Source organism: Mangifera indica, unplaced genomic scaffold (assembly GCF_011075055.1).
Source record: "Mangifera indica cultivar Alphonso unplaced genomic scaffold, CATAS_Mindica_2.1 Un_0003, whole genome shotgun sequence".
Lineage (NCBI taxonomy): Eukaryota > Viridiplantae > Streptophyta > Magnoliopsida > Sapindales > Anacardiaceae > Mangifera > Mangifera indica.
In genome coordinates this window covers 837,366-909,454 of record NW_025401095.1, presented here as the reverse complement: position 1 = coordinate 909,454, position 72,089 = coordinate 837,366, and the positions used below count along the sequence as shown (strand labels likewise).

Genomic DNA, 72,089 nt, shown 5'->3' with positions numbered 1-72,089 from the left:
CGTAAAAGCTAAACTTAAACTTAGTTTGAATTCGATTTGACTCATTTTTCGTTATTAAATGACGTCGTTTTAATATATATTAGTCGAAACGATATTGTTTTGTATCAAAATTTTTAATTAAAATATTTGATAAGTAACTTGAATTTGAGCTCGATCAAGCTCGAATAAGATTGATTTATTTTAGACTCATTCAAACTAAGCTTAAATTCGAATTTAAATAAATTCATTTCAAATTCAATCATAATTGATTCCATTTGAATAGATTAATTTGAGAATGTGCTGACTCCAATTGCAAGGCAAAGAAAGTGTTTTACCTTTCACTGTTCTGTACGTTTTTATTCTATTCTATTTCTCGGGAAAATGAAATGATTGAATGATGCTGCAGCATGCAATTGACACAAGATAAAAAGCAAGAAAAAGCATTCTGATTGTCTCCAAAGGCATGCATGCAAGGGCAGCTTATAATTATTATTAATTATTATTATTATTATTATTATTCTTATAATTATTTATAAATTTAGCAGCAAAAAGTCTTTTCTGTCACCAAAATGAACGTGCCATGCGCATGCAAATTTAATACACTGCCTCAGTTTCTTTTTCCTTTTTAGCTTCACATATTCTTTTTTCTTTTCATATTATCTATAAATTTGAATATGAATTTTTAATTCTGAAAAAAAAAATATGAATTGAATAATACATATTATTAATTACTAATGATACATGATTAATTTTTTTTCCACTAATAAATGTTATCATAATTGGGAAGGGACAAACATTTTTATTGATTATTCATAATCTTATGAATCAATTATTTCATATTCCTCGATTATAAGGTTAGATTCTAATTGAACCAAATTCGAAAACAACTTGAAATGTTTTATTAATTTATAGGAATAACTTATTAAGAAGAGCTTATTGGAAAATGGCTTATTTTAATATAAATTTTATGAAAAAAAAAAAAATGGTAGTTGCATGGTTGGTTAGAACATGTAAAAGAATATTTAAGGTCAAATGAATGACTATTTTCCAACCAAGGTTTGGTTATAAGACAAATTCCCATTCTCTAAATTTTAGAAAACCAATATTTCATCCATATGTTCAATTTGTTAACAAAATCTTTTAATTTTTTTTAATAAAATCATTGAAAAGACAAAAAAGTCCCTCAAGCTCAATACCATTTTATCCCTAAAATTTCATTAAATAAATTTTCAACCTTAATTTCAATTAAAGATAATAAAAAAATTTAGTACAAATATAACTAATGGTATTATTGATATATAAACATATGTTTGTAAGCAAATTATAATTTTAAAAAAATCTTAGGGGGGTTAATGAAAATTTCAAGATGGTTTTGGAAATTATTAAAAAGTTTATGGATGTTTTTAAAATCTTTAAAATCTCAATATATATTTTGATAGTATAAAAAATAACAGTTATATCGTAAAAAAATTGCTTAAAATGCAACAAATTAGAGGTTTAAATGTCTCACTACAAACTATTAGGATTATAGTAATTTTCAAAATATATGAAATAATATGATAATTTTTGAAATAAGATAAGAAAAACATATAGTAAATTTTTAGAAAATGATATTTACATCCCTATAATACAATTTACAATTTAGTTCAATAGGGATGTTATTGTAATATTTCAAATGTCGGGGACAAAATGATAATTAATTATACTTTTATTATAATGTTGGATTAAAATAACACAAATATTTTTTGACTTTTAATTTGACTATATTAACTTCAACATATGGGTAGAAAATTAATATTAATTTACAATAAAATACTCAAGTTAAATATATAAAAAATAATTTTTTTTTTTTAAATTTCAAAACTTTAAACAAGTTAAGAAAAGATTTCATGAAAACATTATAAGTTTTAAAGTAATTTATTTTAAATTTTAAAGTGTTTTAGAAATGTTGCCAAATAATCTCAAAAAAATTTAAAATACTAATAATTTTAGATAAAAAAATTTTTATCTGTTAATACTTTTTTCCTAATCTTTAGGCCAAAATATTAAAACAACGACATCAAGGAGGACAGGAAAGAGAACTACTAGAAGGAAGAGATGTTGAAGAGAAAGAGACGCTGTCTGAAAACTGCTAGTCATCGTCATAAAGTTCAATTTGAAAATTTGGAAACCCTAAGGGGGAAAATATTGTTTTTGAAAATTTAGGCTAAAAAAAATTATTAATTTTTAGGGTTTAGAGGGAAAAATAAAATCAAATTTAAGTTTATTTTTAATATTACAAATAAAATGATGATTTTAACCTTGAAATCGTTAATTTTGACCGTCTATAGGTAGATAAATGAGATTTTTAAAATTAACGGAGAAAACTGATGAATCAGCATAGTTTGGGTGGGAAACAGTTGTTTAGCCTAATCCTTAACTAATATTCTTCTTGTCCTTAAAGTCCGATGAGAACGTGAATCTTACTTGCATAATAATCCACTTTTATTAATAACAATTTAGCTTGTAATCCAAAGCAGACTTATGAACCCACATGGCCCAGCTAGACAAAGCAGGTAGGTGTAACCTCAAAGCTTGTCATGGGCATTAAAATATTTCTTTATCTTTTCCAGTCAAACCCATTGCCGATGACAGCACTGTTGATGTTTTTTTGTATAAAAGATGAAAAATGTATCTGAGTTCAAGAAAATTAATGAGTGTGTTTCAAGCCAAAAGGTCCCACGTTTATGCATGTGTGAGGCTTGGTTTCAGAACTCCCATTAATTACTCTTGAGTTTTTCAACTTCTCCGCCTTTCTTTTCACTAATTATTATGTCATGGGGCATCCAGGAATTGATTATAGAATTGAAATTTTAGGACCATTTTCAGTGGCTTAGTTGCTTTTTTCCCTTTAAAGGGCACGAGTGGTTCTGGCCATTTGTGTTCATTTTAAGTTTCAGTTAAAAGATTCTTCTTGGTGAGGTCGAAGGTTAGAGTTGGAGTGAAGCAGCCTGAAATCGTTTACCTTATTTGGGAATTAGGTGGTTTTGGGCTGAGATTGGTTGTTTCAGTGCTTTCTTTGAAGTGGGCATGCCTTTTTTGGAGTGGTTTTAGGGTTTCGTTTCATGGGATCAGTGCTATGTTTTGTTAAAGATATTAAATTTTAAAGCTACTGGAAGATTCTGGGGAAGTTTTTGGTGCAGATTGGTCAGGTTTGTTATGGCAGAAGCTACATTTTGAGTTTTTGACATCGTTTTGAGGAATTTGGGTTGGTTTTTCAAGGTTTTTGTGAGTGGTGTTGAGTTTTTGTTTTGATACAGGGATTTAAGAGGCCGTTTTGGGGCATCTTCCAGCCCAGTTGTTGACATTTTCCAGCTTGCATTGTGAAACAAAAATTATGGCTTGTATGAAACTGGGATCTAAAACTGATGCCTTTCAACGGCAAGGACAGGCCTGGTATGAAACTCCATAAGTTTGCTCTCTTCATGATGTATTTTCTCTGTTAGTTTGAATTTGGTGAATTTCTCTTTTAGTTTTAGTCAACTACGCTCATCTTCTATCACTGTTGAAGTGGTTACTTGTTGAAGTTTCTGTATGCGTAAATTAGCACACAAACTTACCAAATTTGGCGAGTCTCTGATGTTGTGAATTTAGTAATAACTTTTTAGTTGACAGTGAAAGCTTACCTGCACATGCATTTTCCTAAACAAATTGGTGTATTTTTTATCTTCAATGTGAAGCTTAAATTTGTATGCTGAGGAAAACTTTTGTTTGCTATTGAAAATGAGGTAGTCTTTGGTGAAGTGTTATTAATTGTCATTAGATTGTTGGAAGAATGCTTCAACTATTTGAGGTTGATGGATCCACTAACAGAGTAACAAACACTGCTTTTTCTTGAAAGCTGATAGACGAAACGGTTCGTTATAGGATAAAACAACTACTTGTGTGATGTTTCATTTGACACATTATATGTTCTTGGCATTTAAGTCTGGTTAGAGAAATCTCCTAATCTCTTGAACAAATTTGTTGCATTAACTTCAAATTTGTCTGACTAGGACTCTGTTTATTTGTATCACAAACATATCCACTTCAAAGCTAACATTATAAATGCCCATGAAACTTGGTTATTAGGACCATGTTACAGGATTCTATGTTTTTTTTTTATTCAATACTAGATTATATTATTGTGTCATTGTAGATAAAGTTTGTTGTTAAAAATATTACTGTCTATGAGAAACAATTCCCCTTCTAATGAATGAACCCAGCTCCTTAGTTTTCACTGTTCATGGTTGTAATGCATTTTCTTTTGTGCCTTATTAATGATCTTCCTTGATATGTATTATTATAGGTTCTGCACAACTGGTCTTCCGAGTGATGTTGTTGTTGAAGTTGAAGAGATGTCCTTTCATCTCCACAAGGTAATATATGTCTTCATCCTTATGTCTAGTTTCTTTTCCTTCTTTTGATTTTCTTACGTATGCAGTCACTTGATAATCCCTAGCATCATTTGCTTTCTTGATTTGAGAAATAGTAAATTTGCTTCCTTTTTTTTAGTACCCAATGGAGGTGTTACACTATATATATTGTCTTTGGTTTGCTTATAAACCAAATTATGTTTCCCATGGTTAAATCTAGTCCATTAAGTTTCTACAATATCTCATGTAAAATTTTTTAATCATGCTTCTACTTACTCTTCCTCCATTTGTGGAGCCTTATCTTTGGTCTGAATGACCCATAAGGTGTTCTGCAGAGGCATTTGATGAGTTATTTGCTTTTATTATTGTCGATTTTTTATCTTTTATTGTAAATTTAAGTGGGCTGTACTGTCATTAAACGTTGTAGTTGAGCTTTGGAAGTTATATGATGATATTGCCTATATAAGATCTGATTAAGCCATCTGTTATTCAAACTTATGGTAATGCCATTAATGGCCTGAACTACTTTTTGTAAAGTGGGACTGTGAACCTGCTTAAGAGTCTTCTTAGAGATCAGCCTGGTGCTTTTTGTATAGCTTCTGATTTTCTTTCACTCTCCTTTCCTATGTATTTCTCATGGGCTGTCAACAGTGATTGCTACTCTCTTAAATCTTTCCTTTACATTTGATGCAGTTCCCTTTGCTTTCCAGAAGTGGGGTTTTGGAAAGATTGATTGCAAAATCATCTGAAGAATCTGAAGAAAAATGTGTCATAAGTCTCCCTGACATCCCTGGGGGATCCAAAACATTCGAACTTGTGGCGAAGTTCTGCTATGGCGTTAAACTGGAACTGACTGCCTCAAATGTTGTATGCCTCCGGTGTGCAGCTGAGGTTCTTGAAATGACAGAAGAATATGGGGAGGGTAACCTTATTACGCAGACTGAAACCTTTCTCAATCAAGTTGTCCTTCAGAATTGGAAAGATTCTCTAAAAGCGCTGCTAACCTGTGATGATATTCTTCCATATGCGGAAAAACTTAATATTGTAAAGAGGTGTATTGAGACTCTAGCTATGAAGGCATCCACTGATCCAAATTTATTCGGTTGGCCTGTAGTGGAATACAGGGGCCCCATGCAGAGTCCTGGTGGGAGTGTCTTGTGGAATGGGATAAGTACAGGGGCTAGACCAAAAAATTCAACTTCAGATTGGTGGTATGAGGATGTATCTTCGTTAAGTTTGCCTCTCTATAAGCAGTTGATTGCAGTAATGGAATCTCGTGGTATTAGACAGGAAATTATTGCTGAATCCCTTACTTTTTATGCCAAAAAATATTTGCCTGGCCTGAACAGGCGGCAAGGTAATAGTGAGTCTAGCACCCGCCTAGCACCTGTGGCTTTGGTGACCCCTTCATCAGAAGAGGACCAAAAAGTCTTACTGGAAGAAATTGATCGGTTACTTCCAGTGCAGAAGGGCCTAGTCCCAACTAAGTTTCTATTTGGTCTACTTCGAACAGCAATGATACTTCGAACAAGCTCCTCATGCATATCCAATTTAGAAAAGCGAATTGGGATGCAGCTTGATCAAGCTACTCTTGAAGATCTCTTGATGCCCAATTTCTCTTATTCCATGGAGACGCTTTACAATGTTGAATGTGTGCAGCGGATTCTGGAACACTTCCTTGCTATGGATCAGATCACAGGTGGTGCCTCTCCATGTTCAGTCGATGAGGGCCAGTTGATGGGATCACCTTCATTGACACCAATTACGATGGTGGCCAAGTTGGTTGACGGGTACCTTGCAGAGATTGCGCCTGATGTTAATTTGAAGCTCCCCAAGTTTCAGGCTCTTGCTGCTGCTGTTCCTGAATATGCGAGGCCCTTGGACGATGGTCTTTACCGGGCTATAGATATATATCTTAAGGTACAGCACTTTATTGTTTTTTTTTTTTGGCTAAGTACAGCACTTTCTTGTTGCACCAAAACTTTTAGAATGAATAGTTGATTGCATTTGTGGCTATCTCTGTTATCATTTCAAATTGTTATCCGAACATAACTTGATCTATATGTCACATTATTGCAAGCATTAAATTAAGAACACTATTTCCCTAGGCCCAACTTGAACATATTGTACAGTCAACAGATTGCTCGGTTTCCATACTATTATTAGTTCAAGTTATTCTGGCCAACATTCAAGCCTTAAACCAATTAAGGCTAGAGCTAGGACTCTGTGTCAACCTATAAGAACCAAATGGCTGCAAATGAAGATAGGATATGGTTGCCTCTGTTTCATCCTGAAACATTGAATGAAGCTCTAGCTATGAATACCTGTTCCTTAACCTGAATGTTCAATGGACATGGTTATAATTATATGTGAGTGGTTAGAGCAAAAGATTTTGATGCAGCCTCAAATCAAATTATAGGACTTTCTGAGAAGTAGTTGGTTACACTTAGTTTCACCATGTGTGCAAGCCTTCTAATTTTTGTGGTTGTCAATCTTGTAGTCACATTCATGGATGGCAGAGTCCGATAGAGAACAACTGTGCAGGTTGATGGACTGCCAAAAACTATCCTTGGAAGCTTGCACCCATGCTGCCCAAAATGAAAGGCTTCCCTTGAGGATAATTGTCCAAGTCTTGTTCTTTGAGCAACTTCAGCTCAGGACATCCATTGCCGGCTGCTTTCTTGTTTCCGATAATCTTGATGGATCAAGACCATTGAGAAGTGGGTTTGCTGGCTCACAAGAGGGAGGCTGGGCATCAGCCGTGAGGGAGAACCAGGTTCTAAAGGTGGGAATGGATAATATGAGGATGCGGGTTCACGAGCTTGAAAAGGAATGTTCAAGCATGAAGCAAGAGATAGAGAAGTTTGGTCAGACAAAGGGTTCTAGTACGTGGAGTAACGTTTCAAAGAAATTCAGGTTCAAAATAAAGTCACAGATGTGTAGTGCGCAAGAGGGCTCTGTTAGCCAGCTGAGCAACGGAAGCGAGAAGCTTGAGAAGGTGAAGGAGAGGCATGTAAAACACAAGAAAAACTTGTCACCAGATAACTAAGACAACCTCATCTCCATTTATTATTTTTTCTTGACTTTTCAGAGTTTTTGTTGTTCTAAGTTCCACTCTAATATTCATTCACAAGAGGCAAAGTTTCCATCTCCTTGTAATTGTGTGCCATGGTTATTCTCTTATTCTCATCATCATCTCAAATTTGTAATGGAGAAACAGGCATCATGGTGTAATTTGTTTCATGCAACATCACTCTGATCCTTCTCTAGTTACATGTATAACAAGGGAAAGAGAATTTCATTGGAATCTCAATTGGCATTTCATAAATCATAATGACAAATTGTGGAAATAATGTAATGTTTTGCAGAAATCATAAACCAATAAAACTCCACGGTTAGCATGAATAAAAGGATATCACAAGATGGATGTGGAGGTGAAAACAGAGATGGGTAAGATTAGCAGTGGTTTCAATCTGAGTTACGTCAAAAAATTGGTTGGCTCAAGCTTAGATGGAAGGTATAATGTTCAATCTGAGTTTGAGTTTAAGTGCATGTGAACTGAAAAATAGTGTCAACAGAGGGTTAGGGTCAGTGTGAATAGTGTCATTAGAAAGGCGAACAATATGTTAATGAGACAAATAATATTATTAGATTATCTTGATTTGACCCACGAAGTTATAACTGTAACTCAATATCGAGTCGTTCGAATTGATCTCATCTAAGTTGATTATCAACCACTAAATAAGATTACATCACCAGAGAATATGATTAGTAGTATTAAAATAAAATCGGCTCCTTGTAAATAAATAAAAATATACATAATTATGTATTAACATGATATGCTGAAGATTAATACTATATGTGAAGAAGGAGAAATGTGATGTGGCTTTGAACTCTTCAAATTATTAATATATTTTTATTAGTTTAAAATTTTATCGCTTGATATCTTAAAAACATTAAAACTCTAACAAGTCTTAAAATATTATACTTTATTCAGTTAATTAAACATATAATTGTTATTTTTTTAAACTATTAAGAAAACATTAACTATTAAAAATTTTAAAAACCCCAAATTTTTTAAAGATTTCAAAAATCTTTTAAAATTTTTATTAACATTTTTAGCATTTTCAAAAATTACAATTCATCCTTCAAATATGTCAGTTTTAAAAGAAAAAAATATAATAGAAAAAATATATAAAAAATAATATTCCTATTTTGTCACTTAATAAATTCACTAATGGAAATTGATAACAAATAAAATTTTATTCTAAAAACTTAAAAAATAAGAATTTATTATTTCATCAAATATCGGATGGGTAATAGTCTTTAAGACTTAATGAAACATCACAAACATAATAACATTCAAGCAAATTAATTTCGAGATCTCAGCCTCTAGTGATGAATAACTAAAATAAAATAAAAAATGTGACAATATAACGACTTCACTTTTACTTAAAGACAACATTATCTATTAATATTATTTGAATATCATGTGCCCCGTTAATTCTTTTTTGTTGGCTTTTCAAGCTCTAATTTATCTAACAAATTTTTGTGATTGAATGACTATTTTTCATCTGAAGTTTGATTCTCACCATTTATATTTGAAAAATCCATTCATCAATTTGTTATCTATTTTTATTAATAAAAAGATGTATTATTTTTTCCAAAACCATCTCTAACTCCTATAGCACCGGTATCTCCATTACTTACACACCCCACCACAACTATTACCACCCCTTTGCCTTGACAAGACGCTCACCATCTCTCACATCTTAATTGCATACAATTTTTTAAAGGGAAAATCACTATATTCCACTCAAATTTTAGTCTAATTCCAAAATTTTACTCACAACAATTGAAAAGTTTAAACACCCACTCATGAATTAATTGTTATCCAAATTTTTAGTTAAGAGTAAGGATAAAATCGTTATTTTATCAATAAATCTTAAAACTTTGAAATTTTTATCATTTCTCCTTCAAACTTTAAAAACTAATATTTCAACCGATTCTTAAAGTTTGAAAAGTTTAGATTTCACTCCTGGGGTTTGCTTCTTTCTCTAACCACCATCATTCTGACCAATGGTTAAGCTCGTCCTTGTCCCCTTCTCTTCATGGACTCTTGATTTGCACCACCATGCCCTCCTATATCTCTTGCCTTGGGTTGTTTCTATATTTTTCTTTTTATACAGGATTAATTTTTTTTTTTTAAAGCAAATAAATGAAGTGGTTGAAGAGATTTGAATAACTGGTATGGTTTTGAAGAAGAGAGTTAAAAGAAAGAAGAAGAAAAGAAGAATAAAGGAAGAAGAGCCAGATGCGCATGTTGCAATACGAAGCCTCTCTTGTGGAATCATAGGTTATTGTTCGATGATTTTGTCTCTCTTAATTTAATTTTCAAGCATAACGTTGAGTTGAATGCATTTGCATGAATAACAAATTCTGAAAAACTTTGCAAAATTGATAATTTAAACCAAACTAAACCAGTCTACCTTGATTTTTACAGCATGTGAATTATCAATGTTAAATAATTTAGACTTAATTTGATTATTTATAATAGCTTTAATACAAATATTGAATTTTTATACTTAATCTTATATTAATCAAGATATTTCATTTCTCCCATGATCAAGTACATGATATCAATTGACATAATTTTAGAACACATTTGTAAATAATGCAATTTATGTATACTTACGAGTTTAGTGCCACAATTATGTGAATTGTGCTAATTCTGTGACGTATATAACAATTATTATTAACATTAATTATAAATTGTATCGAATTAATGATATCATATAGTAAATTTTAATTTTTAAGTTTGAATTATATAAAGATTACTTTCTCTCTTTCGTTATTGATATTACTTTATTTAGTTTATATTTTAATAATATTTTATAACCAAAAGTAATGTAATATATAATATAAAAGTAAAATTATTAAGATAATTGTGACTTTGTTACAATTATATAATTACTTATTAGTTTTTCATAACAAAAAATAACCTATTTTAAATTAATATGATAAGTGACATAAAAAATATTTTAAAATAAAACTGTAAGACTATTTCCCACCTAAGTTATAACCAATTCTTAAAAATTCATTTGTAATATTTCAAAAACTCAAACTCTCATTTATGGGTTAACTTCTCTTAGAATTTTCTATTAGAAATAAGAGTAAAATCATCATTAAACCCTAAAAACCTAAAAATTTATCTAATTCTCCCATTTAATTTCATAAATTAATAATTTTCCCTTATGATTAAACTTTGAAAAACTACATTTCCCCCTAGGGTTTTTTTCTTTCATCTTTGATGACTAGATGTCATTCCTGCCGTTGGCTAACCTTCCCGCCATCTTCTTCTCCTATCATTGACATTCCCACTAGACCAACCGTCTTCGTCCGATGAAGAAATGGAAACAATTCATCTTCTTCATCTTTTCGATTGGATAAAGACAATTCGTCTTTATCTGACAAAATTGGTTTGGTGGGAATGTCAACGACAAGAAAAGAAAATGGTAGGAAAGTCAACTGACAGTGGGAAAAACATCCAATCGTTAGATATGAAACAAAAAATTCTATAAGGGAAATGCAACTTTTAAAAGTTTAATAATGAGAGAAAATTGTTAATTTCTAAATTAAGGAGGGGAAATGATATAAATTTTTAGGATATTAAAGTTTAGTAGTAAAATGACAATTTTATCCTTATCTTTAATAGAAAATTCTAATAGAAGTTAACCCATAAGTGGGTGTTTGAGTTTTTGAAATATTGTAAGTGAGTTTTTGAAATATTGTAAGTGTGTTTTTTAGAATAAACTAAAACTTGGGTGGAAAATAGTCTTATGCCCTTAAAATAATCATACCCAAAAATATAGCAAAATAATATTTGAGTAGTCTTTTATTATAGGGAAATTAAAATAATTACCCTTTTTTTAAGGGTAACAAACAAATTTACCCAAAATTTTGGGATTTAAACAAAAATACCTATACTTTAAAGGATTTAAATAAAAATTCCTAAATATCCAAAAATATCAAAATTACCCTTCTTTTATTCTATGTTTAGGAAAATTAATTAAATTACCCTTTTTTAAGGGTAGTAAAAAATTTACCCCTAATTTTGGGGTTTAAACAAAATACTCATATTTTAAAATATTTAAACAAAAATGCCCCAAAAAATACCAAAACTACCCATTTTCTATGTCTATATAAGTTATATCTCTTCCTTTGTCTTTAACATATACGATTTTACTCATTATTTGAGAGAAATTTCTAAAGAGAGAAAAGAAGATTGTGATCAAGATTTCAAGTAAGAATAAAAAAGTTCATAATATCAAGGTATTTATACCTACTATAACTTCATTATTATTTTATTAATAATGTAATTATATGTGGTGTTTTATATAATAAATTAGAGTTGTGTGCAAAAAATAAATTAATAAAAATTATTGGAGTATTTTGTAATTAGTATAGTAGTATGGGGTGATATAATATTTTATAGTAAAGGGTGTTAGAGGATTAGATTAGATAATATTTGGAGTAAAATGATATTTTACAATATAGGGGTAAAATGATATTTTCATAAATTAGTATCACATTAATTAAAGTATATTAATAGTCACAATATGTAATCAAATTAAGAAATATGTATAATTGTTTGATAGAAATAAAATCACAAAATTCAAACTTAATAATAAAATAATGTACCACAAATCTGAGAACAATATATTTGGTTATATTATTTATGTTGACTATATATTTTATTTTATATTAATCTAAATGATTAGATATGCTTCAATTAGATACGAGAGAAATGAATATACTAGGGTGACAATGTAATAAAATATGTTGGAGGTAACAAGAAATTGATTAAAATTCTAGAACCCATGACATTCAAGGGATTAATCAAAATGGTGAGCGACAAGTGTAATATAGATCGAAAGATATTTAATATTCAAATAAACATAAAACCAAAACATTTTGACAAGGACATCCATGTTGAAATTTTGAATGATGAAGATGTTGAAGTTTTTATTAGTTTGTCTAATCTCTTTAAAGAATGTGTTCCAGTTTTTGTAATAACTACGTTAATGATGATAGTTCTGAAGTTCAACAAACCGATGAGAGTTTACAAAGTGGTGAGCCAAGTAATTATCTAGAAGATCAAGAGATTGGTTTATGAGAGATTCAAAATATACAGATCAATCTGAAACAAGAATTTTCTGAGGAAGACTTTGTTGTCTTAAATGATGTAGATGTTGATGTACTATATATTGCAGAAGAATTTCTTCGTGGCAGTGAAGAAAAATTTTTAGATTAGAGTGAATTTGATGGGAATGGTATACATGATATTCCATTTTTCTCTTTTGTCGAGCTCCCTGTAACAAAATTAAATTACGATTATATTAATTTTATATCAATTTTATATTATAAATGATTCAATTCTGAACATAGATGCATTATTCAGAAAACAGATATCAAATTCGAATTCTATACGTAAAAAAAACCTTGAAATGCAAAAATTTCAATTTGCCTTTTATATGAAAATTATCAAAAAAGCTCATTATTTTGGATAAAACTCCTTTTGCCCCACCAAAATCCACCACTCAATTCGGGTGGTGGAAAGCTTTGAAAAAACGCGTTTTGCACCCCACCATGTGAATTCACCAGTCGACCACACGAATTCGCATGTCCACCACACGAATTTGCATGGTTGACTGACAAATTCATGTGTCAACGAACTTTTCAAAATTAGAATTTTGCCCCACCACACGATTCTCTATTGGAAAACTAACATTTTGGCCCCTAACCACACTAATCCGTATGGTCCAGAAAGTTTGAAAAATACACAAAACCTCCTCGTCTCTATGAAATCTCACCACGCGAATTCATGTGGTGAGATTTCCATTAGCGTGGTGACTACTAGTTTCGTGTGATGAGATTTCACCTTCCAAAATTTGTTTTTCAAATACCATTTCATCAACAATCAACTTCAAAACTAATCTAACACAAAAGCTCTAACAAAATTGATCCAAATCAACAACAAATCAATCGATTTCATCAATTCTTTCAATTCAAAACCCTAACTATAAACAACGAAATACTACATCTAATACACAAATTCTTTCACTCAAATATATAAAAACATGACAATGATTGTTTTACTAATCTTTTTATCAATTTTCATCGTCGAAAACATCACCAAATTTGCTTGAGAAAACCGTGGAGAGAGTATGCGAAGTCGACACATGAGAGTATGCGTTTTCGTGTGCTGGAGTTTGTAGTTTTGTTGTTTTCTTTAAATTTGGATTAAGGGCATTTTTGTCTTAACAATGAAATGGGGCATTTTTGTTTAAAATGCAAAAAGTGGGCAATTTTGTTTTCCCTCCCAATTGTCGGGTAATTAAATTAATTTCTCTTTATTATAATTAAATCAAATATAATGATTATTTATATATATACATTCTTATCCAATATTATAAAAATTATAATAATAATTCATTTTAGAAATAAAATATTACCCAATCAAACTCACCCAAATAGTAATACAATTTTAAAGAAGGCCCAATGACTATATTCCACCCATGGTTTTATGAAATGACAAATTCCTATCATTTAAATTTAAAAAAACTGTTTTTCTACTTATCTATTAAGTTTGTTAAAAATATCAGTTAAATTTGTATAGATTTATTAAGAAGACAAAAAAAATCCTCAAGCTAAATAACACTTTATCTCCAAAACTTTAATAAATAATTTTTATATCCTAATTTATATTAATTTTAATAAAAAATTTACAAGTATAGGTAAAAATGTCAATGATGTATAATAATATATTTGGAGATGAACATAATTTGTAAAAATGTTAGGGAAGTTAATTAAATTTTTTAACGGAGTTTCTAAAAATTTAAGAAAAATTTTAGGAGCATTTTTGAAATTTTACATGTTCAATGCCCCCCTTGTTAGTTTCAAAAATGATAATTAACTCTAAAAAATTAAACAAAATGCAACAAATTAATGCTATAAATATTATATCTCAACTATTAGAGCCATACTCATATTTTCAAAATAAATGAGTGAACATGATAATTTTATAAACAAGATAGAAAAATATCCATTTACCCTTACAAGATTTAAAAATGACATTTACGCCCTACTAGTTTTTCAGGGAAATTAATTAAATTGCCCCAAAGTTAAGGGGGCAAAACAAAATTACCCTTGTATTTGAATTTTAAACCAAAATGCCCTAAATTCTTGTAGAGACGAAAATGCCCCTCATATCAAAAATGAAGAAAACGACGCATTTAGTCGTCCGACACACAAAAATAGAAAATTCAAACACACTTTTCACGCAGTCGATGCAATCGATTTTCTCAAGCAATTTGCGCGACGTTTCCAACGACGAAAATGGACAAAAAGGTTAGTAAAATAATTATTGTTATCTTTTTATGCATTTTGGTTTAATATTTACTCGATTTGATGTGAAATTTACGTGTTTAGCGTTGGGGTTCCGATTTAAAAAGATTTGATGAAATTGTTTGATTTGTTGGTGATTTTGATAAATTTCTTTAGGACTTTTGTGTTAGATTACGTATAGAGTTGATTGTTGTTTGAAATGATATTTGAAAAACAAAGTTTGGGAGGTGAAATCTAACCACACGAATTTGGCAGTGACCACATGAATTCATATAGTGAGATTTGTCAGAGACAGGGAGGTTTTGTGCATTTTTCAAACTTCCTAGACCACACGAACTCATGTAGTTGGGGATGAAAATGCGAGTTTTAATCTTGTGGTAAGGCGGAATACAAATTTGAAAAGTTGATTGACACGTGACGTGATGGTCAACCACACGAATTCGTGCGGTTGACACGTGAATTTGTGTGGTTGACACATGAATTCGTGTGGTGGGGGAAAATGTGCTTTTCTAAAGTTATCTATCACACGAATTTGTGTGGTTGGATTTAGGGGGCAGAATGCCTGTTATACAAAATCTGAGGGTTTTTTTTTTATTTTTTCTATATAAGGGGCAAATTTAAATTTGTGCATCTTAAAGTTTTTTTATGTGTAAAATTCGAATTTAATATCTGTTTTTTTTAATAAGATGTCTATGTTCAAAACTGAATAATTTATAATATAAAATTAATATAATTGCAATTTAATTTTGATACAAGGAGCTGGATAAAAGAGAAAAAGAGATTAAGGCAAGGATGAAATGTGAATTCTTATCGAAAAACACTTCAAGACTTAAGTTACTACACGTGGATATAGAGATGTGGGAGCCGTGAACAATAAATTATTAATAGAGAGGCAATTACAAATTTTTTTACGTACCTGTCTCGACACTTCCTAAAGTTGAAGGATGGTTGATTTAGTGGGGTTCTAATACACTTTTTTATCTTTAGAGCGGTAAATAAGGTGACCTCGAGAGAGGAGTTATGGTTTCGAGTTAATGATGTGGATGTAAAGTTTAGTCCTTATAAGTTTGCCATTATGATAAACCTTCAATTCAGTCATATTTTCATCTATATTCCATCGAAGGCTATAAATCGGATCCTCCAGACATATTTTCACGGGTGTAAGTCAGTTACATATGTTGATCTGAGTCGTGTTTTGCAACAGAGGTTATGGGGGGAGGACAACACTGATGCAGTAAAGTTAGTGTTGTTGTTTTATCTTCACATGGGGTTATTATGGAGTGATTTGAGGAAAACAATTCCCTAGAAGATATTACAATTGGCTGATCATCTTGATAGGTTCAATGCATACCTATGAGGAGTATAAGTGTGACAGATGACATATCGCTCGATTTGTGATAATATCTCCCGAATTTCTATATATTCTGACCCCAAAAAGAAGAATGAAAACTAGCTTAAATAGTATAGTATCATGGGATTTCCACTAGCGTTTTAGGTAATTGTGACATTTATTAATTTAAAAAAAAATTGTGATTAAAATATAATTTATTTAATACGATTGTAAGCATATATAGTAGCCGATTTAAGTTGAACTTGTAGTTTTGGATGTACGAGACACTAGACTCGCTACATCGATGGGTGGATATCTCGTCGATTTTAGGAGTTGTCTAAATATTGAGATGACACATGAAAGACATCCCAGGATGAGATTCTATCTCAACTATTTCATCGAAGATGCAATAAGTATTAATTTGTTATTAATTAACATATGTATAAAGTATAATAATAAAGTGCACTTAAAAAAAATTTGTAGGATGATATTAATTTTCCACTAGTTTTATCTTAGATAGAGAAAGGTATAGACTAGTATGATGATATCGTTCGATACATAGGGATGTTGGATAGTTGATCTTCTTCGTCCACATTACCCCTGACGTCGTCAAAATATGCATCATCGGGTCTTTTTGACATTACTTCTCCGATTGCTGCTCCTTCTTTTATCAAGGCTCCTGTTTAGCCTCCTGTCATTAAGCCTTGTCCGATTAGCGACTCTGTTATGACCCTTATCGGTGAGCACATATCATTGGAGCCTTCTATTCTACCCTTTACCACTGAGCATATGTTAGACGATCATTCTTTCAATGGATCAGATTTCTCCATTCATTACTTTGATATTGTATTGGATCGATGGAGAAATCTTATCTTAGATCGATTCACTAGTATAGAGGATATGTTTAGTTGGATCAAGGATAGAATGACTCGTATGGAGAATAGGCTGAGTTGTATAGAGGATATGATAATTCATATAGAATAGACACGATCTCATCACTACACAGATATTGTCCAATAAGTAAAAAAGTTAATAATTTACTAGATATTCCATCTATTTATATATGCAACCATATAAACCCTATAATAATTGTATATATTGTTACAGTCTTCTTGTAACGATGGTGACGGACTATCGAGAGGGCCCATCTCCACTTGCTGTCGATGTGAGTGCTAAACGTCTGAGTATATTGAAAATGATATTTTAGAAATATTTTTAGTCTTCTGTTAACTCGTGAATATTGATATTATTATAGCGCTAGTTGTTTGATGAGGGATCATTCAGAAAGGATCCTATATTGGCTTTTGATATGGGTGATGACATATCATTGTATGAGGTTTTTTTGTTGACACCTTCTATGATGGTTCAGGTAATTATAACGTCATTTGAATAACCACTCAACTCATCACCTTGTAAACCCTTATTTGCTTGTTGAGCCTCATAACTATCATCATTAACTATAGTTGTTACAAAAACTGGAATACATTCTTTGAAAATATTAGACAAATTGTTAAAAACCTTAATATTTTCATCATTCGAAATTTCTACTGGAATGCCATCATCAAGATGCTTTGGTTTCATGTTTAAGTGAATGTTAAATATCCTTCAATTTATATTACACTTATCGCTTACCATTTGGATTAATTCCTTGAATGTCGTGTATTCTGGAATTTTAGTCAATTTCCTGTTACCTCTAACATATTTTATAATATTGTCACAATTTTCTATCCATTTCTCCTATATCTAATTGAAATATATCTAGTTGTGTAGATTAATCCTATAATAAAATATATAATCAACATAAATAATATTACTAAAAATACTATTTACAAATTTTTATTGTATAATTATACATATTCTATAATTCAATTATATATTGTGACTATTAATATATTTTGATTAATATAATACTAATTTGTAAAAATATCACTTTACCCATATATTGTAAAATATCATTTTACCCTAAATATTATCTAACATATCTTTAACACTCTTCATTATAAAATATTATTTTACCTTATAATATTATCTACTCTAATCCTCTAACACCTTTTATTATAAAATATAATTTCACCCTATATTACTATAATATTTATAACATAACCCATATAATTTTTATTATTTTACTTTTTACACAAAACTATAATCTCTTGTATAAAATATAACATATAATTGTATTATTAATAAAATAATAACGATTGAAATAATAACATGTATAAATACCTCGATGTTATAAACTTTTTTCTTCTCCCTAGAAATCCTAAACACAAACTTCTTTTTTCTTTCTAAAAATCTCTTTTAAATATGTTAAAAATAAAAGAAGAGATATGATTTATATAGAAATAAAGAAAAAGTAGTTTTGATATTATTTTTGAGCATATTTGTTTAAATCCCTTAAAATAAGGGTATTTTTTAAACCTTAAAATTATGGGTAAATTTGTTTGTTACCCTTAAAAAAAGGGTAATTTAATTAATTTTCCAATTTAGGGAATAAATGAAAGGTAGTTTTGGTATTTTATAGGATATTTTTGCTTGAATCTTTTAATGTATGACTATTTTCGTTTAAACCCCAAAATTAGGAGTAAATTTCTTATTACCTCTAAAAAATGAGTAATTATTTTAATTTCCTAGTTTTTCATAGTTTAGTTCATCATCAGTGTTAGTGTAATATTTGAAATCTTTGGGGATAAAATAAAAGTTAATTACACTTCTATTATAATATTTGGATAAAATAATATAAATGTTAGGTTAATTTTTATAGATAGGTGAGAAATTAGATTGTTTAATCTTAAAAGGTGGAACATGTAATTTCAACAAACCTTCGACCATTAAAGAATTTCAAATTGAATCTTCATTGAAAGCAACCCACACAAATAGCGCCTTATAAAAGCGCGTGACAAACTCCAATTCTAGATCTTCTACTGGCCATGACAACAAAAATGCCAAAAATTGGTCGGAGTTAATTTCTTCTTAACTTTGTATCTTGGATCTTTGCATGTGAATCTCGTTTCATTCTTGTTTGGATCTGCATCTTTACAAAGCTCTTCAAAGATTCGGAATAACCGATCAGAAATTCAACCGAAAATGGACAACGGAGACATTGAAGACGGAGACATTGAAGGCGGAGACGAAGAGTTTCGCGCGCCACGCGGCCGCAAGTATCAGCCGGTTGTGGATAACGATCGTGCCGTTCTTGAGATGTCTTCTATTGATCTTGGATCTTCCTCTGCTTCTAATCTCAAGTACTTACGATTCTCTCTCCCAATGTGTGTGTATTTTCATGTATTTGTATTTGTGTATATGAAATATCTTTATTGGATTTGGAAATGAGAAGGTTTATCGGATGTGGAATTTTAGTTTAAGAGTAGCGAGAAGTAAGATTATACTCGTGTTTGCTTATTTTAGTTACCGGGATTGATTTGCTACCAAGTCCCATAATTTTACTGGAATGATGCCACACACGTAGAGCAAGTGAACATTACTGACATTTAGTATCTAATTATGTTACTGGTGAGGTAAGGAAGGATGAAGTTTTAGTTAAACCTTTTTATATCTAATCTTCTTTCACAATAAATAGAGGTTTTTATCCTTGATTTTTGATTCATGTTATATGATCATAAGAATTTTGTACAGAGGTGTTATGCCATGTTCTTTTAGCAATCTAGTTTATCAAGATGAGTGGTTTGAGTTGTAAGAATGTAGTTTTATGACTGTTAAGTTGTTTTATTTAAGCTAATCAATAAAATTAGAATTTAATAAACTTTCTTGATGTTAGGCTGAAAGAATGATTGAACAAGTTTTGTTTGTTTTGGCATTATTTTTGGTTTGCTATGTATTTCACTATTGAAGAAATAGGGTTCCATGAATAATTTTCCATCTATTTTCCAATGAATAAGAATTTCTTTGCTCTATTGAAAGTGGTTGAGTATTTGTTGCCATAATAAAAAGGTGAATTATTACTTTCTCTGATAAATCCTATTAATATGTGCAAAATTGAAATTCCCATTTTCATGGTCTTGCATGCTAAGAACACTTTTATGATCCGATTGGATACAATGTTCAGTATTGGTAATCTTATGCAAGAACTTGAAAAGAAAAAAATTGAGGCATTTACATTTAATTTATATATGTGATTTAATGAAGATGCTTTTGTTTCTTGGAATATAAAGTTGTTCATCTGAATGGAATTAATACTGTAATTTTCTTCATGTTGAGATTGTCTTTTTTGTTAATAAATCATGGCAGGAGTGTAAAAGTAGATGCGCAGGCAGACATGGGTTCTGATGCCAGGCAAAATCATGATAATATAGGAGTCAATGGCCCTCAGAGGGATTCCAAATTGGAATTGTTTGGTTTTGATTCTCTTGTCAACATTCTTGGTCTTAGAAGGTAATTGGTTTATTCTTGTTAACTTACTCTTTTATCTTGTTGATTGACTCTCTTAAACTGAGAAATTGTTATTTGTTAATAGTATTCTTTTAAATTGAGAAAGCGTCATTCATTAATTGTAATCTTTGGCATTGAGAAAACATCATATTTTGATATATAGATAGATAGATGGATGGATGGCTTCAAAAGTATATGCATGTAGATGTATTGATTGAATTTATTTCATCTTTGTCTTATATATGATTAATTTTTGATTAGTTGCTCTGGCTGAAGCTGTTATTGATATTCTTGCTTCATGCTCGTCCAGTATGACTGAGCAAATTGCAGCACCTTTAAGTCCTAGAGATGGTAGAGAGGGTGATGATGGTCCTGTTACATATGGGCATCCACAGGTATGGTAATTTCTTAGGCATGCTACTGTCTGATGAATAACTTTTTTTCTTCAGTATTAAATTTGGTTTACATATAAGGGCTTGCAAAATCTCATTTACTTGATATTGTTGATACTGGAATTTTGTTGTTGTTTTCATATTTATTGAGAAGATAAATTATGGAATTAGAAGGTAATGGTACCATTATATATTTTGGTGTGGTCTTTCTTCAGTGTTGTAGAAAACTTAATTTTGAACTTTAGAAGTGTTGCCTTTAGACTTGGCAATGGGCTGTGGGCCGTGGCCCGGAACGACTTGAGGCTAAAAAAGCCTGGCTTGGGGGCATGATTCGCTTTTAAGGTGGGTCATGCTGGGGCCTGTCGTCTGACCTGACCCACAAAAATTTAAAAATATATATATATAACATTTAATTTTTGGTAAGTTAGCCCGCTATAAAGCTCATAGAGGCATGACCAAAGGGTATGGGTCGTGCCTCAGGCCTAAGTGTTGAGGAAGGCTGACATGGCCTGCCAAAGCCCACCTTTTGGTGGATTTTGGCACAACACAACCCGTGGCACAACAGGTCATGCCTAATTTGTGGCATTTTCACTCTTTTATAATTAGTTTTTTTAATCAATGATATTCTATTGTTTCTTCTCAAAAATTAGAAAGTAAACAATAAAAGAAGTTGTAGAGTCTTCTGTTGCCTCTTTCTTTTTTTATGGTATATCTATCGAGTCAACTTATGTCAGATAATTCTTTAATTGACATATTATTGAAATAATACTTTGCTTGGTTTGGAAACATTGAATCTAAATAATGTGTTAGCAACTGCAATTTACATTATTTCTGATGTTTGTCCTTTGCCTCTTGATGTACATATATATTTATCTTGCAGCCTTGTGAGGTAAAATTGGGTACAATGATGGGTGTATTTATTCCATGCTTGCAAAACATATTGGGAATTATCTACTACATTCGATTCACATGGTATAACTCAAATTCCCTTATGTTAATTTTTGCTTTTGCTACTTTTGTTTTGGATTAATCTATTTGGCGCTGTCAATTGAGCATCTGTTTTGATTTTTATTGATGATACTGCTTGAGAATTTAAGAAAGAAGTCAGCGGAGTTCTTGTCAGTTACTTTGAAATTATCAAATCTCATGTTCTTGATTCTTAGCCAACTTTAGTTGTAGTTTTGACCATTCAAGCTAACTAATTGCTTTTGCTGCCCTTGTGAATTTTGGCAATTTCAGGATTGTTGGGATGGCTGGCATAGGTGACTCCTTGCTGCTGGTGGCATTTTGTGGCTTGTGTACTTTCTTGACTTCAATATCATTAAGTGCTATTGCAACGAATGGTGCAATGAAGGTACATTATACTTATGATTAATTATCTCGGATTGCTTTTTTGCACATCTCTTTTGAATTTAATACATCATTTTGATAGAAGCCAAGGAATTTTCCTAAATTTAAAGATATAATTATGTTTAGGGCGTTTACTAACTCTAGTCACATTTTTACTTGGAGTCTGCTATGGCAGCATAATCATTCTTCATGGCCTTTGTCAATTCCATGTTCTTGATCCTTAATATCTTTTCTACTGGTTTACAAGGGAGAAGATAAGACACATTAAATGGCATATTGGTGGACTACTTACTATAATTAAGGCATAGGCCTTTCTTTTGATAATTTACTTGTAATTTGTTTCCGTGTCTGTACAGGGTTTCAGAAATTACTACACCTTTTCTGAGTATTTCATTTTGGTTTGAATACTAATTGCTTTTTGTATTTTCATTCGCAGGGTGGAGGACCGTATTATCTCATTGGTCGTGCCCTTGGTCCAGAGGTTGGAGTAAGTATTGGACTCTGCTTTTTCCTTGGGAATGCAGTTGCTGGAGCCCTGTGAGTTTATATTGTGATTTTTTTTTGGCATTATAAGTACATGACTGATTGTGGTCCATGGATATCTTGGACTTGAGGTTCATAACAGACGTCCTAAGATCTTGATAACTTAGTAATATACGATTTATTCTCAATTACATATGCTAACATCCGTGGTTTATTGTTTGTTTTTGCCTTGTGGTTTCAGGTATGTGTTGGGAGCTGTGGAAACCTTCTTAAAAGCTGTACCTGCTGCTGGGATTTTTAGAGGTAACTATTGACAATGTATTTCAGTTGATAAATACTCTGTTTTATATTCTTTTACTGTATATCATAACCCATTTGGGAGCAGCTTATAAGTTTGAGTGATATAGGTTCAATTGTCTCTATTAAGATGCATGTTACTTCATTGATTTTTGACCAGTATGAATATTTTCTAGTGCCATAGAAAAAAAACATAGAAAGCGTTGTTTGATGGTGAATAAAGAAATATAACCTTGTATTTTCAGTGTTTCTTCTCTTTTATTATATAAAAGAGATCTGCCATGTAAGTGGCTGATATATTCGTAGCTATGTTTATTACAGAATGTTGACTTGTTGACATTGGATTGGAACATCTTTCATGTGGAGTTAACCTTGCAATTGCCAGTTTAATAATATATCGACTTCCATCTTCCCACCTCTATCTCTCATCGTCTCTGAGTGCAGATGCTGATGTAGGAGAGTAAGCTGAAAATATTGTAAAGAAAGGAAAGGAAAGAGAAGAATAGAAATGGGAAAGAAATAGATTGAACTTTGAAGACAAAAAAAGAAAGGAATAACAGAAGAAGAATACAAGAACTTAAATTAAGAGATCAATTTAACTGAAATGAGGGAGAGGTAGAAGAGAAGAATTGATAGAAGAGAAGGGTAAAATAGTAGAAGGAAAGGAGAGCTCTTGAGAGAGAATAGAAATATAGGAGATAAAGTAAAAGATAAGACACAAAATAGAGAAAGAGAGTTGGAAGAGAAAAGAGAAAGAAAATAACGATCAATTATTTCTCTCCAAATGATGCAAGTAATATCCTAGTTAATGTGTTTTATTAAAGAAAAATTAGGATTTCCTTTTTTTGCTGCACTTGCATGATCTAAGGTCTGAAATATGAAGCTTTAATTTTTGAGTGTAGCTGATACACATTGATGCATCTTTCTGTGGGTTCTGGCACTCTGCAAACAAAATAATTTTTATATGACTCAAGAAGCAAGACTATTAAGTTGTCTTTGGGGTATCTGCCATTTGTGTTTCCTTAATGAAAAACATTTAGGTGGCAAGCTACTATCATTTTTGGATTTGTGCACTTATCTTTTAGATTATTTAATTTGCAAGAACCGGAATAATTTGAAAGATGCTCTTAAAGAGGACCTAAATTTTTTATGGGATGAGGCTGACTTTATTTCGTTCTTAGCGCTGTAAGTTTCTAGTGTATTTATTGAGATTCTGCTCTTCTTTATTTTAGCAAAACTTCAAGGCTGTTCAATGATTTCTTGATCAAGTCTTTCTCTTTACTATTATTTTGTATGTGCATACACGGTCTTGTAACGGTACAGTACTAGGCCCACTTTTTATTTTTTTTGTTTGGGATATAATTATGTTGTGTTTGTTATCTATTAAAAAAAAACATTAGTTTGAGGTTGGATATCATGTGTAATTGATAGCGTTATTGTTGTTTGCAATGAACATAGTATGCAATTTGAAGACAAATTAAAAACCTTGTGCTAATTTATTTCTCTTTCATCTGTGTTTTCAATGTAGAGACAGTTACAAATATTAATGGCACAGAAACTGCACAATCCATACAAAGTCCAAGTTCACATGACCTACAAATTTATGGGATTGTTGTGACTATCATCATATGCTTTATTGTTTTTGGTGGTGTGAAAATGATCAATCGGGTTGCACCTGCTTTCCTCATTCCTGTTCTATTCTCTCTATTCTGCATATTTGTTGGGGTTCTTTTTGCAAAGAAAGGTGACCCTGCATGTAAGTTCTTTATATTTTTTTTTTGAGAGATGGGTTCTCTTGCTGACTTCCTATAATGTCTTTTAGGTAACAATTTTTTGAACTTATGAACTGTTGGCTGATTTTGGCTTGCATTGTTAACATGGGAATATAAAACTGATTTCTTAATACTTTTCTTTTCCTTTTTTGAGGAGCAGGGATTGATTTGTATTGTTGAAAGTTATTTGAAATTCCTATGCTTATTATTTTTTTGATAGTAGATTCTTAGGGGTAAATAAATGATTTGTATATAATTTTGACAGTTATACCAAGTCCTATGCTTATTGCTTTTCTAAAGTATTTTTTGTGTTGCTTGGCAATGTATAAAGTCTGAGTTCCTTAATTGACAAGTGTCATTGTGGTAGGTTTACATTTTGAAATTTGTGGAAGACTTTTAGGAAAAATAACATTTTAGATTGATATGCCGGTGAGATGGGTCAACTTTGGTTGTAGATAAATGCAGTGAGAAGTTTAGGCCATTGTATGCTTTGTACCATATTGACCTTAATACAGAAAAGAAAAAAGGGACACCACATTTGTCTTGTTTTTATTAGTGTCTGTACTTTTTTATGTTTGGATCCTTTTCAGCGTGGGATGCTGAGGGTTTTTTTTTTTTTTCCCCTCAAATTTTGTTTGTAATTTTTAATGCAGCTGGAATTACGGGTTTGAGTTTGAAAACTTTTAAAGATAACTGGAGTTCAGATTACCAGAAAACAAACAAGGCAGGAATACCTGATCCTAATGGAACTGTGACCTGGAGTTTCAAGTAAGAAATTTTAAGCTTTTTCTTTGCTGTTTTATATCATGTTCATATATGTGTGTGTGTGTGTGACAGAAATTGATTGATGAAATTCAATATGTGAATTTACAAAATAGTGAACAAATTGTCCACAAATAGACAATACTAAAGTAGGTAGAGAAATGAAAAGGAAAAAAAAAAAAAATAAGCAAGGACTAGGAAATATAAAAGGGACCTGAATTCAACAAAATGATGTCTGTCAGAATACCTCTGACTTCCTATGATGATGATTGAAGAAAAGGCCACATCTTGGGATTTGAAGAGGCTGAAGCCCATAAACATGCTTAGAACTTGGCTTTGTCTCATAAGGATGATCATCATCGCCTCTCTTGTCTAAAAAGTTCTTCTATTCCCTCTGGTCAAATAACCCACAAAACAGCCATAATAGCACACCCCACAAAGTTTTAGCTCTCCCTAGAGCATGAGATCTTTCTGGTGAATTAGGCAAGAGGGAGGTCTTACTGGAATATCTCTAAAGCTTTAGGCACATCTACTGTGGATTGATTGTATTAATTTCTTTTTACTCTTTCAATTTAAATCATCTAAGATGGGACCAGCTGAAGTCTGAACACAGTTGGACACCCACCTTTCAGTTTAAACTGACAACATTAGAACACATTGGTTGGTGAGTAGTACATAGAATGGAATTGTCTGTTTGTGGTTCTTCTAACCACAGTTTCTTTTTCACCTTTCAGTGATTTGGTTGGGCTCTTTTTCCCGGCTGTAACAGGAATTATGGCTGGGTCAAATCGATCTGCCTCCCTTAAAGATACTCAGCGTTCAATCCCAATTGGAACTTTGGCAGCAACTCTTACTACAACTGTAATGTATCTCGTTTCTGTGTTATTTTTTGGAGCACTTGCAACCAGACAGAAACTTTTGACAGACAGGTATTCATATTTCGTCGAAGTTATTGCTTGTCTCACATGTCCAAATTTTCATTTTTCTGTAACTCTTGCTGGAAAAATTCGCTTTTTTATCTTTTTGAACGTGTGTATATTGCATATATACCCATATCTTTCTGTTGTTCTTCATCACATGGTAGTTCAATTTATGGTTACTCATAGAGAATCGACCCTTTGAGGCCATGTTCTTATTATTTACTTGCCCTTTTTTAGCAGCTTATAATGTAATTAAGAAAATGGGGAAATCCAAACATAAGACCATCTGGTCAACTTGGCTGATTTTATTTTATAAGCACAATTTAATAGTAAGACCTTAAGAGTACTATAACACACTTGGAATGTAGTTGTGGCACATATATTGTGTTGATTTTTTGTAGTGGTATATCAAAAATGAAAAAATAGGATGTGTATGAATGTAGAATAATAAGCAATCTTTACACTTGGAATGTAAAATAATAAATTATTATAATGATGAGCTAACTCTCTGTGCAGGCTGTTTACTGCTACAATTGCTTGGCCTTTCCCAGCAATTGTTCACATAGGAATCATTCTTTCAACCTTAGGTGCCGCTCTTCAAAGCATGACAGGTGCCCCACGCCTCCTTGCAGCAATAGCCAATGACAATATTCTGCCTATTCTTAATTGCTTTATGGTAGCAGATGGGAATGAGCCTTATATAGCTACATTCTTTACTGCATTCATCTGTATTGGATGTGTCATAATAGGGAATCTGGATCTTATCACTCCAACTATAACAATGTTTTTCCTTCTCTGTTATGCGGGAGTGAACTTGTCTTGCTTCCTTCTCGATCTTCTAGATGCTCCCAGTTGGCGTCCGCGGTGGAAATTTCATCATTGGAGCATGTCTTTTCTTGGAGCAGCACTTTGTATTGGTGTGTCTCCTTTTCTGTTATTCATTTGAAGCTATATGCATAAGACATTGACCACTAAAATGCATGTGGTGTATATTTTCACTTAAAAGAAAACAATATGGCATGAGAGAAACTAAGTGTGCATGGAGGAATAGGTATGTTTTCAGTGAGAACCATATTTACTTTTTGGTTTTGTTTTTCCTGCAGTTATCATGTTCTTGATCTCGTGGTCATTTACTGTGGTGTCGCTGGCCCTTGCAAGCCTTATATATTATTACGTGAGCCTTAAAGGAAAAGCTGGGGATTGGGGAGATGGTTTTAAGAGTGCTTATTTTCAATTAGCACTTGGTAGTCTTCGATCTTTGGGAGGTAAATCTTACCATATAACACCAATTACTGGTACTCTGTTAGCAGCATCGTTAGACTGAATAATTACAACATGATGACTTGTGGGGCAAAAAAAAAAAAAAAAAAGAATCTCTGATTTTAATGATGAAGATATGTTCTTTATTGAATAATTTGGTGGATGTTTGAAGTTTGTGATGGAAGAATTACTGTAATAGTTGGCTGGCTATTTCCAAAACTTAGAATTGAGAAATTATTAGTCTTTTAAATATGAAGACAATCGTTCTGAAACTGTTAGTTTTTTTTTGCTAATTCCATCTTGATCTTACAAGACCCAAGACTTCTTTTGTTAGTTTTCTTCTATTACCTTTGACTTTTCAGATGATTACATTTCAATAAAGTGACAAATTGTTGCTATTATCTGGCCTTGAAAAGTTCCGATAGACACAAGTTCCTCACTTTATAACAAAATTCACTTGCGTATATGCTAAAACCCAAAATCATTGCTTAGTCAACACTCTCTTGTAGTTGGCTTTTTCTATTGATGCTTTTTGCAGTATACTGGCAGCATCTGAATGATCTATCCTACTGTGTTGGAATTGTCAGAAAATGGAGGCAGTGATTTGCCACATCATATGCTTGTGATTGTCTATCCTATTGTGTTGGAATTGTCAGAAAATGGGGGCAGTGATTTGCCACATCGTATGCTTGTGATAGCTACACAACCAGATAGATCATCCAGAAACTATAATTTGTTATGGGTGGTAGTATATATCCGAAGAAGTGTCCAAAATCATTTACTTGTACTGATTTATAGAATCTAACAATTTAACACCTACAAATCCTAAATTAATGTGTTAACACCTATCAAGATTTAGGTTAAATTTAGACTATCAAGACCAGAGATAAAAAAGCAAACATAGCCTTTTTTTGGTGATGAAATTAATGTTATGCAACTAAACTTGGTAACAGTTAAATGGAAAAAATGTGTACTTAGTGTGAATTTAGACAGGGCTGTAACATTTTGAGTTACAAACTTTTGTTTGTCTAGTGCATTGGTGAAGTTCACTTTGAATGTCTTCTTTTTTTTTTTTTAAATTTTAAATTCTTTGTTGAATTTCTGTAATAAACCTTTGATAATATTTGCAGCAAACCAAGTGCACCCAAAGAACTGGTATCCCATCCCATTGATATTCTGTCGGCCATGGGGTAAGCTTCCGGAAAATGTGCCCTGCCATCCCAAACTTTGTGACTTTGCTAACTGTATGAAGAAAAAAGGCCGCGGAATGTCCATATTTGTTTCTATACTAGACGGAGATTATCATGACCGTGCTGAAGATGCAAAGGTTGCCTGGAAACAGCTTGGTACCTACATTGAGTACAAGCGCTGTGAAGGTGTAGCAGAGATAGTTGTGGCACCCAATATGACTGAAGGTTTCCGAGGAATTGTTCAGACCATGGGCCTTGGCAATCTGAAACCCAACATTATTGTTATGAGATACCCAGAAATTTGGCGTCGGGAAAACCTAACTCAAATCCCAGCTGCTTTTGTTGGAATAATTAATGACTGCATTGTTGCGAACAAGGCAGTAGTGATTGTCAAGGGCCTTGATGAATGGCCCAATGAGTATCAAAGGCAGTATGGTACAATTGATTTATACTGGATTGTAAGAGACGGTGGTCTCATGCTGCTACTCTCTCAGCTCCTCCTCACAAAGGAGACTTTTGAAAGCTGTAAGATTCAGGTCTTCTGCATTGCAGAGGAGGATTCAGACGCAGAGATGCTCAAGACTGATGTAAAGAGGTTTCTTTATGACCTTCGGATGCAGGCTGAAGTTATCGTCATAACAATGAAATCATGGGAGGTACAAGCGGAGGGAGGACCTCAACAAGATGAATCATTGGATGCATACATTGCCGGTCAGCGCCGAATTACTGATTACATGGCTGAAATGAAGGCTACAGCTGAGAAGGAAGGGACAACGACATTGATGGTTGATGGGAAGCCTGTCATTGTAAACGAGAAACAGGTGGAGAAGTTTCTTCACACAATGCTGAAGTTGAATTCAACAATACTGAGACACTCGAGAATGGCGGCGGTTGTGCTTGTTAGTCTGCCACCGCCACCAGCTAACCACCCAGCTTACTTATACATGGAATATATGGATTTGTTGGTAGAGAATGTGCCGAGACTTTTGATTGTAAGAGGATACCGAAGAGATGTTGTAACGATATTCACATAGCGGCAGAAATTGCAGCCTCGTCTGTAATTGCCCCTATAATTTACTGTTCATATCAAATTTTCTTTGTTTTACCACCTTCGTCTGATTTTTGTAGTTTAAGAGGTTGTATTGCATTCATTCTTTTCACTGCTAGTGCCTGACGGCAATTTTGTTTTCATCTTAAAAATAAATGCACAGCCATTTGGGATGTGGAATTAAGTTATAATCTTGTTTTTAATACAATCTAGAATCAAAATTTCTGGATTCCTTGGTTGGCCTAATTAGAATGTAAACTCTGGTTAAGACAATATAATCCATTTTGGATTGAAGGATGAGAGATAGTTAATGTCTAGAATCTCTTGGGGGTTTTGTCTAAATTTTTCAAGTTGAGATATTCCTTGGCTCTCATGTCATGTCTATAAATAGCCAATTCAATTGTATAGCTTATTTGTAACAAGCAACACAACTCATTATTTCCACCACATTCTCACTACTACATTCTTCTTTCAGTTTTGCTACTCATTTTGTTTTGTTCTTTAGGTGTTCATTTCCCTCAAATACATACATTATATATACGTTGCGTGTCTCATATGGTTACACTGACTTAGTTCGGGTTTTTAGATAATGCATGAAATATTAATATTAATTTTTTTATTTTATATAATTTTAAAGTTCGATATTTTTATCAAGATTTTTTATAATTATAAAGATATTTCTTTATTACAATCTAAGTTAAAAAATTGGAATCTGTTAGTACATCATTCTTGCAAGACAAGACCGGATTAGTATTTTCTAGTGTTGAAGGCAAGGTTATGCTATATAGAAAAAGTGATGTCATAAATAGAAATAAATGAAAATATATTATTTTAACTTGAATAAGTTTCACTATAAAGATGTTGTTTGGCCAAACAACTATTTCCCACCCAAGGTTTGATGTTTTCTCAAAATTCTCTCCTTTAACTATGAAAACACCAAACACCCACCCATGACCGGTTAGATTTAACCAAACCCTAACGGTGGTAGGGGTAAAATCGTCATTTTCACTATAATATTAAAAATAAACTAAAATAGAATCTAATTTTGTCCCCCTAAACTTTAAAAACTAAAATTTTCCCCCAGCCTAAGTTTTAAAAAATGGCAGTTTCACCCTAGGGTTTGGTTTTGAAATCTCCGATGACCGTTCCGGCTCCATTGCCGACAACCTCTCCCTCCCGAAGCAACCTCTCTTTCCGACGAATATTTTCCTCCCATTTGGAGGATCGATCAGCGTCGGCTTGGCCTTGGGAGACGAAGAACTTCGTCTCCCCAGACGAAGACGACGACCGTCTTCCCTGGGGAGACGAAGAACTTCGTCTTCCCCGACAAAGTTCTTCGTCTCCCAAGGCCAAGCCGACGCCGATCGATCCTCCAAATGGGAGGAAAACATTCGTCGGAAGGAGAGGTTGCTTCGGGAGGGAGAGGTTGTCGGCAATGGAGCCGGAACGGTCGTCGGAGATTTCAAAACCAAACCCTAGGGTGAAACTGCCATTTTTTAAAACTTAGGCTGGGGGAAAATTTTAGTTTTTAAAGTTTAGGGGGACAAAATTAGATTCTATTTTAGTTTATTTTTAATATTATAGTGAAAATGACGATTTTACCCCTACCACCGTTAGGGTTTGGTTAAATCTAACCGGTCATGGGTGGGTGTTTGGTGTTTTCATAGTTAAAGGAGAGAATTTTGAGAAAACATCAAACCTTGGGTGGGAGCTAGTCGTTTGGCCATGTTGTTTTAATTAGTATGCTGCGTCGATTGGCAGCAAGAAAAGAACATTCCCGCACCAAAATTAAATCAATTTAAATATTTAAAAAAAAAAAAAAAACCCTCAACATGTAGAAAAGGGGAAGAAAGAAGAAAAGACGAAGCAAAGAGAGAGAGATCTGAAGCAAGCAAACCATGGCGAACTCAGACACCGATAAACTGCTCAGAAAAATCGCAGTAGCATTCAATGAACTCGCCGTTACTGTTAATTCACAGACTGCCGATGTCGACGTGGCGACCTTCTCTCACGCATGTTCGCTCGTCTCTCCTCTCTTTGGCTGCTTAGGATTCGCCTTCAAGTTCGCCGAAATGGATTATGTAGCCAAGGTTAATTAATAACCCTAACTCTTTACTTTCTTAAATATTAAGTGTTACTGGTAACATGTCCTAGTGACTTACGTGTTATATGTTGCTAAAATGTGGTATTGTAATCATATTTGTTTGCTAATTTAGTTTATTTTATCAGTGTGAAGTTGATCATCAATGTGACATTGTCCTTGTTGGAATTTTGCGTCATGTTCGTTTGTGTAACATAGTATATATTGTGTTACTGGATTGGATTTTGAGTGCGGATTATTTATGTAATTGTTTTTGATAATTTTTCCTTGGTTAATTATAACGTCTTCAAGGTTAATCAAAACCCAAATCTTTTATTTTCTTAAATATTGTGACTGGGTGGTATTGTTACTGGTAGCGTGTACTAGTGAGTTACGTGATATATGATACTAAATGTGGTACCATAATCGTGTTTGGTTATTAATTTGAAGTTGAATGTTATCAGTATGAAGATAATTGTCGATATACATTTTTCTCACTGGAATTTTGCATCATGTACCATTGTATAACAAAGTACAGATTGGGGGGAGCTTCATTTTGGTATCAAGATTCAAGGGTCTGCTGATGTCACTGAGTTGGTTTTTGAGTGTGTTTGTTTTATATTCTAGTTTTTGTTAGATTATTTTATTTTGTTTACTTATGGAATGTGCTGGTAGGAATAGATTTTGTTTAATGATTATGATTTAATGTGATTCTTATGTTTTGAGTGGATTGATTGATCAATTGAACAATGATATCAGGTTGCTGATCTTGCAGTGGCATCAAAGTCGATAATGACCTTGCAAGCCTTGCTTGACCATGATATTACGGGAAACTCTGTGCGGAAAGCTGGCAGTCACACTAGAAATCTTTTGAGAGTTAAGCGTGGACTGGACATGGTTAGGGTTCTTTTTCAACAGATAATAGCTACAGAGTATGTATATCAAATTCAAACCATTTTACTGATTGTTTAAAATTTTCCATTTTTTGATCATGTTAGTTTACTTTAATTGCCTCTTGATGTTATGATTTGGGTGATTTTGAGTTTATTCTAGGTGGAGGCAAAGGTATGTATTGCCTTTTGTGTCACAATGGTAACTTAGCTTAAGTCATTGCAAAATTGTTCTGTTAATCTTTAGGGATCTTTTGTCTTTCAATTGCATGAATTTCCTCTTTTGGACTAATTTGACTCCAAAATGAGTGAGGTGTCCACGTCATTTTTGTGTTCCAGTAATAGAGTTATCTGTATTTAAAATCAGGTAAATTGGATGATGCTAACATTCAATTTGGCAATGCTGATTGTGATGTTAAGTCACTATCACTCTGTATGGATGGAACCACTTTTATGCTTTGGGAAGAAAAGATAGATGAAGAAGAAAAACAAAGTTTGTATTTTTATAAGCTGAAGCAATTAAGCTGGATGGGATAATCACAGAGAAGTTACATTTACAGAAGGGGAGTGGTTTGTTTGGAGCTGTTAGGTCTTTGTATTATCTTTGTTACAAATAAAGATTTTGGTCCTGTTTTTATATTTATTTTCAAGGTGAAAATCATATGGAAAAAATTGAAAAGAGAAGTGATAATGAAGAGAAAATAGAATAACAAGGTGAATTGGTTTGGTGAGAGAGAAAGAAACAAAGAGAGAAAATGAAAGAAAGAGAGAGAATCATTGTGTTAAAAAAGGGAAAAAGTATTATGATCGTAGAGATAATCCTGGAGGAACTTCAATCTTTAGACCATGTGGTTTGTTTTAAATTTCTTTTGAGAAATATTCTTGTTCATTAAGGTAGCATATTGCTTGTCCACCAAGAAGAAGATTACTGTGTCTATCAAGGAAATGATTCTATTGCATAGTTTTATCCAAAACAAGATACCTGAGTTACCTAATTACATAGAGCATTATCCAAGAAGGACATATTAATTTTATCCAAAAAGGACATATAGCTTTATCCAAAAAGGGACATATATCTTTATTGAAACAGAACCTATGGAAACATATTGCCTGTCTACCAGAAGATTACCTTTTCCATCAAGGAAAATGATTCTTTGACATAAAGTTTTTCCAAAGAAGTCTTATGACTCATCGAACAAAATATAGCATTATCCAAGAAGGATATATGACTTCATGTAACAGCTCCAATATCTTCAAATGTGGATATTGATATGGGTAATTGGGGTGATCAAGAAGGATAAAGCTGCAAGTAATTTATTGTAGATTATGTGTGGAAACATTTGAAAAAGGCCTTATAGAAATGAATGCCATGCCTCTGTTTTCTATCAAGTGCCTAGATTTTCACTTTTCATGTTTCTACTTTGATTTTTGGAAAGCCAAGGCCCCTTGTAAAGTGAAGATTATGGATTTGTTTAGACTACCTTTTTGTACAATGCCCTGTTACTATTCAATTGTGGATGAATATTTTTTTAGGTTTTAGTCTCTGCTTGGTAGCTTTTCCCTTTAGCTGTTCTATTTTCTTGGAAAGATCTCAAACTCATGTGGGAATTAAGAAAGCTAAGATTCTTTGGGGTTCTGGTACTGGTTTATTGGGCTAGAAAGGAAACAGAAGTATTTTTAAAGACAACGGTAGAGAGGGCTCAGTCTTCATTGGACACATCAAGTTCTGGACCTCCTTATGGGCTTTTTTGTTTTCTAAATTTTGGGATGGTTTTTTTCTATTCTTCCATCATAGTTTGGGAGGTGAAACAGCTTGTTCACCTTTTGTTAATCTTTTCATTCTTTTCATTAATAGACCACACACACACACACAAAAAATGAAAGAAAGAAATTACCATGTAATGTGATTCAAATTATGTACTCTGCAAAATTGCCTTAACCTCAGTAAATTTATTATGATAAGTTATTTGATTCCTGAACTAAGTCATTTTAAAGTATCAAGATGTAGACAAGTATTTGTTTGTGGCTGTAAATTATGCAAGTACATTTTCATACTTTAGCATTTGAATGTGAAGTTTGTAACATGTGGCTGAAAGTATGTGATTTCTTATGTAGGGGCAATTCCTTAAAAGATCCAGCTTCCAAAGCGTATGCACAAGTATTTGCTCCCCATCATGGATGGGCAATAAGGAAAGCTGTTGCTGCAGGGATGTATGCCCTTCCAACTAAAGCTCAACTGTTAAACAAGCTGAATGAAGATGGTAAGTGCTTACCCCTGTGATCCATTTGTCACTTTCTGCTGTCAAGTATGTGTGGAATGAAATGCCAATATTGTATTCCAACCCTTTCCCTTTTTAATTTTTTTTGGGTTAATAATTATATCCTTGATATACAAAGGTTTACATTAATCTTTTATTTATTGAAAAAAAAAGAAAGAAAGAAAGAAAGAAATGTGGGTCTAGACATGCTATGCTTACAATTTTACATAATGCACTCCCAATAGGCATGGTGTTTGTAGGTTGAAGCTCAAACTCTTCCCGTGGGATGAGCATTAGTAAAAGCTGGCTTGTTTAGATGAACAGTCTTTACAAATGATGTGAAAACAGTAGCAATCAGTAATTGTATCCTTGGTCCTGGACTAGGTTCTCTGGCCTTGAAATTGGTATGAAGCAAACCAGATTTTGCTCAAACTATTGTTGCTGACTTTAAAAGAAGAAAAAAGTAATGAGGGAAAAGAAGGGGCTTATCTTTTCATGTTATATTAATGGTACAAGTTTTGTTTTTGGTTTCTTTCAGAGGCCTCAGCAAGGGTTCACATGCAAAGTTACATTACTGCATCTGCTCCAGTGATTGTGTACATCGACAATCTCTTCATTTCAAGACAGTTGGGTACAGACTGGTAAATTATGGATTGTAAGTTGAGAAACTCTTCTTTCAACTGCATTGGACGTAGATTGGTAAAATACGTATTTCATTTATGTAGTAATATAATATTGTGTGTGATCATCTTGTTTTAAGAAACACTAAGATTAAACTTCAGCCTCATAGAATCATTACAAATGTTTTAAACTCTTGTATATTTGAAGAAACACCATTGTTAACATGATTCGAGTTAAGGCCAGTGGATGTGCAAGTTGGATTTATGTTGCTCAGTTGTGCTGTAATCCATTGAACATAAATCAGGTGGCAATAATTGACTGTTTTATGAAGATTACAAACAATTGAGTTTGAGTCGCTACAAAGCCTGATGCCGAAGATGATCCTAATCAACTCAATAAACAATAGGATATGGTTGGTATAGAAAGCCCTGAAACCCTATTTTATGAATAATAATGCGCCAACCACATAATTATTATAGTAAAGTATAGTAATTTAATCATTAATAATCTTAAATATTATTGTATTGGGTAGCGCAATCCAATTCTTACCTGCACCTTTCTCTTTCTTAATTTCTCTATTTGCTTTGGGTTGCAATGGGAATTAGGAATGGCAACGGGGAGGGGATCAATCCTCTCTCTGTCCTCGTAGGGGATGTCAATCCCTTTCTCTACTATGGGGATGAAAATGATTCTCTGTTTTCTCTTTGTAAAGAAAAATCTTCTCTCTATCCCTTCTTTATTTTTGCGTGGAAAAATCCATTTCTTGTACTTGTAAATTTTTTTTTTTTTTACTTTTTAAACATAATATAAATATATTAAATAATATAATTAAGTAAAATTAAAATTAACCAATTATTTCAAATATCACAAATATAATATATTAACTACTTTAATCTATACAACAAAAACCTAAATAAATTCGAAAAACATAAATAATTTAAACTATAAAAAATATATTAGTATTTTAAATAAATATATTAATATAAAAGGATAAGGATGAAGATGGGGGCGGGGAGGGGAAGGGGGGGGGGGGGGGTGTGGGGCAGAGAGAGGACACATGTATCCCTATCCTCAACCCGTTTCTAATTGCGGAGATTTTTTTTCATCTTCGTCCTTGTCCCCTTTCCCGTTTCTATTGTGAATCCTCTCCCCGTTAAGGTCGGAGAGGGTCGAAACCCCTAAAATCGGGCCTAAATTACCATTCCTAATGGGAATCCATTTGCATTTTTGTTCTTTCATTGAAATACATTCATCTTTGTGACTCCTTTTTCATTACGTTCGGCTAGTCCATTTGAAAATACCACTTGTGTTTAGTACGTGCTGAAGTTGTTACATTTAGAACTACTTGAAAATTCTTGTTCGTTCTTGTGAGGCCACTACTTGTTTGTGTTCGATTGGAGGCCATTGCAGATGTGCTTCAAATGGAAATGTCTGGATTTTTTGATTGAAAGAATGAAAATTGATTAAACGTTTCCATTTTTTTAGTTGTTGGAGAAGGGGGAACATAATAATCATTAGTATCGACTGGAGAAGAGTATGATTTTCTAACTCCAAAATTTGAGGAATCCATTAGGAAATTAAGGTAAAAAAAAAAAAATATATATATATATTATAAAGTTGAGATGATTTAAATGATAAAAATAAAATAATAAACAAATGAGTTAATAAATACAAATTGAGAGAAAAATTGATGAAATTGGAGAGAGTTTGAGAGTTCAAAGTAATAATGTAGTATAAGAGAAAGTTAAAAACATTTTGTTAATAATGAGTGGTGTTTGAGAGTGTTTATAAATGTGAGCGAAGGGTGAAGTGCAATATATATATATATTTACATTGTGTAGTTGCCCCACCAATGATCAGTTACTGTTGGAATAAAATATATCATTAGGACATTTGGGTTGGGTAATGTTTTATTACAAAAATAGAAAGATTATTTTGAAGATAGATTACTTAGAAGATTACTGGATATAAATGATTACTATGTTTGATAAAATTTGATAGATATAAATAATTATTGTATTTGGTTAAAGGTAATAAAAAATTACTAGTAAATTATTTTACTTAAATAACCTTGAATATAATTATTTTTAAATATTTTTTATATTATTTGTCATATTAATTAAAAATAAATTTATTTTTATCTCAAAAAATTAATAAATAATAATGTAATTATAATAAACTCAAGATTACCTCAATAATCTTTAAATACCTAAGGTGGAGGTGGTAATTAGATTACCACTTATATTACCTGTCACGTCGGCATTGATAATAGAAAATTACTGTAATATTTTATTACTGATAAATCAAACAAGAGAATAAAAGATAAATTACTAAGATAATCTTAAAAACCCTCAACCAAACGCCCCCTAAAAAAATTTATTGTTGGAGGGAAATCATAATTTTTATTATATATTTAACCATTATACTCGGTCTAGGTTTGAAGATTGAGCTTTGGGTTGCTCGTATGGCTTGGGCTTCAAGCACCTGGGTCTTAAGCACTTAGCCTTGTTTGGGCCTGGAGACCTTATCCCTAGGCTCAAATCGGTTTAAGCCTACCTTTTCTAAGGCTCAACCTAGGCTTTTTACCCAACTTTATGTTAGTATGTATGCCTTCGGAATAAATCTTGTTGTCGATTTCAGGGTATTAGATTTTGAGTATATTATTTTGTTTTAATTATATCAATAAAAGAAATATTTTTAGTTCATGTGTCAATCATCTGCTCCTTTTTATATGTTCATATATTACATGTGAAATGTTTGGATGATGCAAATCTTTGGAAAATCACATCAACAAACCATTCTCTATATAATGTTAACTTGACAATATATTACAAGTTAACATGTTGAATGCCTCTATTGACTATCATATGATGATATTAGTGTAGGTGATTATGAGAGTCATGTCACTATAACATTAGCATAAATTAATGGTTAGTAAACTGTTTATCTAATATGACCAATTATGATGAATCACATGCACATTCATAATGTGGTCAATAATTCTTAATAAAATCGTTTATTTGTGTCATTAATCCTTAAACATGAGATATAATAGTTGTCCTCAATATAAATGCACATGATTCATATAATGTATATGCACTTGTTTATGTACGAAGACAAGTGATAATCAAGATGAAATCTATTAACTTGAGATTATATAAGCTTGAGCTCCTAGAGAAATGTCAATAAACATAAGAAATGCAAAATCTCTCGTCATAGTAGAGAAATATTTATAAAAGGTGGTTTCATGGTGAAATTGTTCTGACATATTGATTAACAATTCAATCTAAAATTAATATAAAAGTTTTGACATACCATAAACTTACTCTTGATCAGATAAGACGGTAGAATGATTTAATTACAAAGGGAAAAGGACTATTTCCCACCCATTTTTTAGCCCCATTTCAAAACATACCCACGTCAAATGAAAAACCCAAACACCCACCCAAAGTTTAATCTGTTTGCTCCACCCACATATTTTCTGTTAGATGAAGGGGTAAATTCATAATTTTATCAATAATATTAAATAATTAAAATTTTATCTCATTTTCCCCCCGTTAATTTGAAAAACTAACGTTTGTCCCCTAAATTAAGTTTTAAAAAATTCACTTTTCGCCCTGATATGCAACCACTTTTTCCGGTGACGCCGGAGAAGTTTTTGTCCAAAGGTCGACCACCTCTGGAAGACAATCGTCGTCCAAGAAGGACGAGCGTCATCCAGAGAATGGATGAGCCCTCGTTACTCTCCCTCCAGCCACGTCATTGCCGGTGGCCAAAGGGAAAATGAAAAAAAAAAATTAGGGATTTGAGGGGGTGAAAGTCACTTTTCAAAGTTTAGGGATGGTGGTAAAGTGTAACTTTTAAAATCGGAGGGGGAAAATGCGATAAAATTATATCAATGGAATGTAAACAGTAAAATGACGGTTTTACCCTTATATTTAATGGAGAATTTAACGACAGTTGTGGGTGGATGCAAACAGATTAAACTTTGGGTGGGTGGATGCAAACAGATTAAACTTTGGATGGGTGTTTGAGTTTTTCATCTAGTGTATGTATGCTTTTGAGATGGGACTAAAAAATGGGTGGGAAATAGTCGTTTCCCCAATTACAAAGTATATATGTTTATAATAGGTTTATTGGAGTTCATCTTCTTTGAGGTTTAAGAGTTATGATACATTACTAAAGACTTACCATAATCAGTAAGAGTTTTGTTCATAATAGGTTATAACGAAATATATCATGATTTGGTATTGGGTTCATGACTAGATTACAATGAACCTAGAAAGTCACACATTAAACCTAAATACATAAAGAGTATAACATATAATTAAGAGTTAATGATTAACAGATGTATATAGTTATGTCCAAATTAATCAATTATTGAGATTTGATTATCTAAGGATAGCTAACCTTTACCAAGGGTAATAAAGCCATTTCATCATAATTGGATTGAATTCAATAATGTGTTATGAGTGTAAATAAATCATTTTAAAGAGTGAAAATAATAAATGAGGTAAAGAGTTATGCCCACTTCTTAAAATTGTTAAATGAAAGGGCAAGTCTACAATTAAGAAAATTTACATATATGAAAGGGAATGATGTAAAACTCCACACTCTCACATTGACGGTCAAGAGGGAAAATCATAGTAATAAGGAAAATGCATAATTGAAAATTCTCCAACTGTCCACAATCTATTTCAACTATTTTTTGGAATGTAAATATATTAATTTTTGGATGTAAATATATTATTCTAGGATATCAAATATTTTATTTTAGGATATCTCACCATTTAGATAATTAGTAATTAGATAAATACTTTATTCTAGCATATCAAATATTTTATTCTAAAATATCTCATTATTTAGGATGCTGATAATTAGGAGATAATATTCTTTCCATTTTTATTAATTTGTATGTTGTATAAATATTGTACTTTTTTATTGGAAATACAAGTTGAGAATTTCATTCATCTCATAATCTTTTTTATGATAGCAGAGCTGTTGTAGAACTAGTTCTGTAATCGATCCTTGCAAAATGGCCTATATTTCATCAACATCAGACAATTCTCAAAATGAGTTTGATTCCCCAGCTTTATCTCAACTCAAGCCATCGATCTCAACCACCCCTTTGAAAACACTTTTCTTTTTTACTCTATTAATACTGCTAGGGCTGGATTCGAGCCGAGCCGAGCTCGGCTCGCAGCCAGCTCAGGCTCGGTTTGGTTTTTTAATGGCTGGCTCGAGTTCGGCTCATTTTCGGCTCAGCTTGACTTGTTTTTCATATCAAAATGGCACCGTTTTGTATATATATATATATGGATCAAAATAACGTCGTTTTGTATAAAAAATTTTAAAAAAAAATATACCGAGCCAACCCGAGCCAGCTAGAGCTTGGCTCGAGCTTGATCGAGCCGAGCAGAGCCTGACTCCTTTCGGGCTCGAACCGAGCCTAGCCGAGCTCGAGCTGGCTTGGCTCGAGTCCAGCCCTAAATACTGCCACTCAAATATCCATCAAACTCACACCCTCCAACTACATATCGTGGCGTTTTTAGTTTCATGCCATTCTCTTGGGTTATGATCGTATGAGCTTCATCGACGACTTACAACCATGTCTACCACCCACCATCAGGTTAAACCATTCTCTTTGGATTCATCAAGATCAACTGAATGGCTCTTAGGCTCTGATGTATCTCATCATGTCACCTTTGATTTTCAGAATTCGTCTCTTCACACTGACTATCCTGCCCATGACAATATCATAATTGGAGACGGTACTAATCTTCCATTCACGTACACCAATTTCACATCTCTACCTTTCTCTTCTAAACTCTTTCATTTAAATAATGTTCCTTATGTTCCATCCATGAAACAAAACTTGACCTTTGTTTTCTAATTATGTTTAAATAACAATGTTTCTATTGAATTCTCACCCATATCTTTTTATGTGAAGGACCTTTGCACGGGTGTAATAATCTTACAAGGGGCAACTAAGGATGGTGTCTATAAGTGGCCATGTTTGTCACCATCCACACAACCAATTGTAGCCTTGTCCTTTCTCAAAGTTTTAGTTGAGCAATGGCATCACCACTTACGTCATCCATCATTCTCCATTTTGCGTCATTTTATGTCAACAAAAACATTACCTATGTTCGCGTCTAACATATCTAAATTTTTGTATGATTCATGTCATTGCAATAAAACTTACAAACTCCTTTTTTCTTCCTTATCTCTTACTAGTTCATGTCATCTGAAATTATTTTACTTTGATGTTTGGACCTTACCGGTTGCTTCCATTGATGGCTATAAATAATATGTGATATTTATTTATTATTATACTCGTTACATTTGGCTCTACAACCTAAAGAAAAAATTCGATGTTCATGACATTTTTATAAAGTTCAAAGCACTTGTGAAAAGTTTTTTCAAAATCTCCATAATTACACACTACACTAATAATGAAGGTGAGTATATCTCCCTCAAGTCTTTTCTTGCAACCAATGGAATATCACATCTCACCACTCCACCATATACAACTGAACATAATGGCTTCTTAAAACGTCATCATTATCATATAGTTAAAACTGGTCTTACTCTTTTCTATCATGCTCACATGCCACTCACTTTTTGGTCTTATGCTTTTAGCACCACAGTTTATTTTATCCATTGCATGCCTAAGACCAGTCTCTATATGTTGTCATCTTTTGAAAAACTTTTCGGGTATACACCAAACTATCTTAAATTAAAAATTTTTGGGTGTTTTTGTTATCCTTAGATTTGGCCATATGGTTCTCACAAATTTGCACAAAGCTCTCAACCATGCATTTTTATTGGTTACTCCTCCACACAAAGAGTTTACCAATGTCTTGATACCCACTCTCACAAAATATTTCTCTCTAGACATGACACCTTTGTTGTGTCAAAATTTCCATTTTTATATCAACAATTAAATCTCTATGTCCCACAAGCACCACACTAGAATAATTACCCAATATGATATTCTGATTGATTCTCAAAATCACTGAGTTACTCTAAGTCTTCTTCAGCCACAATTGGCTACACATTCCAAGGATGGCGATGACACATTTACTTCAATGAATCCCCCTTTGAGCCACTCACAATGTAAACTTGATGCTACTACCCCTTCACTTTTTCAATCCCTATATTCGTCAAGCTTAAACTCACTAAAGTTGCCTAGTCCACCATTCTCATCACCACTTGCCAATATTCATCCACTATAGAGTAGAGCAATAAATAACATATGCAAGCCTATACAAAAACTCAACCTTGTTACATTTCATAACCGTGCTATCGATGCCATACCTAACACTATCACTAAAGCCTTAAAACACCATGAATGACGTAAGGCTATATCTAATGAGTTTAATGCTCTTCTTCATAATGGTAGATGAGATTTAGTTCTTCCTAATTCAACTCAAAATCTTGCCAAATTCATCGCTCAACTTGCTACTAAGTTCTCCATAAAGGATCTTGGTGATCTCTCTTATTTTCTTGGCACATAGATACTCCTCAATTCATCAAAATCTTGTTGTCTTAATGAAAATACATCCATGATCTCTTGGAGAAAACAAAAATGCTTAACGCTAATGACATCCATATAATCGTGTGTCCAAACATAGTTCCTAAGCTTCAAGATGGTACCTCTCTTATTGATGAAAAGGAATATCGATTTGTAGTTGGTGGCTTATAATATCTCTCTCTCACGCACATAGGGTTGTGCATGATTTGGTTTAGTATGATTTTGAAAGTTTTTTCAAATCAAATTAAAAGAATGATTCAAAAATTTTTCAAACTAAATCAAACTATTTTAGTTTTTAAACCAAGTCAAACTAAATTGAAAAAATATAGTTTCATCCGATTTGAATTATGGCTTGAATCTATTGAAATCATTCATTTTTAATATATCATTTAATAAAATTAATTAAATTATAATTTTTTAAAACAAAATATAAACATATAAAACAAATATGAAGTATATATATAATATATATAAAAAAGTATAAAATAAATATGAAAAAAACAAGTTATACATTTAATTATTTTCTTAAAAATTTTGTCAAATATAATTCTTTTATATATATATAAAATATAATTTATTACCTGATTTAATTTAAAAATTATTTTAAAAAAATTTATTAATATAAATTAAATAATTTTATAAATTAAACCAAATCAAACTAAAGCAGGATATTTAAGAGTTTTGAGTCACTTTCACAATTTAAATCAAATCCATGTCTCTTTTTATCGATTAAACCAAATCAAACTAAAGCAGGATATTTAAGGCAACTGTCTTTGTCATGGCTGTCCAAGTTTTGCACTGTCTGGCCGTCATCATGATAAGCTGAAAGAATAAATTTGGCTGACAAAATATACAAAAATAATCCATGTCTCTTTTTGAAAACATGGCATCCTCTTATCAACCCAAAGATCCCATTTCTGTTTCCTTCCCACACAAGAAAAGATCCATTCTTGTCTTCACTTAATCTGTTTTCCATTAAAAACTTTACCCTTCTAAACCTCCATCCAATTCCCATTTCACCGCCATGTTCCTTACCTCAACCCTCCTTCAATCTCTTCCTTCTGATAACATTACCCTCTTACTCTTCACTTTCTCTTCTCTTATCTCCCTTTTCTTCCTCAAATGGACGTTCACAAAATCCAGGAACCCAATCCCTCCATGCCCGCCTGGCCCACGTGGCATCCCCTTTCTGGGTAACCTCCTCTCTCTCGACCCGGAGCTCCATACTTACTTCGCACACCTCGCTCACTCCTACGGCCCCGTTTTTCAACTCCGTCTCGGTAATAAAATCGGTGTTATTTTGACTTCTCCTTCCTCAGCTCGCCAAGTACTCAAAGACCACGACATCACTTTCGCCAACCGGGACGTGCCGGTTACGGGTCGGGTCGCAACGCAAGGAGGGCGTGACATTGTTTGGAACCCGTATGGACCCGAGTGGAGGATGTTGAGGAGGATTTGTGTTCTCAAGATGCTCAGTAACAAAACCCTGGACTCTGTTTACGCGCTACGGCGGCGTGAGATCCGGCAAACCGTCGGGTACTTATACAGTCGAGTCGGGTCACCCGTTAACGTTGGTGAACAAATGTTTTTGACGATACTGAATGTCATTACGAACATGTTATGGGGCGGATCGGTTCAGGGTGCGGAGAGGGCTAGTTTGGGTGGGTTATTTCGGAATCTGATATCGGAGTTGACGTATTTGTTGGGCCGGCCGAATATATCGGACTTTTATCCGGGTTTGGCCAGGTTTGATTTGCAAGGACTGGAGAAGAAGATGCAAAGGGTAGCTGGGAAATTGGATAGCATGATTGATGAGATAATTGATCAACGGCTGAGAAGTAATGGAGAGAGTGGGGAGAAAGATAATGAAGATTTTTTACAGTTTCTACTTGAGCAGAGGGATCGGGGTGATTCCAAAACACCTTTTACCATGACCCATGTCAAAACCTTGCTTATGGTAATTACTTTTTATATTATTCTTTCTTAAATAAGAATGTTTCTAAATATGGATAGATTTAAACCAAACCCGAATTGGGATGAGCTTGAATATAGAAAGTCTTGCTCAAACTGATTGTGAGTCCATCTGAGAAGACAGATAGTATCAGAGAAGAAGAGACGCTGTCGGAGAAGAAATTAGCCAAGAACAAAAGTCTATGAATCTATCAACAATTTTCCAACTATTTGATCACTCGATTTGAACCTGAATTGGGGTGCTGAAGAGTTAAGCTGGTTTGATTAAGATCTATCCAATTAATGAATAATTATAGGATTACTAAGAAAATTGACCTATCTACCATTCATCTTTAAACTTATCTTCTGTTTTCGTTCTCCTTGGATGATTAAACTGTAATTAATCTCAAATTTAAATTATTTGTAATATTCAATCTAATTTCTAACCTGTTGCAAAATGTGAAAAATATTGACGAAGTTTTTTGACAGGATATGGTGGTGGGTGGGAGTGATACATCCTCCAATCTAATGGAGTTCGCCATGGCTGAACTAATCAACAAACCAGAGGTAATGGAGAAAGCCCACCAAGAATTAGACCAAGTAGTTGGTAAAAACAACATATTAGAAGAATCCCACATTCAGAAATTGCCATATTTATATGCCATAATGAAAGAGGCCTTGCGTTTGCACCCGGTCCTCCCACTTTTAGTTCCCCATTGCCCCTCTGAAACTTGCACCATTGACGGCTACACAATTCAAAAGGGTTCACGAGTCTTCATCAACGTGTGGGCAATTCACAGGGACCCTTTGATTTGGGAGAATCCATTGCAGTTTATTCCGGAGAGGTTCTTGAGTGAGAAATGGGATTACAGTGGAAGTGACTTCAATTATTTTCCATTCGGGTCTGGACGAAGAATTTGTGCCGGGATTGCTATGGCTGAGAGAATGTTCATGTATTCGCTGGCTACACTTTTGCATTCTTTTGATTGGAAACTAGGGGAGGGACAGAAAGTGGATCTCACTGAAAAGTTTGGGATTGTTTTGAAGTTGAAGACTTCTCTTGTGGCAATCCCAACGCCGAGATTATCGGATTCAGCCTTGTATATGTAGATAAGTAACAAGAATATTCCAATATGCTTGGCAAGCAGCGTTAATCATTTGTTTTTATGCATATATATATATATATATATATTTATATATTTTATATTAATGTAGAATAAGAGTTTGGAAGATTCTTTCACCTTACCTAGAATTTGTAATAGCCTCCTTAATATGTTGTGACAAACTGATGATCAAGAATTGATGCAACCTCATCGTGAGTGCCAGTGCTTGGACAAACAAGGATAGTGGCATCCGCTGAAGGATCTTTTGGCATTGTAGTTTCATCCATATTCCTGGTAAATTTCATAAACTTGAGATATTAAAGATTGGACTAAAACCATGCAAGTCAATGACATGTGCATTCAAACCTAACTTCTTGACTATTTTAAATGGACCTGCTCGTCTAGCATGCAATTCATCATAACTACCTAGAGCAAAATGCTCTAATTGTAGACGATTAAGTATTATCCCTTCTTTTATATTGGCAAAGTTCGTATAAGACTCTGTATGAAGAATGATAAGACATTATTCTTCATCTTGAATGTTTCACACGTAATTACCAAAATCTAATGTTGCTTTGTTTGGTCTAGTAGGAATGGGTAAGGGATTCAAGTCCAATAGAGTTTGAAGTCAAAAGCCTAGGACTACTTCAAAAGGAGTACACCACATTGTACGGTCGACAAAGTTGTTGAAGATAAACTCTGCTTGTGGTAACACCAAATTCCAACTTGATATATAATCCATGACAAGGTAGCCCAACAAATGATGTGTGCAAATATGCTGCGTTATGTGATCATGTTTTTGAAATACGAATCTTTTCCTCTAGATATAAAAATATATTGATCATATCATCTAATATGGTATTATTTTGATACTTATTTTATTATATGATAACATTTGATATTTATCTTTTTAATTTGAGATTGTTATGATAATTATCTTCTGATATTACATTATTTATATGAGTGTTAATTTTTCTATCTAATAGATATACGATTTTTTTTTTTTTTTATATATGTTATGTTACTTTTATTCATATTAGATATTGATCAAATCTAAATATTTGATATTATTTTGTCTCTTTATTTGTTGAATTTTTTTCATAATGATCTTAATGTGATTTTATTACAAAAAAAAGACAATTTGTGTTATTTAATGTAACTTATTACTACATCTGTTTCCTCTAATTTTGTCATAAGTTTTTTTTTTTTTTTTTTCTAGTGATTTTGCCATTTTTATATAGATCATGCGACATGTTACTGTCCAAGGATTGAAGGAATTTAAACCTCAGTAGCTGAAGACATTTTAACACAAAATTTCAAGGGGATCTTGAACTATATTTTGAGACAAATGTTTGGAAGACAAGTGAGACGCTTGTGAAAATTTAAGATTTGTGAAAGACAACTATCAAGAAAGTTTAAGAGTTACTTGAGTAAGTTAATGAACTCAATTATTTGAGCTAAATTCCTTTTTGTACTTGACCTTTGTTTGAGCTTAGTGGATTTAAGATGTCTGGAGTAGATCTCAGGAATATGGACTATGATTATTGTTAGACCATGTAAAAATTCTCTATCACTTTACTTTTTGTTGTTTATTTGCTTCATGTGTGTGCTTTTTGTGTCAAAGGAGATATTTTTAATTCAAGCTCGATTTAATTGTTCACATAATATCTTCACAAACCAACTTGCATGAAATTTGATTTCAAGGAAAGGAACTACTAACCCTTTGTATGATAATTTTCATTAACAATAAAGCTATTTGTATTTATTTTTGGTACACAATTTGTATACATAGATGATGTGTTATCATGTGATTGAATATTTCTTTATCATATGATGACACATAATTTAAAATCATCTAATTACATGATGACACATCATTGTGTACATAAATTGTGTATAAAAAATGAATACACATAGCATTGCTCTTTCATTAATAGAAGTGGATGATGAGTGGACAAACAAACTTTTCAAATTTGAAAAGTAGGAAATTGTTGTTTCATTAATGTCCAAGTGAGAGATAATTATTCAGTTTTTTGTGTATTTCCAATAGAAGAGATTCTAACTAAGGTTGTTTTGTCACATAATAAGAAGTTATATCGAAGAAGAATAAAAGGATAATTTTGGTAGAGGGAATTACATTTTTCCATCTAAAGTTTTGCTCAAAAGCTTTTTATAAAACTTTTTTACACTCAAAATCAAGGGAAATTAATTAGATTACCCAATTTTCATGGGTAATAAATAAATTTACCCCTAAGTTTGGAGTTTAAACGAAAATATCTATATTTTAAAGGATTTAAACGAAAATACTCTAAATATCAAAAAATACCAAAATTACCTTTCTTTTATTCTATATAAATTATATCTTTTCCTTTATCTATTAACATATATAATTTTACTTATTATCTAAGAGAAAAAAAGATTTTGTGATTGAGATTTCGGGTGAGAAGAAAAAGTTCGTGATATCGAAGTTTTTATACATACTATAACTTCAATCGTTACTATTTTACTGATAATGCAATTATATGTGGTGTTTTATATAATAAATTAGAGTTGTGTGTAAACATTAAATTGGTAAAAATTATAGGGGGTATTTTGTAATTATTATAGAGTAAGAAGTGAAATGATATTTTACAATAAAGGGTGTTAGAGATATTAGAAGGGTAAAGTGATATTTTTAAAAATCAGTATCGCATTAATCAAAGTATATTAATAATCACAATACGTAATAGAATTATAGAATAAATATAATTGTGCAATAGAAATAAAATCACGAAATTCGAACTTAATAATAAAATAATGTAACACAAATATGTAAATAGTATTTTTGGTTATGTTATTTATGTTGATTATATATTTTATTGTAAGATTAATCTAAATGACTGAATATGCTTTAATTAGAAAGGGGGGAATGGATAGGAATGGATTTTATCTGTGGCCTTTGATGAAATATACATGTCAATTTATAACATATGATTGAATCAAAGGCCTATCATAATGGCAAATTCATACGGGCTGAATCGCATGTCAACCTCAGTAACTTGAAACCATAACTCATCGCTCGAGTTCGCTTTATTTACCACTCTTAGGATGAAGGAGTGTATTAAAACTCTACTGAATCGACTATCCTTAAGGTCTAAGAAGTGACCCATTCAGATATGCCGAAACATTTGCAGCTGTCACTCTACTAATATTTTCTTAATCATGGGTCCCACATCTCTATATCCACGCGTAGTAACTTGAGTTTTAAAATGTTTTTTCATAAGGAATCTGATTTTATCTTTTCCCTTATCTTTTTCCCTCTTTTGTCAAGCTTCTTATAAAAAAAATCAAATTGCAATTATATCAATTTTATATTAAAAATGATTTAATTATGAACATAAATGCATTATTCAGAAAAACATACCTCAAATTCAAATTTTACACATAAAAAAAAAAAACTTAAAATGCAAAAATTTTAATTTGCCCCTTATATAAAAATATTAAAAAAACCCATAATTTTGAAGAAAGTACATTTTCCCCCACCAAAACCCACCACACAAATCTCGTGGTAGAAAATTTTGGAAAAGCACATTTTGCACCCCAAACACACGTGTGGTTGGGAATGATGATTCGTTGTTTTCTTCGATTTTGGTGTGAAGGGTAGTTTAGTCTTTACAATGAAATAAGGGCATTTTTGTTTAAAATTCAAAAAGTTGGGTAATTTTTTTGCACCCCTAAATTTTGGGTAATTTAAGTAATTTCCCCAAAATCAAACTTGTTTATTAGAAAATGTACAATAAAAAGGTCAAAAAGTGAATTTTCTTAAACATGACACGTGCCGTGGAATATGTATCTCTCTCTTTCCCACACACCACATGCCATGGAAACTTAATAAAAAAACACCATCATCATGGCAACAACCCTAAGCCGTCTCACCAAAACACCATCATGCAAACAAAATTCTTCACAAGCGGTAACCAAAACAACAAATTAGTTTTGTTATATTTTTGAATCAATATAAAAAACCGATTTTTTATTTAATTTTTGGTTTAAATTCTAATTTAATTCGATTACCAAGTAATTTTGAACATGTAAAATATAGGATGATATATACAACTACGTGCGATGGAGTGTGGAGAATATGGAAGATGGAGCAAACACATTGACAACAAAGATAAGGATGATCTGGGTATGTTATAAGAGTAGACTGAGTTGAGTAGATCTAGTCAAATCATAGTCACTCTACTCTCATGGGTGAATGATGATAACATGGTGAGGGAGGATTGCACATGCATGGTGCCTACTACAAAACATGCTGACAGTAGTAAGCGACAACCTTACCACCATTTAGAAGATGAACAAACCCTCTGTTTATTTGTTTCACTATTTCTGATTCAACAATTCAGAACAATTTACGGTGAAATTAAAACCCAAAACTAATAACAATTAATTAATTTTAAATTTAATTATTTTATTCTTCAAACATTAATAAGTCAACAACTTTTATATTTTCATATTCATCTTTTTCCTCTATCTACATTTCAATTTCAATCTAAATCTATCAATTCAATCAAATTACAGATATAACTACAAATCACTGTAACTGGTAACATTGACAAAGACTCAAATAAGCCCTTACCCTTCCACAATCCTTCTTCACCATCTACTCAGACCCCCCAACTGATCCTTCTTTACCATGATCACATAAATGATGATGTGAATTTCATGAAAGAGAAAGAGGTTCAATGCTCAATACATGGATAAAACGATAATGCTACTTGGAATAGTGCCCTTCTTGTTATGGAATAAGATAGATTGAATGCAGCACATAGGCGTGTGCATGATTTGCTTTAGCATGATTTGAAAGTTTTTAACCAAATCAAACTAAACTGAAAAAATATAGTTTGTTTCTATTTGAATTACGATTTAAATCTATTGAAATCATTCATTTTTAAATATATCATTTAATAAAATTAATTGAATTATAATTTTTCAAAATATAATATAAACATATAAAATAAATATGAAGTACATATATAATATATAAAAAATACAAAATAACTATAAAAAAACAAATTACACATTTAATTGATTACCTACAAATTTTATCAAATATAATTTTATATATATAAAAAAAATGTGATTTACTGTTTGACTTGATTTAAAAATTTTTCAAATTATAAATTATTTTTAAAATATTTATATCAAATTATTATTAAAAAATTAAAAAGAGATTTGGTTCAGTTCCACAATTTATATCAAATTATGCATATCCATAACAACAACTGTCTTTGTCTTATATCTGGCCTGGCTGTCCAAGTTTTCCACTCTCTGGCCGCCATCATGATAAGCTGAAAGAATAAATTTGGTTGACAAAATATACAAAAATAATCCATGTCTCTTTTTGAAAACATGGCAACCTCACATCAACACAAAGATCCCATTTCTGTTTCCTTCCCACACAAGAAAAGATCCATTCTTGTCTTCACTTAATCTGTTTTCCATTAAAAACGTTACCCTTCTAAAACTCCATCCAATTCCCATTTCACCGCCATCTTCCTTACCTCAACCCTCCTTCAATCTCTTCCTTCTGATAACATTACCCTCTTACTCTTCACTTTCTCTTCTCTTATCTCCCTTTTCTTCCTCAAATGGACGTTCACAAAATCCACGAACCCAATCCCTCCATGCCCGTCGGGCCCACGTGGCATCCCCTTTCTGGGTAACCTCCTCTCTCTCGACCCGAAGCTCCATACTTACTTTGCGCACCTCGCTTACTCCTATGGCCCTGTTTTCCAACTCCGTCTCGGTAATAAAATCGGTGTTATTTTGACTTCTCCTTCCTCAGCTCGCCAAGTACTCAAAGACCACAACACCACTTTTGCCAACCGGGACATGCCGATTACGGGTCGGGCCAACGCAAGGAGGGCGTGACATTGTTTGGAACCCGTATGGACCCGAGTAGAGGATGTTGAGGAGGACTTGTGTTCTCAAGATGCTCAGTAACAAAACCCTGGACTCTGTTTACGCGCTACGCGGCGTGAGATCTGGCAAACCATCGGGTACTTATACAGTCGAATCGGGTCACCCATTAACATTGGTGAACAAATGTTTTTGACGATACTGAATGTCTAATACAAACTATTAAGACAGAGGATGACGCAAAGAAGCACAGGGTAATTGAATTGAAGTGGAACGCACATGAAAGTCGTTTTGTAGATTTTGAGGAAGTATGGACGCTGTCGTTTTGTAGATTCAGCAAATGATGTAAAGCGTTGTCGTTTAGCATACGATTTGTAAAACATCGGAGTATAAAAATGTAAAACTTGGAGGGAATGACAGTTACGTTTTTGTTGAGCAAAATTCTCATTTCCATACTTGTTCTTGTATTTTCTCTCTCTTTCTCTCTCTATGATTTCTGATTCATTCTTCTTCTTCTTGATCAGTTCTTATTAATTAGTAAGCAATTGCATCAGTGGTATCAGAGCCTCGCAGACCATAGCAGAGACATGCAATCAAGAGCTTAAGAGGGAGATTGCTCATATGATAGCCCAAGTAGTCGTAGAAGCAAAAATTCGACAACAAGGTCGATTACAAGAAACACAAGATAGACTACAACAGTTGATGGAGGATCTTAAGAACATTGTTAGTGGCCTAAGTATTCAACATGCAGAGGTTATGAACCAAGCGACCAATCGAAGGGATGAAGGGCATCCAAGAAACGTCCAAGAACCGAGACAACAATGGGAAAGACAGACATGTTTAGATTTTTCATGATTTTTTGAAGATGATTTTAAGAATTGGATTATAAAAGTGGAGTGTTTCTTTGAGGTGCATAGAACGTCAACAGCTGACCATGTCAAGATAGCAGCCTTGCATCTGCAGGGAAGAGCAATTCAGTGGCACCAAAGTTTCATGAAGTCCAGAAATGGTTCGACGGTAGTTTAGGAAGAGTACGTGGAAGCAATGAGAGCAAGATTCAAAAACTATAGGTATGATGACCCTTTAACCGATTTATGTAACCTGAAACAAGTAGGTACTCTCCAACAATACTTAGACACTTTTGAAGAGTTGTATCCAAGGGTTGGCATTAGAGAAAACCAGACCCTCAGCTTCTTTTTATCTGGTTTAATTGATCCTCTGCAGATGCCTGTAAGGATGTTTAGACCCAAGACTTTAACTAAAGCTTACTCCCTTACTAAGCTTTAAGAAATTACAGTAGCAGCACTTAGTAACCAACCTAAACCTCTAACAAGAACCCCTCAAATGTCGATGAGCCAAAAACCTATAGCACCTAATTCAGTCACCAGTAATCTAATACCTAAATAAACTATGTCTTCAGGGTTATTACCAACCCCGAGTGGGCGTCGGTTACCACATCCTCACCCTACAAAGGTAGTCACTAACAAAACCTTTGATGAGAAAAGAGCCAAGGGCCTTTGCTTCTGGTGTGATGAAAGATATACACTAGGCCATAAATGTAGCAAAAAACAGGTATATATGATCCAACTACAAGTCGAGACAGAAGACAGTGAAGGAAATGAAGAGGTTGAAGAGCCAAGGGAAGGAGAGTTGTTAGAAGGATATGGATTGATGCAACTGTCATTGCAAGCATTGCACGGTTCACTGGGAGCAAGAACTATGAGATTAAGTGGAATGCAGGGTAAAAGAAGGTTTTACATATTAGTGGACTCAGGAAGCACACATAATTTTCTGAGTGAATAGACTGCTCGCAAGCTAGGGTGTTCAATACAGCAGGTTAAAGGAGTTTATGTGATAGTGGCCAATGGCCAAGAGCTTTAATGTAAGGGGTGGTGTAAAAGACTTAAGTTCACGGTGCAAGGACAACTCTTTTCAGTGGACACTTATACATTACTGCTTGAGAATTATGATTTAATCTTGGGAGCTCAGTGGTTGGTAGAACTTGGTGATATTACTTGGAATTTTGAGCAGCTAACGATGAGATTTGTGAAGGATGGCTATTTATATTTTTTGCAAGAGGAAGGAAATAAAGGCATCACTGTGATTAAGGGGAATCACTTGTGTAAGTTGCTTTAGAAAGAACATCAATTAGCATCAATTCAACTATTATGGCCCTAACCAATAGAAGTAACGACCCATCTGTACAGAGTACAAGTTTCTGGTTTAGTAACTCAATAAGAATGGCCAGAGTTGACAATATTGTTGGATCAGTACAACAGGGTTTTTGAAGAACCAAAGCAATTACCACAGAATTATAATGAAGGAAGGAGTACAACTAATTAATTTGAGACCCTATAGATATGGTAGCCTACAGAAGGATATTATTGAGAAAATGATCAAGGAAATGTTGGAAGTAGGAGTGATAAAGAATAGTTACAACCCTTGCTCAAGTCCAATGGTATTAGTGAAGAAAAAAGATGACACTTGGAGGATGTGTATAGACTATAGGGCTCTGAATCAAGTAACAATCAAAGATAGGTACCCAATACCCTTGATAGAGGAGCTTTTGGATGAGTTAAGGGGGGTAACAATCTTCTCAAAAATTGACTTGCATTCAGGTTACTGGCAAATAAGAATGGAGGCTAGTTCAATAGACAAAACAACTTTTAAAACACATAAGGGTCACTATGAGTTCATGGTTATGCCTTTCAACTTAACCAATGCCCCCTCCACCTTTCAGAATGTCATGAATACAATCTTCAAACCTTACCTGAGAAAATTCGTCCTTGTCTTCTTTGATGATATACTGATTTACAACAGGGACAAAATAGACCATTTAAAGCATTTAGCAGAAGTACTTCAGCTGTTCCAAGAAAATCAGCTTTATGCAAAGAGAACTAAGTACACATTTGGAGCCTTGAAGGTAGAGTATTTAGGTTACATCATCACATGAGAAAGAGTAACAATTGATCTATGAAAGGTTTATGTGATTAAGGAGTGGCCAGTGCCCAAAACACAAAAGCAATTAAGAGGATTCTTGGGATTAACAGGTTACGATCATAGGTTTATCTGAAATTATGGAGCATTGGCTGGTCCCCTCACTGAACTATTAAAGAAGAATGGTTTTGCATGGTCAAATTCTACTCAGGACTCTTTCGATACCTTGAAACATCACCTATGCACAGCTTCAGTTCTTACACTACCTGAAATGACATAAACCTTCCAAATTGAAACTGATGCTTCTAGTAGGGGTATAGGAGTTGTTCTCATGCAGCAAGGTCACCCAATTGCTTATATTAGCAAGACACTATCTCCACAAAACCAATTACTATCAATCTATGAGAGGGAAATGTTTGCCTTTCTCTTTGCTTTAAAAAAATAGGAATATTATTTGAGAGGACAACATTTTATGATCAAAACGGATCACCAAAGCTTGAAGTATTTGTTGGAGCAGAAGATGACTACACCAAAACAACAAGCTTGGCTAGCCAAGCTTATGCAATTTGATTATGAGATTTATTACAAGAAAGGAAAAGAAAATATTACAGCTGACTCTCTTTCTTGAATCTACAGCGAAGAATTTCATCAGGTGACTGCTGTGATCATACCTCAAGAGCTGTTGTCTAAGATTGAAGCAGCATGGCAGCAAGATTCCCACTTACAATAGGTAATAATTGCTAAAGAACATAATACAAATGTTTTTCCCAAATATGAGTAACTTAATGGACAATTAAGAAGAAAGGGAAAATTAGTAATAACTTCAGATTCAGCCTTACAGCACCAACTACTATCTTTATTTAATGACTCACCCTTGGGAGGACATTCGAGTGTAATAGTCACTATGAAGAAGCTGGCCTCCGTAGCATATTGGAAAGGCATGTGGAAAGCTGTGAGGAATTACATAAGAGGCTGCCTTGTTTGCCAAAAGTACAAATCTAAAAACATACCCACACTAGGACTCTTGCAACCTCTGCCCTTGCCAACTGAAGTATTCCATGAGATTTCCATGGATTTTATCGAAGGTCTACCTAAATCATAGGGAAAATCAGTAATTTTGATGGTAGTGGATCAACTAATGAAATATGCTCATTTCATGGCCTTAACACACCCTTTCTCAGTTCACCAGGTTGCTCAACTTTTCTTGGACTAAGTCTACAAATTGCATGGGAATCCTACAAGCATAGTCAATGACAGAGGGACTGTTTTCTTGAGTAAATTCTGGCAAGAATTATTTAGACTGCAAGGAGTAAAACTTAAGTTTTCCATAGCTTACCATCTTCAGACAGATGGCCAAACGGAAGTCGTGAATCGCTGTCTTGAAGGATATCTACGTTGCATGGCAGGGGAGCTTCTAAACACATGGCTACATTGGTTACCCTTAGCTAAACATTGGTATAACACCAATTATCATTCTAGCATCCAGATGACACCTTTTGAAGCCTTTTATGGCTACTCTCCACCTATACATATCCCCTACTTCCCTAAAGACTCTGAAGTAGCTACAGTGGATACCTCATTACGCTCCTGTAAAGATACCATACAAGTACTCCAACGACACTTATTAAAGGCACAACACAGAATGAAGATGATGACAAATAGTAAACTTACAGAAAGGCAATTTAAAATTGGAGATCAAGTCTATGTGAAGCTACAGCCGTATAGACAAGTCACTATGCATTCAGGCAATCAAAAGTTCCAGCCACGGTACTTTGGTCTATTCACTATCTTAGACAAAGTGGGTGTAGTAGCATATCGGCTGTAGCTACCGACGGATGCAGCGATTCATGATGTTTTCCATGTTTCCCTCTTACGATCTGCTTACTCTTGAGTTGCTATTTCTCCTACCTTATCTCCACAGTTTACCCTGCAACGCTGGCCTTAGTGCATTCTTGATAAGAAAATGGTTCGCAGGCATAACACTCCAGTTGTTAAGCTATTAATCCAATGGCAAAATAAGACACCTGAAACTGCTACTTGGGGGTTTGCTGATACCATCCGTAACCAATTTCCTTCTTTTTCCCTTGAGGACAAGGAAATCAAGGGGGGAGTATTTGATACAAACTGTTAAGATAGAGGATGACGCAAAGAAGCACAGGGTAATTGAATTGAAGTGGAACACACATAAAGGTCATTTTGTAGATGTTGAGGAAGTACAGATGCTGTCGTTTTGTAGATTCAACAAATGATGTAAAGCGTTGTCGTTTAGCATACGATTTGTAAAATGTCAGAGTATAAGAATGTAAAACTTGGAGGGAATGATAATTACGTTTTTGCTGAGCAGAATTCTCATTTCCATACTTGTTCCTGTATTTTCTCTCTCTCTCTCTCTATGATATCTGATTCATTCTTCTTCTTCTTGATCAATTCTTGTTAATTAGTAAGCAATTGCATCAGTGGTATCAGAGCCTCGTTGACCATGGTAGAGACACGCAATCAAGAGCTTAAGAGGGAGATTACTCAGATGATAGCCCAAGTAGTCGCAGAAGCAGAAATTCGACAAAAAGGTCGATTACAAGAAACGTACGACAGACTGCAACAGTCGATGGAGGATCTTAAGAACATTGTTAGTGGCCTGAGTATTCAAGTCCATTGGAGTTTGAAGTCAGAAGCCCTGGAGTACTTCAAAAGGAGTACACCACATTGTACGATCGACGAAGTCGTTGAAGATAAACTCTGCTTGTGGTAACACCAAATTCCAACTTGTTATATAATCCATGACAAGGTAGCCCAACAAATTATGTATGCAAATATGTTGTGTTATGTGATCATGTTTTTGAAATACGAATTTTTCCTCTAGATATAAAAATATATTGATCATATCATATAATATGGTATTATTTTGATACTTATTTTATTATATGATAACATTTGATCATTATCTTTTTAATTTGAAATTGTTATAATAATTATCTTTTGATATGACATTATTTATATGAGTGTTAATTTGTCTATCTTATAGATATATGAATTTTTTTTTTTGATACATGATATGTTACTTTTATTCATATTAGATATTGATCAAATCTAAATATTTGATATTATTTTGTCTGGAGTAGATCTCAGGAATATGGACTATGATTATTGTCAGACTATGTAAAAATTCTCTATCACTTTACTCTTTGTTGTTTATTTGCCTCATGTGTGTGCTTTTTGTGTGAAAGGAGATATTTAATTGTATGTGAATTGCGGTCATATACTATGTTCACATAATATCTTCACAAACCAACCTACATAAAATTTGATTTCGAGGAAATGAACTACTTACCCTGTGTAATAATTTTCATTAATAGAAGTGGATGATGAATGGACAAAAAACTTTTTAAATTTGAAAGGTAGGAAATTGTTGTTTCATTAATGTTCAAGTGAGAAATAATTATTCAGTTTTCTGTGTATTTCCAATAAAAAGAGATTCTAACTAAGGTTGTTTTGTCACATAATAAGAAGTTATATTGAAGAAGAATAAAAGGATAATTTTGGTAGAGGGAATTACATTTTTCCATCTTAAGTTTTGCTCAAAGCTTTTTATAAAACTTTTTTACACTCAAAATCAAAGGAAATTAATTAACATATACAATTTTACTTATTATCTAAGAGAGATTTTTAGAGAGATAAAAGAAATTCGTGATTGAGATTTCGAGTGAAAAGAAAAAGTTCGTGATTTAGAAGATGAACATATAGGGGTGTGCATGATTTGGTTTAAAATGATTTGAAAATTTTTTCAAATCAGATTAAAAGAATGATTTAAAAATTTTTCAAACTAAATCAAACCATTTTAGTTTTTAAACCATATCAAACCAAACTGAAAAAATATGGTTTGACCCAAGTTGGATTATGGTTTAAATATATTATAATCATTCATTTTTAAATATAACATTTAATAAAATTAATTGAATTATAATTTTTTATAAATATAATATAAACATGCAAAATAAATATAAAATATATTAAAAAGTACAAAATAAATATAAGAAACAATTCTACATTTAATTATTTACTTAAAAATTTTGTCAAATAAAATTTATACATATGTATATATACATAAAATACAATTTATTATTTGATTTGATTTAAATATTATCCAAATTATAAATTATTTAAAATTTTTTTATCAATATAATAAACTAAATAATTTTATAAATTAAATCAAATTAAACTAAACCGTGACATTTAAGAGGTTCGGTTCAATTTGCCGTTTAAATCAAATTATGCGTATCCATAACTGCAACTGTCTTTGTCTTGTATCTGGCCTGGCTGTCAAGGGCTTCCACTCCCTGGCGTCATCATGATAAGCTGAAAGAATAAATTTGGTTGGCAAATTATTTTTAAAAATAATAATATTATTATATATATAATTTTTTATATACGAATAATACTATATTATTTTATAATTATATATTATTTTATTTTTAATTTTCGATAATTCAATTATATAATATAAAAAATGTACAAAAATTATCTATATCTCATTTTAAAAACATAACAGCCTCATATTAACACGAAGATATCCCACGAAAGAAAATAGCCATTCTTGTCTTCACTTGATCTGTCTTCCATTAAAAACGTTTCCCTTCTAAGCCTCCATCCAATTCCCATTTCACCAACATGGTCCTTACCTCAACCTTCCTTCAATCTCTTCCTTCTGATAACATTACCCTCTTACTCTTCACTTTCTCTTCTCTTATCTCCCTTTTCTTCCTCAAATGGACGTTCACAAAATCCACGAACCCAATTCCTCCATGCCCGCCTGGCCCACGTGGCATCCCCTTTCTGGGTAACCTCCTCTCTCTCGACCCGGAGCTCCATACTTACTTCGCGCACCTCGCTCACTCCTACGGCCCCATTTTTCAGCTCCGTCTTGGTAATAAAATCGGTGTCATTTTGACTTCTCCTTCCTCAGCTCGCCAAGTACTCAAAGACCACGACATCGCTTTCGCCAACCGGGACGTGCCGGTTACGGTTCGGGTCGCAACGCAAGGAGGGCGTGACATTGCTTGGAACCAGTATGGACCCGAGTGGAGGGTGTTGAGGAAGATCTGTGTTCTCAAGATGCTCAGTAACAAAACCCTGGACTCTGTTTACGATCTACGGCGGCGTGAGATCCGGCAAACAGTCGGGTACTTATACAGTCGAGTCGGGTCACCCGTTAACGTTGGTGAACAAATGTTTTTGACGATACTGAATGTCATTACGAACATGCTATGGGGCGGATCGGTTCAGGGTGCGGAGAGGGCTAGTTTGGGTGGGTTATTTCGGAATCTGATATCGGAGTTGACGGATTTGTTGAGCCGGCCGAATATATCGGACTTTTATCCGGGTTTGGCCAGGTTTGATTTGCAAGGACTGGAGAAGAAGATGCACAGGGTAGCCGGGAAATTGGATAGCATGATTGATGAGATAATTGATCAACGGCTGAGAAGTAATGGAGAGAGTGGGGAGAAAGATAATGAAGATTTTTTACAGTTTCTACTTGAGCAGAGGGATGGGGGTGATTCCAAAACACCTTTTACCATGACCCATGTCAAAACCTTGCTTATGGTAATTACTTTTTATATTATTCTTTCTTAAATAAGAATGTTTCTGAATAGGGATGAATTTGAACCAAACCCAAATTGGGAGCAGTTTGAATCTAGATAGTCTTGCTCAAACTGATTGTGAGTTCATCTAAGAAGGCAGATAGTATCAGAGAAGAAGAGACGCTGTCGGAGAAGAAATTAGACAAGAACAAAAGTCTATGAATCTATCAACAATTTTCCAACTATTTGATCACTCGATTAGAACCTGAATTGGGGTGCTGAACAGTTAAGCTGGTTTGATTCGGATCTATCCAGTGAATGAATAATTATAGGATTATTAAGAAAATTGACCTATCTACTATTCTTCTTTAAACTTATCTTCTGTTTTCGTTCTCTTTGGATGTTTAAACTGTAAGTAATCTCAAACTTAAATTAGGTGTACTATTCAATCTAATTTCTAACTTGTTCCAAAATGTGAAAAATATTGACATGACTTGACGAATTTTTTTGACAGGATATGGTGGTGGGTGGGAGTGATACATCCTCCAATCTAATGGAGTTCGCCATGGCTGAACTAATCAACAAACCAGAGGTAATGGAGAAAGCCCGCCAAGAATTAGACCAAGTAGTTGGTAAAAACAACATAGTAGAAGAATCCCACATTCATAAATTGCCATATTTATATGCCATAATGAAAGAGACCTTGCGTTTGCACCCGGTCCTCCCACTTTTAGTTCCCCATTGCCCTTCCGAAACTTGCGCCATTGACGGCTACACAATTCAAAAGGGTTCACGAGTCTTCATCAACGTGTGGGCAATTCACAGGGACCCTTTGATTTGGGAGAATCCATTGGAGTTTATTCCGGAGAGGTTCTTGAATGAGAAATGGGATTACAGTGGAAGTGACTTCAATTATTTTCCATTTGGGTCTGGACGAAGAATTTGTGCCGGGATTGCTATGGCCGAGAGAATGTTCATGTATTCGCTGGCTACACTTTTGCATTCTTTTGATTGGAAAGTGGGGGAGGGACAGAAAGTGGATCTCACTGAAAAGTTTGGGATTGTTTTGAAGTTGAAGACTTCTCTTGTGGCAATCCCAACGCCGAGATTACCGGATTCAGCCTTGTATATGTAGATAAGTAACAAGAGTGTTCCAATATGCTCGGCAAGCAACGTTAATCAATAGTATAATAAATAAATAAATTTCATAAATTTATTTATGAAATCAAGTGACCTTCTTCTTTTTGGTCAACCTTCTTCTTAATTACCTCTTGTGTTTTTTATTCGAAGCATGAAATTAAGTCAAATCCATTAGTTTCGCTATAAAATGTGAGCTTAATAGATGAACCATAGATTTAAATCTAATCTAAAATCATAATATACATGAACCCTTTATTCTTAGAATTTTCAATGAACAACATAACAACAATCCATTTTTAACATAACAACAAACTAGGAGTAAAATAATATTATATACCTTAAATTATGAAACACGCCATTCATTACAACTTTTGGCCAAAAGTTTAGACCTAGTTGAATCTATGACTTTCAATAGAAAACGTGAGTTAAGTATGTAAATCCTAGATTTGAATCTAATTTAAAATTATATGTACATAAACATTTCATCTCTACCCTTCTCAATCAACAATTCATTTTCAACAAAACAATAGACTAAGAGTAGAATAATGTTACATACGGTAATTCAAGAATCACGTCAATGTAAATATCACATGAAGACGGTGAAATCAAGTGGAGATTAACGGATCTAGTCAATAGAGGGAAGAGTAAAAATAAAGTTTATATCAAGGTGAAGTGTCAAAATAAAAAGAGTGAAAGTTTTTTTGTTTAAAAAAAATAGTTTAAATTGGGGGAGTGCTATTAGCCTAGAGCAAAAAAATAAATAAATAAATAAAGGTGTTATTTTTCAATTAAGGGTGAAAATAAGCCTTTTATTTTTTATACATATATAGGAACACACATTTTTGGAAACCTTTTTTAAGCAATGGCAAGAGATTATTTATTGTTTTTTTTTTGACAAATTAAAATTATGGAGAAATTAAAAAAAATAATTGGCTACTCAGTCTGAAATCCGCAAACCACATTCCCTCCTGAAATAACCATTTTCATTTTTCTTTGGACATTAATAAAAACACCCTCTCTGTAAACCCTAATCGAAAATCTCCCAAACCCCATTTCACCGTAATTTTAAAACCCAAAACTCAAATCAATTAATTAGACCTCAAAGGGAAGATTCGGTTCGCAGAGCGTTTCTCATTTGGGAAAAAAAAAATCAATTAATTGGATAGAGTTTTTGCATTAATTAGCCTAAAAGAGTAAATTTCTTAAAATCCTTGCTTCGTTAATGACGTGGATTTTTATTTTTAATTTTATTATTCAAAAATTGTTTTGTGTTTTGGGATTTCACAAATTTATCATTATTTACTAACTTGAAACTAATTCTAGTTGACTTAAATTCATAACCATATTAATAAATTTCAATTAAATAATTTAAAGGTGATATTTTTTAATACCTCATATATCTTAATAAATTAAAAAACACGGAGGTATATCATACAAAATGATCAAATTTATGGTTTTTTTAATTAAATAAACAAGTCTTTATTTATAACCTTAATCATCAACCTTAACAAATTTATTAAAAATTATTGATGATATATATAATAAATAAATAGTAAGATTATATGTATAATTTTATATACAAACAATAACGTGTTTTCATGTGATTGGATAGTTGAAAATTAAAGATAAAAAACAACACTCAATCATACGATAATACATTATTGTTTATGCATCAAATTGTATACATAGATTTATTGATAAATAAAAAACATAAAATCTTATATTTTTGGAAAGTATAAGCGAGACTATAACCCATTCACATCAATAATTTTTCTAAACTTGAATGGATGAGTCCTAATTCAGTTGGGTTAATACTCCAATTCTTCATGAATCGGAATACCCATAACAAGAAGCTTGTAACCTTTTTCATTCCAACAATGTGACTTCGCTTGATTTTCCCCCTTTTTACTTGAATTTTTTGATTGAGACCTTTGGGAGCTACCAAGTTTGGTAATTGTTATTGGAGAACAATCATCATTAACATTAAGATAATCGTTAGGCTTTTCCACATTAATAAAATTATGTGTATTCAATTATGAATATTTAATTGGATATCAAATGTGTTATCATCAAGTTATCTAATTAAGTATTTAAAATTGGGTGTACATAATCTTACTATTATTGAGCCTCTCATATATGGGGCATGACTTGTTTATCTATTTTCTGGCTTCTATGCATGTGATTAAAAATTCACACAAGTTAAACAATATTTTAACAAATTATTAAGTAAATAGATTGTAACTAAATTGACACTAACTTATGCGTAGCTTCTTCAACTATGGTCCACACTCGTCTAGATCCTTTTTCTTGCATCAATATTGGTTTCACTGTTACATCTAGTTCCTCCTTGCTCTATTCCTAAACATTGCATTTCATAATTCTTGAAAGAGAAGTGATTATTATCGAACATCCTCACAGTCAAGATTATTATTATGTGTACTCAGTTTTAAATACTTAATTGAATACTTAGATGTTGTGTATCAATGTGTCATAATGTGATTAGATATCTAATTACATAATGATATATCAATTAGTAATTATGAGGGAATCTATTTTCAAATAAAACTATATGTATTTATAACGAATATTAATTTATGTACTAATAATGATATATCAATATTACATTAAAATTGAATTATTTTGAATTAAAGATAAAATAATATTCAATTACATAGTGATACATCATCATTAGTACTCAAATTGATACTCATTTTAAGTGCATGAAAAATTACACATGGTTTTATTGAATAAAAAGATGGACTACATAGCATAGCTCATTGTGCCTTAAGTAAACTGAAACATCGCTCAAGGGCATTATTTGCATATGAATGTTCCATCTTGAAGAATTCCTCTTTATTTTTGAGGTGCCCATCTCTCCTTTCCGATAAGTAAATTTTAGTTCCTATATATGATACAAGGTAGTAATAACTTGATTAATCAAACAAAAGAGAAAAAAATGTTAGCACGTAATGATAGTTAAGGATAAAAAGTTAATTAAAATGTTTAAAAAATTAAGAAATACCTTATAGCTTGGAACTCTAAACTTAGTTGGCTTACTTATAATCAGAGGGAGCATCTCGAAGTACTTTTAGTCAAATGCTGAACCCTACCATCCATGCATGACAAAAATGAACTTCTTATCGAACATGCCCTTGTGACATTTGTAACATCTTGCCTTTTCTTGTGCAATATCTTGACTTGTCTTTGTCTAGCACATGGACCTTAAGATAAGTTCCATCTTCTACCCCTAAAGCAATAGTGCGTGGACAAAATTAAGAAACAAATGTCTTTATATATGATTACCTTCATTACAACAAAATAACTATTCCACGACTGTTTTTTTAAATGAATTTTAGTACTATTTATAAATGCCATTATTTTTAACTGTATATAACAAATGTTGTTGAATCTTGTATTGCTATAAGTTTTAGTGACAATTATTTACAACTCTATGAGCTTCAGACTACTCACTAGTCTCTACCATTTCTGTCTTCAAGGTACAAACCTGATCCTTGAGACGTTACAGCTCCTAAATAATCATGCTGGCGTAACAATGTCAACCATGCTTCGTTGAAAAGGAGGGGTAACTGACCAGTGAACAATTGTGTTCACATTTCTTAATTTGTGTTTTCACAATGTTGTGTGCACATATATATTGTATCATATGATCATCACTACAAAAAAAAAAAGGGTTTTAACAAGGGAAAAATGCTTTCATTCTCGTCGTTAATATTTATAATACGAGAAATTATAACAACTAGTGACGACAAGATTTTTTTCATCGTTAAAACTTTTTAATAACAGAAAATAGATTTTTAACATCAATTTTTTCTTTGTTCAAGTTATAAATTTACTTGATTTTAATAAGAATATAAATAATTGCTCACTAAAATAATGAAAAAAAGTACTTACAATGATCAAATATTATCCGCTCATTAATTGTTTTTTTGCTAATGTCAGTTGTTTCGTAGTGTATATTTTTTAAATACAAATATTATCATCTATACATGATAGGATATTGATAATTATTTTATGATATGATATTATTCAGATAATTATCTTTTGATATAATATTATTTTGATATGATATATATGATTGAACATTGATAATATCTTGTATTTGTTATTATTTTATATTCCTATTAATCAGATATGAAACATATCTGAATATATGAGATTATTTATGTCCTAATTTGTTAGATTTTCTCCATAATTTCCCTAATCTAATTTAATTATTTAAAAGGGACAATTGTATTATTTCATGGTAAGGAAGGTGAGCATCTTTGGACATTGGTGTTGATCATACATATGTCATTCTTTCATTTTAGTTAGAACCTCAATTTTTTTTTTTTTTTTGTATATATGAATTATTCTATATTTTTGGTGCAGGTTCTTTTTTGTTTTGTAGCTTAGTAGTACATCTTGTTATTATGTTTTTCTCTTATGTTTCTTCAAACAAATTTGCCTCTTTATACATAGGGCTAGATCTAAACCATGCCAACTTGATCTCGAAAGCCAACTCAACTCAGTTTGGTTTGACTTGAATTTATTTAATTTAAATTCGAGCTAAATTTCAGTTAGAAGATTTGGCTCATTTTTGAAACCAAGTTGAAATTGAGCTAAGAGGTGTTCAATTTAAGTTTAGTTCAAATTCATGGTTTGAATAGGTGGTCTAAATTTATGACTTAATTGGATTTGAATTTGTGGTTTAATTTGGTTTTAATTCATAGTTCGAATTAGTGGTTCAAATTTGTTGCTCAATTTTACTTGAATTTATAGCTTGAATAAATGGTTTCACCTATTGTTTGGGTAAAAAGATAATGCTTTTTTATTGAGTCATAAACTTAAGTCATGAATCCAAGCTACAAATTTGAACTATCAATTTGAATCATGAATTCATATCGAATTAAGCCGAATCATTTTTATTTGAACATAATTTTAACCACCTTTAATTTTGGTTCAATGAACTCAAGTCAAAGCTAAGCCGAATCATTTTCCATTTGAGTCAAACCTGAGCTGAGGAGTGTTTAGGTTTGGCCCTGTTTGTATCCACCTCTATTTATACATTTTGCATGAGGCATTTCTATTTTGAGGATTGAATGGATTCAACCATAATAGCCAAAAGGATTTTGGTATAAAAAGCTTAAAGGGATCTTAAACTATATTCTAAGCGAGGTGCTTGAAAAATGAGCAAGATGCTTGTGAAAGATTTAGATATGCATAAAGTGATTGTCAAAAGAGTTTAAGAGTTAGTTAAGTGAACTTGGAAGCGTGGTTGTTTGAGCTAAATTTCTACTAGACTTGGCATTTATGTGAACTTGGTGGATTTGAAATATTTGGACTAGGTCCCATGGATGTCGGCTATGATTATATCCAATCCATGTAAAAACTCTGTCCCTCTCACATTTTGATGTTTATTTGCTTAAGTTGTTTGTTTTATATTTTCTATGATGATTTTTCAATTCAGACTCACTTTTAGTTATATATTAATTGTGCTCACATATTGTTGTCCCAACTAGTCTGTATCATACTTGATCTCAAATTGGTATTAGTGTTGGTACTGAATCTCTTATATTAAGTATATACTCACAAGGTTCATTTTAGATCAAATGATTTTGTTTTAACTGTTTTTTACTTGTCTTGCCTATCTTCTAAATGGCTATGTTTGGAGAGATGGTTCAAGGACTTGACCACCCATGAGATGAAACTGGCTATCTATATTGGAAGGCAAGAATGAGAGCATTATTAAAATTTGTTCATGAAAAAGTTTGGAACTCTATTCTTAATGGTAGGAAACATCCTATAGTTTCGGTAGGAGGAGAAATAAAACCTTAACTTGTAGAGCAATGGACTATTGCTAAATTAGAATTTTCGAATTGGAATTCTTAAGGTCATTCATGCTATTTTTTATGTTTTTTTCATTAATCAAATGAAAGGTTATTACTAATTGTGAAATAGCTAATGATGTATGGGATAAATTTAGAATTAAAAATAAGGGAAACAAAAGTGTTAAGAAGACTAGACTTAGGAGATTCATAATTGACTTCAAAAATCTAACCATGCTTGATTTTGAATACATTGCAAATTTTGAGTTAAAATTTATGATATTTCAAATGATTCTTATACTTTAGGTGAAGAATATTCCAATGTCAAACTTTTTCATAAAGTGTTAGGTTCTTTAGCTGAAAGATTACCTTTATAGATGTGTGCAGAAATGTTAAGGAAATGGATCTAAATGAGTTTATTGGCTCCCTTCAGACAAGTGAACTCTATGGATAAGAAAGAATCAGGTATTGGTCTTGCTCTTTAACACTTTGTTGATTCTAGCTTGATTGAAAATATTGATTTTGAAAATTTAGATGAAGAAAAAGTGTCATGTTGACTAGAAATTATTTTGAATTTCTTAGAAAAGGACATAAGAAATTCTAATGCTACTAAAGAGAAACAAAGGTTATTAGAGATAGTTCAAATCAAATTTTTTGGGAAATAGTAATAATGAAAACTTTTTAAAAGAAACTAAGAAGAAAAATAAAGGTATATAATGTAGAGAGTGTAAAAGTTATGGTCACATCTAGTCCTACTATGCTAACAATCTTAAAAAGAAAGGACAAGTGATAGCATTAACCTTTAGTGATAGTGAAACTATTGAGGATGTGAATGAATCTAATGAGTTGGTGTCTATAGAAACATTTATTACATTTTCTGCAAATATGTGTAAGATAACTTATGTTGTGACTGAGGAAGAATCTAATGGGTATAGTATTGAATTTAATGATGATGCTTTAGACAAACAACAAAGAGCCTATGATCATATGAAAGATTAGTGACGTAAGATGATACAAAAAGTCTGAATAAACTTTTATACGTGTGTAACCCATAAACTCTCTATCAAGTTAACAATGTATGAATTCAAGTCAAATTAAGACATTGACCAAGATTGGTCTTTAGCAAGATGTCATGACCATATAGTTGATAGAGTGTTAGCAAACAACTCTAAACTCTATCAACTTCACGGTTATGCATAAGACAATCCATTTATTGATCAGTATCTCTTGAGATTAAGATATAGATGTATGTCTATCTCAATGACTCCTCAATATAAACTGATACACATCGATAATTGAATGACTTCGTAGGTTAAACACCTTTTTTTATTTTGCCTTCAGGATGCGACACATAAACATGTAGACACTGTACATCAACATGTCATATTGCTCAATTATGACAACATCATATTTTGTTGCGATTTTGATATTATCTAGAATTTAAACTCTGTTGACAATGCACAACTATGTATACCAGCATACACTAGCATGCATCTCTTGTAAATCATTGATAGACTAAATTTAAAGCAAAGAAGAAGACTAAAATGCCCTTGAACTTACTTACGGGTTTTTATGTTAGAATATGATTTATGTTATTTATTTAGAACAAAATGTAACTAAGAAGAAAATTATTGTAATGTTTGAAGATGAAGAAGATGTTGCATACTTGAAGACCCAAAGAGTAAAACTTCAATTGACTAGTCGACCCTTTTTAGATTGAGAGGATCGACATTAGTTATTGTTGTATATTGACACAATTATTTACGTTATAATATGCATATTAGGATTTACATTTATGTATAAACACCTCACATGCTTAAACTAAAATCAATGAGACTGTAATTAAATCCTTTAAACATGTTAAGTCAAAAAATAACATATAACCTTCCAGTATGATGCCTCAATTAAGTCCTTGTTCATTAAAAAGCTTGTTCACTAAAATGAAGGGTACATTTCAACCAAATGGAAAATTGAGTATTTGTTTGTATTAGATTTGACTTAACTAATACACCTAACTTGTTCACTAAAGTAAAGGTGAAAGTATATTAGAGGTTGAGTAGAGACACACAAATTACCATTGCAAATATCAAGAATCATAATTGATGCCACATGATCTGGTTATATGTAACTACTAAACTCGACATCATAGACTTTTGTGATTGGTTTATTGACCAACCTAATTGGTCAATTGATACTTGTTTATCAAAGCAAAGATTGAGATTGATTTGATGGGATATTGGCCCACTACGAAGTCCGTTGGAACTTCTCAAGTTCAACAAAAAGAGTTATTGGCTTGAAGAAAATAATGAGAATATTTATTTGACAAAAGACCTTGTTAGATAAATGTAAAAATAAAATATGACTTTGTTTTTGCTTTTGCAGATGGATTATACATATGAACCCATATTTGAAAAGATATTCAAAAATGCATTTGGGTTGGATGTAGAAAATCTCGAGTGGTATCAATGTTTCTGAATTGTACTAGAAGAGAAGAAAATCATGTATGTTGTTGTACATGATTTACTTGCTGAGCCTAAACATGACATTGAAATGAGGGAATTTAATGCTTCTAAAAACATGAACATGCTGCAAAACTTATATTGAGCATTATATTGACTTCATTATCTCCTGACACGCAAACTAAATAGTTTAGTTGATAAAGACATAATCGACCATTTGCGTGAGATCTTTTGAGGTCATGCTTGTCTAGAGCAATATCGGGCAACAAAGGAAATCTTTAGTCATAAAGTGGATGATGAAGCGGAGATTAGAACTCACGTGTTTAATACAACTGAATGATAGAGAGGATTGAATCTCTAAGCTCATATACCCAAATCCTATATTAAATTTGTTATGGACTTTCTAAAGCATAATAAGGGAGAATTCACTGAAGGATTTCTAAGAATTGTGATGTATGCTAATGTACACATTAGCATGGCAAAATTAGTTAAAGTTAGTGTGAAAAGAAAGGAAGAAGAAAGGAAGGTTAAGGCCAAGTTGAATTTTGAATCTCAACTAATATCTCAGAACACACTAAACCCTCATAATGGCACAATTGCAAAAGTATGGTAATTTGCTTTCAATATGGTATTCTTGGCTACTGGAGCAAACCTTGCAAAACCTTATCAACTAACAAAAAAGAAAGACCAAGTCTTTGACTTCAAGTACAATTAAGAATTAAATATTTTCTTAAAATCTCAGGTTATTTAACATACAATTGAGTTCTCACATTTGTTTTAATTTGTAGGTTCTGAGTTATAGTAAATGTTTGCCAAGAGGAAAAAATAGACTTGTAAGTTGAAAATGCAGAACTTTCATGCCACATTAGTTGCAAGATTTAAATATTCACTATAGTCTACGGGTAATATGGTAGAAATCAAACATATTGTAATATTCTTTTAAAAATAAAACTTCTAGAAAATTTTAAAACTGTGTATTTTAGTTATTCTCAATTAGATTAATCTAATTAATTTAAAATTGGACCAACAATTTGACACGAAAAGACTTAGTCATGACTAGCATTCTTTATTTGTTTGACTCATTAAATAACAAATGTTGGTTATGTTTGTCAACACAAAGATGACTATGTTAATCTCTCACTAGATTTAGTGGGAGTGTCACTTAGTTGTTGAGCATCATCCCAAGAACTTCAACAATTTGTGTCAAGTGGCATAAAAAGGTTAAGTCATGGTAGTATTTCAACTTGTTCGACTCCTGTTGAATAATGAATAGTAGTTATGTATTTTAGGCAAAGATGATCATGTGAACCTTTCACTGAAATTAGTGGGAGGGTTATTCGACTGTTAAATTGTGTAATGAAACTTAGCAGTTAAGTGCCAACATTAACAAATTCTGAGTCTAATTTGATTCATTAAAATTTTCAATGAGTATAATTTGTAGATCTTTGAAAATACAAATCCAAATCTCTTGAAAAATAAGGAATTTAAGAATGAAAGCACATGTATTCAATTACTTGGTATAAACCAAAAAGATGAATACATATCAATAAATGGTTCAATTGAATACTTATGGTGTAGTAGGAGTTATAATACCTGTCGAATAGTCTAAGGTAATACTTTACAGATATATGTGTCACTCAAGTCTATGTACAACACACCAAATGCGTTATACAGATTGGATTGAAGTCCAATGACTTATTTAACAATGATAATGATACTAAAGTAAAACAATTAACTTAATTTAGTTAAACCATAAGTTAAATAAACTATCTTGTGAAATATGCTAAAAGGAATTTAAGGATGTTGGCCTTCCAATATTGGACTTGTTTTTAAAACTTGTTT

General features: G+C 32.5%; 5 protein-coding genes across 10 annotated transcripts; all 5 read left to right on the top strand.

The window, feature by feature from the left end:
- Window positions 1-2,605: 2,605 nt before the first annotated feature.
- Window positions 2,606-7,642, top strand: LOC123205271 (BTB/POZ domain-containing protein At1g30440-like). The gene is made up of 5 exons (XM_044622190.1): window positions 2,606-3,170; window positions 3,279-3,414; window positions 4,307-4,376; window positions 5,067-6,293; window positions 6,874-7,642. The coding sequence occupies exons 2-5, from the start codon at window positions 3,356-3,358 to the stop codon at window positions 7,420-7,422; spliced, it is 1,905 nt and encodes a 634-aa protein (XP_044478125.1). The 5' UTR covers window positions 2,606-3,170; window positions 3,279-3,355; the 3' UTR covers window positions 7,423-7,642.
- An 11,374-nt stretch (window positions 7,643-19,016) lies between these two features.
- On the top strand, window positions 19,017-30,166 carry LOC123205312 (cation-chloride cotransporter 1-like). 5 transcript variants are annotated; one of them, XM_044622258.1, is made up of 14 exons: window positions 19,017-19,352; window positions 20,356-20,499; window positions 20,807-20,891; window positions 21,769-21,860; window positions 22,128-22,242; window positions 22,675-22,775; window positions 22,963-23,024; window positions 24,547-24,774; window positions 25,444-25,558; window positions 26,287-26,481; window positions 26,989-27,083; window positions 27,315-27,389; window positions 27,576-27,737; window positions 28,863-30,166. In XM_044622258.1, the coding sequence occupies exons 1-14, from the start codon at window positions 19,195-19,197 to the stop codon at window positions 29,954-29,956; spliced, it is 2,721 nt and encodes a 906-aa protein (XP_044478193.1). In that variant the 5' UTR covers window positions 19,017-19,194; the 3' UTR covers window positions 29,957-30,166. The 5 variants fall into 5 exon arrangements, with proteins under 5 accessions (XP_044478193.1, XP_044478190.1, XP_044478189.1 ...); XM_044622255.1 differs by having other exon boundaries at window positions 24,553-24,774; window positions 26,989-27,389; XM_044622254.1 differs by having other exon boundaries at window positions 26,989-27,389.
- A 1,597-nt stretch (window positions 30,167-31,763) lies between these two features.
- Window positions 31,764-36,061, top strand: LOC123205276 (accelerated cell death 11-like). 2 transcript variants are annotated; one of them, XM_044622197.1, is made up of 4 exons: window positions 31,764-32,060; window positions 32,810-32,982; window positions 35,056-35,201; window positions 35,737-36,061. In XM_044622197.1, exons 1-4 carry the CDS (start codon window positions 31,869-31,871, stop codon window positions 35,841-35,843), a joined length of 618 nt encoding a protein of 205 aa, XP_044478132.1. In that variant the 5' UTR covers window positions 31,764-31,868; the 3' UTR covers window positions 35,844-36,061. The 2 variants fall into 2 exon arrangements, with proteins under 2 accessions (XP_044478132.1, XP_044478133.1); XM_044622198.1 differs by lacking the exon at window positions 35,737-36,061 and adding an exon at window positions 35,444-35,655.
- An 8,220-nt stretch (window positions 36,062-44,281) lies between these two features.
- On the top strand, window positions 44,282-46,463 carry LOC123205288 (carnosic acid synthase-like). Its single transcript, XM_044622214.1, has 2 exons — window positions 44,282-45,313; window positions 45,796-46,463. Exons 1-2 carry the CDS (start codon window positions 44,381-44,383, stop codon window positions 46,414-46,416), a joined length of 1,554 nt encoding a protein of 517 aa, XP_044478149.1. The 5' UTR covers window positions 44,282-44,380; the 3' UTR covers window positions 46,417-46,463.
- Window positions 46,464-59,846: 13,383 nt separating this feature from the next.
- Window positions 59,847-62,087, top strand: LOC123205283 (carnosic acid synthase-like). The gene is made up of 2 exons (XM_044622207.1): window positions 59,847-60,845; window positions 61,338-62,087. The coding sequence occupies exons 1-2, from the start codon at window positions 59,913-59,915 to the stop codon at window positions 61,956-61,958; spliced, it is 1,554 nt and encodes a 517-aa protein (XP_044478142.1). The 5' UTR covers window positions 59,847-59,912; the 3' UTR covers window positions 61,959-62,087.
- The last annotated feature ends 10,002 nt before the right edge of the window (window positions 62,088-72,089 follow it).

Coding starts and splice junctions, on each gene's coding strand:
- LOC123205288 (XM_044622214.1), top strand. CDS start 44,381: ATGTTCCTTACCTCAACCCTCCTTCAATCTCTTCCTTCTGATAACATT. Junction 45,314..45,795: donor ATGTCAAAACCTTGCTTATG/GTAATTACTTTT, acceptor GTTTTTTGACAG/GATATGGTGGTGGGTGGGAG.
- LOC123205271 (XM_044622190.1), top strand. CDS start 3,356: ATGGCTTGTATGAAACTGGGATCTAAAACTGATGCCTTTCAACGGCAA. Junction 3,415..4,306: donor CAACGGCAAGGACAGGCCTG/GTATGAAACTCC, acceptor GTATTATTATAG/GTTCTGCACAACTGGTCTTC. Junction 4,377..5,066: donor TGTCCTTTCATCTCCACAAG/GTAATATATGTC, acceptor CATTTGATGCAG/TTCCCTTTGCTTTCCAGAAG.
- LOC123205312 (XM_044622254.1), top strand. CDS start 19,195: ATGGACAACGGAGACATTGAAGACGGAGACATTGAAGGCGGAGACGAA. Junction 22,776..22,962: donor AATGCAGTTGCTGGAGCCCT/GTGAGTTTATAT, acceptor TTGTGGTTTCAG/GTATGTGTTGGGAGCTGTGG. Junction 25,559..26,286: donor ACTGTGACCTGGAGTTTCAA/GTAAGAAATTTT, acceptor TTCACCTTTCAG/TGATTTGGTTGGGCTCTTTT.
- LOC123205276 (XM_044622197.1), top strand. CDS start 31,869: ATGGCGAACTCAGACACCGATAAACTGCTCAGAAAAATCGCAGTAGCA. Junction 32,061..32,809: donor AAATGGATTATGTAGCCAAG/GTTAATTAATAA, acceptor CAATGATATCAG/GTTGCTGATCTTGCAGTGGC. Junction 35,202..35,736: donor AAACAAGCTGAATGAAGATG/GTAAGTGCTTAC, acceptor GGTTTCTTTCAG/AGGCCTCAGCAAGGGTTCAC.
- LOC123205283 (XM_044622207.1), top strand. CDS start 59,913: ATGGTCCTTACCTCAACCTTCCTTCAATCTCTTCCTTCTGATAACATT. Junction 60,846..61,337: donor ATGTCAAAACCTTGCTTATG/GTAATTACTTTT, acceptor TTTTTTTGACAG/GATATGGTGGTGGGTGGGAG.